The sequence below is a fragment of the Sorex fumeus genome, unplaced genomic scaffold (genome assembly GCF_029834395.1).
Source record: "Sorex fumeus unplaced genomic scaffold, SorFum_2.1 ptg000131l, whole genome shotgun sequence".
Classification (NCBI taxonomy): domain Eukaryota; kingdom Metazoa; phylum Chordata; class Mammalia; order Eulipotyphla; family Soricidae; genus Sorex; species Sorex fumeus.
The window spans coordinates 19612380-19683713 of record NW_026606188.1 but is presented as its reverse complement, the minus strand read 5'-3'; the positions used below and the strand labels follow the sequence as shown (position 1 = coordinate 19683713).

Genomic DNA, 71334 nt, shown 5'->3' with positions numbered 1-71334 from the left:
GCTATTTGTGATTGGATTTCAGTTGTACAGTATTCCAATACCCATCCCTCCATCAGTGTGCATTCCCCAGCACCAGTGTTCCCCGGTTCTCTCCCATCACCCCCCCCCCCCACTCCCCACCCAAGACACAGCTTCTGAAGCCTCCATTTGCAATCCTTCCCGTGGCTAGTTTGGAATGGACACAAACCCCGGGTTGCTCCTAATCTTTGTCTCTGTTTCCAGAAACAGTATCAGCTCACAGCTTTGGGGTGTTTGCTTTGGGCCAGGCGCTACGCTGAGCACCTACCAAGTAGTTGTATTTCATCCTCTCCTCCCAGGCAGGGAGGTATCACCACAGGCATCTTTTTCTTTTCCTGACTCTTAAGCCACTGAATGAAGATCACACAGTTTGTGAACAAATCTGGACCTTTTAAAATCTACCTTAATAATGGAGCCAGGAATGAGGCTCAAGTGATAGAGCACATGCCTGTGTGTGCAAGAACCTGGGTTTGACCCCCAGCCTTGAATGCTCCCCCACTCAGCAATGCTGGGTGCATCCTTGATGGCCCCCAAGCACTGAAGCCCAACATACAACCATCAAAACACATGTGTCTGATATGAGTACCACTGGGAGTGCTCTCCACTCCCCCACTTTTTAAAGATACTTAATAGGGGCCTGAGCCCAGACACTCTTGTGGCATTGCTTACCCAGCAGGTAAGGTGCTTGACTTGTACCCACCCAATGAAGGCTCAATTCCTGGCATCCCATATGGTCCTCTGAGCCCATCAGGAGTGATCATTGAGCACAGAGTAGGAGTAAACCCTGAGCACTGCTCAGTGTGGCCCAAAAAACAAAAAAAGAAAAAAAAGTTCTGAAGAGCATAGGCATATGTAAGATATAGATCTAGATCTAGACATATATCCTTTTGAATTAATGTTTCTGTGTTTGGAGCATAGATACCAAGAAGCTGTATCACTAGGTGTACAGAAGTTCTATTCCTATATTTTGGAGTACTCGCCATATTGCTTTCCATAGCACTTAGTACAATAGCCAAGAATTGTAACAACCTAAGTGTCCGACTAATGATGAATGGAACGAGAAGTTGTGATATCTGTATACAATGGGACACTAGGAAGCTCTAAGGAAGAAAAAAATCATGCCATTTGCCACAACATGGATGGAACTAGAGGGTATCATGCTGAGTGAAGTCAGTCAGAAGGAAAGGGATAGATACAGAATAATATCTCTCTTATGTGGGACTTAAAGTTACACACCAAGGTAACAACAAAGGTAACAAAATGGGAGAACTGACCCACATAACTGAGTTAGTGGGAAGGTGAGGGAGCTGAAAGGGAGGGGCACTGGGGTCCTTGATGGAAGAAAGTGGGCACACTGGTGATGGGTGTGGGTATTAGAGTTATGTGGAAGGGAAGCTATCATTAACACTATTGTAAATTACAGAGTCCCAATGAACTTTAAAATGAAAATTTAAAAAGACCCTGAAGTACCAGGAGCACAAATACAGGAGTTGGGAAGCTTGCCTTGCACACGACCCATCCAGTCCACTTCCTGGCACTGTATACGCTCACCCACCCCCACTAGGAGTGAACTCTGAGCACGGCCAGGCATGACTCCAGAACCAAAATTTTTTTAATAAAATTTTTAAAGACCCTGAAAGAATAGGAGACTTTCCCGAGGTCACTCAGCTAGGAAGTACGGTGCCCGTTGGGGCCTGAGACCATGCTTTTGCCACAGTGACCAATTGTGAAGTGTCCACTGTGTTCCAGGTGGCAGACTGGCTTCCTGCACTTACGTTTTCTCTAACCTTCACATATTCCAGGGACAGCATATTGTCTCCAATTTTACAATCAGGGAACCCAAATGTCAGAGCTGAAATAAACTTGTCCAAGATCTTGGTTCGCGAGTGGGTGTGAATGGCCAGGTCTCACAGACACAGACACAGTTCTGTCTGGTCTTAGGAGGTTCTTCACCTCTCCCTGCACATTCTCTGATAGAACCCCAGCAGGTTCTCACCGTCATCCCCTCCGCCTCTCTTTGAGATCAGTAGCTCAGGTCTGTATTCTGGGCAAAGATAGGAAACGGAGGAAGATAACAGAGGCTGTTGGCTGCCAGCTGCTGTGTCAAACAAAATATATCCACACGTACAAAGGCACCGAGGCTGGTTGCTTAGCAACAACTTTCTGTCTCCCTGCATCCACCCCATCCTTCCCCACCACACATGGCACACACCTCTGAGCTCGCGATTCCTTCTGCTATATCCCCTTCCAGGCTGCCTTTGTTCATGTTAACCTGATTTGCTGGGCAAATGCTTACAGCTTGGGACTTGCTGGGAGGCCAGGAAGTGTACAATTTGTGTCACAGATGGCCATAGGGCAGGTGAAACTGAGCTGTCCTTGCTGCGCCGGCTCTGCCTTGGCACTCACAGGGTATCTAATGCTGTGGGAAGGAGAAGGTCTCATTTCAGGCTCTTTGTCATATCCCTGGTGGTTTATAAAAAGCGTTTTGTGTTTCACATATGTCAGGTCCTTTAAATAGTTCTTTGAAATGGAAGTTTGATTTGGAATAGAACTAAAGTAGACTGACTAGACTTCTTTTTTATCTTATCTCCCATACTTGAAGTTAGAACCTCTTACATTTAAACTTATCTTAGGGGCTAGGGATGTGTAGAGAAAAGAAAAGAAACCTATCTTCAGTTCAACAAGCCCAGGAGTATTTGGGGCTATTTTTGTCCGAGGGTCTTAAAAGGAGATAGGGCAAGGGAGAATACACAGTCCTCTGAGCTCTTTCAGGCATAAATAGAAAGGATCAATAGAAGTACAGTAATGGAATCCTCACCTAATTCTAGGCCTTAGGAGATTTGTATCCATGTGCTCTTCTAAGGGTTGCATGATTTTAGTTCTAGCTATTAGTTCTATAATTCATTTTTGAGTTGCTTTTTGTATATGGTATGAGGAAGGATTCAACCCTATCCTTTTGCATGTGGATAGCCACTTGATTTAATAGAATTTCTTTAAAAGACTATTGTTTGTCCCATTGAATTGTTTTTGGTGTCCTTGATGAAAATAAACTGCACATAAATGTGAAGGCTTAGTTTCAGGTCATTCCATCCATTTGTACTTCTATTCATAAACCAGGACCACACTGCATTGATTTCAAGAACTCTTTGTAAGATTTGAAATGGAGAAGAGTGAGTTCTACAACTCTACTCTTTCTAAAGATCAGCCTAGCTATACTCTGTCTCTTATGCTACCTTTCTATTCACAGTCTTTTCAGATCCATATCTGCAAAAACTAAAACAAAATGAAAAAAAAAACAGAGGTGGTTGAGTGAAATTGTGCTGAATTGGTAGATCCGTGTTGGAATTACAGTCATCTTTAGAGGGGGTAGTGGTAAGGGTACTTCCAACTTTTCTCTGGGGACTCTCGGGGATTTCAGGTCACTCCTAGCCATGCTTGGGGAACCATATTTGTTAAACTTATTTTTAAGAATTTTTCTTTTATGTTTTGGAGCATTTCTTTTTCTTTTTCTTTTTTTTTTTAAATCAACTTCATTTCCATTTTGTGTTTCAGGTAGAATAGCTGAAGACCTCCACCACCACGAGCTCTCCGTGGCTGTTCATAACTACCTATTTAGTACCCAGAGCATTAGGAGCTGCAGAGCAGTCTTTCGTGGCCAGCTGAGTACTCCAGGCTTCAGGAGGAAATCAATGAATCAGCACAGAAGCACTTGCACCCTTCAGACAGCTCAACCACAGGCTGAGAAGCAATGAAATTAGGAATTGGGACGAAGCTTTCCCCTAAAATTTGCCTTTGATCATAACATTTTCAGTGGCAGTCTGATCTTCTTTTTCTCCTCAGGCTTTGTAGAGATGAAGTATGAACTGCCGTGGGTGTACATGGGGGGTTCAAGTGCAAAAGCCCCCAGGCCAACATCCCCCATGGAGGTGCTGAGTGAGCTCCCTGTAATTGTGAGGGGTGGCATGTCCACTGGGATAGGGAGGGGAGTCTGTGACACAGATCATGGGAAGCAAATCGATAGATGATGCCTCTGTGAGAGGGTGGAGGTCAGCCTTGGGATAGTAACCACCAGAAATCTTGGCTAGCAGAAAGCTTCTAGCTTATGACTAGTAGAGTGTCACGAGTGAAGCAGCTGGCAAGGGGAGTGGCTCTTGTTTAAGTTGATCTTTTCTAAGTCTAAAAGCAGAAAAGATAGGCTATTGATTTGTCATCTTTTTATAGGCTTCCCTCAAAATTTGTCTGCTCTTGTTTGTTTGTTTGTTTTTATTTTGGGGCCACACTTGGTGTTGCTTACTCAGGGCTTACTCCTGGTTCTGTGCTCAGGGATAACTCCTAGCAGGCTCAAGGGACCATATGAAATGTCAGGAATTGAGCCCAGGCTAATCATGTACAAAGCAATTCACTATCACTCTGGCCCATAAAGTTTCCCTCAAAATTTGGTGCTAGTTGCATCTGTAAATTTTAATTTTGTGGTTTTTTTTTAATTCCAAGTATTTTCTAAATTCCTCATGACTTCAAAACTCTGGTTATTTAGGAGTTTGTGTTTGCTTTTTATATATTTGTAAATTTCACAAGTTTGTGTTATTCGCTTACTGATTTGTTTCCATTGTGGTTGGAGAACATACATTGTCTAATTATGACTCTTTTTATTTTATTGTGACTTAGTTTATGACATAGTAGTATGTGATCTATCTGTGGGAAAGTTCCATGTACACTTGAGAAGCCTGTGCTTTGAGGATAGAATATTCTATGGAACTCTTCTAGATCTACTTGGCTTATAATATTATAAGGGGGGGATAATATTAAAGGGAGGATAAAAATATATCCAACCCTTTTTTAGCGAAGCAAAATAGATTTTTTTGAACAAAATTTACTTAGAAAGATGTGAGGGGAGAAAAAAATAGGAATAGGTGTTCAAGAGAGAATTTCGGGTTCACCAGAGTGGAAAAAACAGAGAAAAACATATGTTCAAGGGAGAGCACTGTTTGGAAAAGCAGGCCTGTTGCCTATTGATTTTCTATCCATTATTAAAAGAGGATTTGGGGGCCTTGGGACAATAAATAGCTCAATTGTAGAGTACCTTGCATGGATAACACCATAGGTTCAAGGTCCAGCATTCCTCCTACACACAAACACACATATGTGCACACACGCTCCTGCTCCTGGAGCACTGACATTTAATTGGTGTTTGTTTTCATATGTTTCATATATTGTTAGGTAAACACATCAATCTTATTGATTATATCTTCCTGATGCATGGCCCTTTTGTTTACTGTAAAGTATCCCTCTATCTCTAACTTATTTTTGGTTTTAGAATCTCTTGTATGATTTTGCTCTGATCTCTATATTAGTCTATTTTGTCCGTGTCAATAGATTATTTCAAATGGGCATATTAACAATATACATCTACTATTTAATAGTCGTTAATAGACGAAGAACCTCCGGCTCCGGGCACATCTCTTTGATTCCACTGTTCTTCCTGCATTAACATATGCCTCAGAGACCTGGGCCCTACGCAAACAAGATGAGAACGCTATTCAGGTCTCACAAAGAAGAATAGAAAGAGCTATGCTTGGAATATCACGTTTCACTCAAATGAGAGAACGAATCCGGAGTTCTGACATCCGTCGACGATCAAGGATCAGGGACGCTGTCTCATTTGCCAAGGTGTCGAAAATCAGATGGGATGGTCACGTAATGAGACTTAAAGCCGACCGCTGGACTAGAGCTGTTACTGACTGGATTCCACGGGATGTCAAAAGACTGTGTGGCCGCCCACCTTCCAGATGGTCAGACTTCTTCGTGAAGATCATGAACGATCGGTTTGAGGCCCTTCATGTTCCCGGAGCGAATAGATGCCATTGGACTACACTAGCACGCGACAGGGACAAATGGAGACGTTACTGGCGCCCGCTCGAGCAAATCGACGACTAACGGGAAGTTAAGTGATTAAGTGTGATTTAATAGTCATTGGGGTCAGAAGTTCTAAAGTCAAAGGAGATAACATATCTTTTGGAATTCCTTGAGACTCTAAGTATTTGGTAAGTAGCACAGCGGGTGGGGTAGGGCGTTTGCCTTACACACGCAGCCAACATGGCCGACCCGAGTTCGATTCCTCCGCCCCTCTCGGAGAGCCCGGCAAGCTACCGAGAGTATTCGATATGCCAGACACAGTAACAACAAAGTCTCCAATGGAGACGTTACTGGGCCCGCTCGAGCAAAATCGACGATCAACGGGAGGGCCTTTAATACTCAAGAACAAAAATATTTTCCCCACCCCATCTCCTTAGCTTATTATCATGTCTCTTTTTTTGTTGCTGATCCTATTGCAAAGACTTGTAGTTCAATTTGACCAATCTGGATAATCTCTTTCTCCTCTATGGACCCATACTTTCAGCATACCTGTAAATCAATTTTGTCATGTAAATTAAATTTCCACAGGTTCTAAAGATCAGTACTTAGGTATATTTGGGTAGGTGAGAGGGGAAGGGGGTCGTTATTCATCTCACTGTTCCACACCAGCTGTGTTGCTGCTGCTCTTCTCATGAATATTTTTTTTTATTTTGGTTTTGACCTTCAAACAGATTCACGTTATTTCTCTTTGTACTTCTTCCTATTTCAGTGAACACTAGACATTCTTTGAATGGCATCATTTTATTTTTTTTAATCATCCTGGTCTTTCTACTCTATATACCTTAAGTATATTGTCATAATAATCACTGTAGGGCCTGGAGACATATCCCAATGAAATGGAGCACGTGCTTTGCATGGAGAAGGCTGGGTCTGATCCCCGGCACCATATGGTTCGCCAAGCACCACCTGAATATTGCTGGGTGTGACCAAAAACACCAAAATAACTATCATCATCATTACTAGAAATCAGTAATGAATGCTTATTAACACTAAACTAACCTCTTATCATGAACTTTTTAATTAATCCTTAGGCTAGCAAGATTCTCCTAGTGAATAGGAAAGTCAAGATATAAACTCATCATTGAATGGAGGCATCGCCCTTCTCATAATAGCTTTAATATCAGATACTGGGGATATCACTTTGTGGCGTAGCACTTTCCTTAGATGTATGAGAGCCTGGGTTCCATCCCCAGGTTCATTGTTTTTACTATAACTGTTCTGATTGGTATAAGTGGAATTTATTATAATTTTGATTTGTATTTCTAGTGACTAATAAATGGTATTGAGCATTTTCTCTTGGATTTACTAGAAATGTGACAATCTTTTTAAAGCATATATTACATTATATTATTTTTACAATAAACTAGCTTTTTGTTTGTTTGTTTGTTTGTTTGAGATTTTGTTTTTTGGTGTTAGGCATAATCTATCAGATAACTGGCCAGCACAGACTATGAATTCACAGTACATGTGAATACCTATGACATATTATTATGCCTTCCTAAAACAGGAGAAATTTCTAACTAAATATTTTTAGTAGACACATTACATTGTAGGAATTATCACAGAAATTCAAAGAGGATATATGTATGTATCTTGCACCAAATTTGGTATGTGGACTTAAGATCTGCCACTTGAATCTATAGGCAAGAATTGCTTTATTCAGCTATAGGCTAAAGAAGTAATAGTAGATAAGAGTTACAAATTTCAAAAGCTGTTTCTAGCGATTTAAAAACTATTGCCAGTTGCTAGAGAGATGGCTCAATGGGCTGAGAACATGTTTTGTCTGAAGGCATGTGGGAAGGTAGGATTTGATCCCCAATACTGCATCATCCGCTGAGCAGCTCAAACACAGAACTGAATGCAGTCCTGAGCACAAGTGGGTATGGCCTAGTCCCCACTGCCCAATATTTTTTGATTAAAAAAATTTTAAGCATGGAGTGATAGTACAGCAGGTAGGGCATTTGCCTTGCACGCAGCAGACCCAGGTTCGATTCCCAGCATCCCATATGGTCCCCTGAACACCACCAGGAGTGATTCCTGAGAGCAGAGCCAGGAGGAACCCCTGAGCATTGCTGGTGTGACCCAAAAAGAAAGGGAAAATTTAAACATCCCCCAAATACATACATACATTAAAAATATTACCAGAGTTCTGAGTGTTGAAAGTAGGTAAAGGGTTATATATTATAACATTTCAGTATCTGTATTACAAACCATAATGCCCAAAAGGAGAGAGACAGACAGACAGACAGACAGAGACAGAGAGAGACAGACAGAGAGAGAGAGAGAGAGAGACAGAGACAGAGACAGAGAACTGCCTGCCATAGAGACAGCATAGGCTGGGAGTAGGAGGGAAACTGGGTGTGTTGGTCATTGGTTGGTGATGGGAAATGTACACTGGTAAAGGGATGGGTTTTGGAACATTATATTGCTGAAACCCAATCATGAACAACTTTATAACTGTGTATCACACTGTGATTCAATTTTTAAAAATATTACCAGAGTTACTTATAGTCCAGGATATGCACGGTGGTTTATTGTCTTCTCATACCAAGTATTTTCATTAGAGATTAATTTTTAATTTATTTTATTTTAATGCATTATTGTTACTATTGTTTTGTTTGTGGTTATTATTATTGTTGTTGTTGTTGTTGTTGTTGTTTTGGTTTGGGGCCACCCTGATGGTGCTCAGAATTAGTCCTGGCTCTTGGCAGTGCTTGGGGGACATATAGGATGCTAAGGACTGAACCTGAGTGGACCACATGCAAGGCAAGCACCTTCTCCACTGCACTACTTCTCTGGCTCCCATCAGAGGTTTCTAAAGTCTTGGAAAAACACCCTGGCCTTGATCTTCTTACCACTTACCACAGAACATCTACTCTGGGCGACTGATCTTGTGGATGGAGAAGAAAGTACCCTGGCTGAATGCAGGTGCCGGTGTGGGCACAGAGTAAAGCAGATTCTACACAGGAGGTGGAGCAGGACCCCAGAGCACCCAGAGAGAGTGTGATCAAATGCAACTATTAGAATTCCATTTTGCTTTGTTGCTGTTTGTTTGCCTTTTTTTTTTTTTTGGCAGGGGAAATGGAGGAGAGTTATGCATGGCAGTGCTCAAAATTATTCTCTTTTTTGTGGGGGAGGGGTCATACCCAGCAATGGGTAACTCCTGGCTCTACATTCAGGAATCACTCCTGGCAGTGCTCAGGGGACCATATGGGGTGCTGGGAATCGAACCCAGGTCGGCCACGTGCAAAGCAAATATCTTACACGCTGTGCTATTTTGCTCCAGCCCCTTGAAATTATTCTTTACTTTGCTCAAGGATCATTCTGGCAGAACTCAGGAGACCATATGCAGTGCTGAGGGTCCAACCAGGCTCAGCCTTAACCCCACTCCTATCCTGTCCTAAGGCAAGTGATTGACCCCTGCCCCATATCTCCTGCCCTTGTGGTTCTTTTTCCCTCTAGGCTAGAAATTCCATAGGGCATAGACCTGCTCAGATTTGCCTAGACTGGTGCCTTGTCCAGAGTGGACACTCTAAACATCTCTAAATTAGTAGAGTGAGTCCAGGGCTCTCAGAGATAGGGAAGCAGCTACTTCCTGTTCCCTCCTATGGCATATGGGTGTCAGCTGACCTTAGTGGTTGGAAGTGGAGTTATAGGATGGAATTTACTCCAGTCCTCTCACGGACAGAGCACTTGGAATGCGTTGCCAAATCTCTGGCAAAGAGAAGGATGAGCCTCCAGTGACCCTGACCTGACCTAACCCTTTAGTTCCAGTGAATCTACACATTCTTGAGCTTATCTTTTGGATAAGATGAATAATCTGAGCTACAGAGCCTTTGGCAATGATCTTGACCTAGTGAGTAATTCAGCAAGTCACATAGTTCTTGAAAGAACACTTAAGCCTAAAAGCACTATACGGAGCTGGAGAAGTTGGGGGCAGGGTGGGGGGAGTAGGGGAGGTGGGCAGCGTACAGAGGGATGCTGAGGAAGGACACACACAGTAACAGTCAGTTCTGTTTTCGCATCATTCCTTTCCCTAATCACCTTATTTTGGGAGGAGAAGAATGAAGACAGGATAGAAATAGTGATGGATTTCTGAGATTTTGGGAGGCTTTTTTGGTAATGGAAATTAGAATACCAAAACCACAACAGCAGGGGCTGTTAAAGTTAAAATTGCAACTCAGGAATCAATGGAAACACAGTTAAAGGCAATTAGTGTATGTTCTCTGGGTTAGCCAATTGACCTTTAAAATTAAAATTGTCCCTGATTTTTTTAAAATCTCCTTTTCTGTCTTCTAAATTGTTTCCACCTGTTATTTTTATACTTTAAAAATCTCCACTTATACTGTTATAAATAACAGCAAGCAAAATTTTTTGGATTCTAGCATTCTCTTGTGTTGTAAAAATGTTCATGTTATATGTCTCACCATGAATCATGGTTGCTATAAAATATTATATAGTTAAAAAAGGGAAAATATTATATAGTTGTTCAATACTAATTTTAAATTGTATTTTAAGATTTATGGAAAAGTTCATTATATACTCTCATAAAAATCAGGGCACAAACCAACATTTGGAGAATTTTACCTTTGTATTTTATTTTGCTTGAAACAATTATTGTAGGGCCAGAGTGATGGTACAGAGGTACAGGATACTTGCATTGCATGTGGCCTAACCAGATTCAATCCATGGTACCCTCTATGGTCCCCTGAGCCTGACAGGAGTTATCCTTAACACCGAGCCAAGAGGAAAACCTGAGCACCTCTGGTATAGCCTAAAAGCAAACAAACAAATTTATAGGAGAGTTTTTTCTTCCTTATATTATGCAACTACAAATTTTCTTTTTAAAATATCACTGTTTCTGTGTGTGTGTGAGTGTGTGTGTGTGTGTGTGTGTGTGTGTGTGTGTGTATTTAGTATCAGGAGCCACTCTAGAATATGACACATGCAAGACAGGTGCTCTATCATTGAGACACATCCCTGATCCCAATAAATGTTACTTATAATCAGAAAAAAATTACTTAGATATTAGATATCCTGGCTGTGAATATAGTTCAAAGCAGTTGAACCCCACAAGTGTCAGCCCTGGGTTTGGTCCCTGGTACTGCCTGACCACCAAGTAATGCTACAAAAAAAAATTAGCATATATTTTTAGGCTGTTTAATTTTTCTTGAAATTATCTTTTGAGATAGGTTAAAAAAATAGATCCCCTTTGGGGAGGTAGGGGGCAGGAATCAAATGTAAGCCCTGTGCACGTGCATATCCCTAGTCCATGCCTAAGTCACATTCCCCAGCCCATGTGTTTTTCTATTTTAATTTTTTGAAGCTCAATAGTTTTATTTATTTAAAAATGTATTTAAAGAAATGTGGGGAAGAAAAAGAAAGACCTATTTGTTCAAGAGAGAACGTGGATTTCTCCAGAGGGGAGAATGCCAAGAATACATATCTCAGGTTGAGATGCAGCCAATCTCCAGGAAGAACAAGCCTTTTTTTTTTTAATATTTTATTTCATTTCATTTGGTTTGCTGGTAGGGCGTTCGCCTTACAAGCGGCCAACATGGCCGACCCGAGTTCGATTCCTCCGCCCCTCTCGGAGAGCCCGGCAAGCTACCGAGAGTATTCGATATGCCAGACACAGTAACAACAAAGTCTCCAATGGAGACGTTACTGGGCCCGCTCGAGAAAATCGACGATCAACGGGAGGGCCTTTACCTTTACCTTTCATTTGGTTTGGGGATCACACTCAGCAGTTCTCAGGGCTTACACCTGGCTCTGCACTCTGCACTCAAGTCCTGACAGGGCTTGAAGTACCATTTAGGGTGCAAGGGACTGAATCTGGGTGGGCCACATTCAAGGCGTGCTTTCTACCTTCTATCAGATCTCTCCAGCCAGTGCTTTTCTATGTAAAATGAACATACTGAGGAATCATAGAATGCTCTGCCTCAGATCACTCGGTTCATGACGAGGAACTGAAATCCAAGGAGCCACAAACCTCCTGCTTGGCCCACTTCAGTCCCATACACGGGGGAAATGCACAAAAGGTGCCCTTCTCTGCACTGAGATGTTCATTCAGCCTCTCCCCACATGTCCAGGCTCTCAGCATCCAGCATGACACACATGCAAGGCTAGACTCAGTTTTTCTTACTTGGGTGAGCTCTCTCTGACCTGCCAAGGGAAGGTGACCATTCTAAAATGTCTCTGGATTCTCCCAATTTCCAAATAACTGGATTTATTTAGAAAGGTTGAGAACATTTGAGTAGTTTCCCTCCCCCCCACCCCCACCCACCCCCTGGTTTTTTCTTTTTTGTTGTTTCTGTTACACTTGATCTTAGCCAAAAGCGATAGCACAGCGGTAGGGCGTTCGCCTTACACGCGGCCAACATGGCCGACCCGAGTTCGATTCCTCCGCCCCTCTCGGAGAGCCCGGCAAGCTACCGAGAGTATTCGATATGCTAGACACAGTAACAACAAAGTCTCCAATGGAGACGTTACTGGGCCCGCTCAAGCAAATCAACGATCAACAGGAGGGCCTTTACCTTACCTTTTGTTTCTGTTGTTTTATCATTAGAAACCTGACTTTAGAATCATTATGCTCCAGGCTGGAGAGATAGCTCAGCGGGAAAGGCACTTGTCTTGCATGTGGCTGACCCAGCAACCCATGTTGTCTCCTGAGCACCAGGAATAACCCCTGAGCATCCCTGAGTGTGGCTGAAAAACCAAACAAGAAAATACAGAATCATTGCACTCTTTTCTCCTTCAATGCTTCTTAAGAAGAGGGACTATTTATTCTTTTCCAAAGATTCCTCAACCAGTTGCCAGTATAGAGATTTTTCACTTGTCCTGAAATCTTTCTAAATACTGATTAACTAATAAATCTCAGCCTTAGAACATTGTACCCTGAGGGCACTAGTTCAAATTCAGACCCAGTGTAAGCAAAGTATGCAAGAAGCAACATCTTATTTTCATGTGAAGTGACTTGTTTTCAAAATGGGCTCTCAAAGTTTCAATTTGGAGAAATAATATACCTTGTGCTTTGCTTTAAAGTTAAAAAAAAAAATTTAAATGTCAAATATAGCTGTTTTCTTCTTTTTTGTAATGGGTTTTAAATGAAGATGGAAGGAAGGAAGGAAGGAAGGAAGGAAGGAAGGAAGGAAGGAAGGAAGGAAGGAAGGAAGGAAGGAAGAGAGATATGTGCTCACCTAATCACCTATAAAGATCTGGATTCAACTTGTCCCCAATAAGGTCCAGACACTGATATTAAAAATAATAATAATGATCACTGTCACTGTCACTGTCCTCCTGTTGTTCCTCGATTTGCTCGAGCGGGCCCAGTAACGTCTCCATTATGACACTTGTTGCTGTGTTTGGCATATAGAATACGTCATGGGTAGCTTGCCAGGCTTTCCCATGAGGGCGAGATACTCTCGGTAGCTTGCTGGGCTGTCCGAGAGGAGCAGAGGAATCGAACCTGAGTTGGCCGGGTTGGCCGCGTGCAAGGCAAATGCCCTACCTGCTGTGCTATAACAAAAAACTTCCTTGGCAATTCTAACAGTCAAGGTTGAGAATTAATAATTTCAGCTGGAGCGATAGCACAGCGGGTAGGGCGTTCGCCTTACAAGCGGCCAACATGGCCGACCCAAGTTCGATTCCTCCGCCCCTCTAGGAGAGCCCGGCAAGCTACCGAGAGTATTCGATATGCCAAACACAGTAACAACAAAAGTCTCCAATGGAGACGTTACTGGGCCCGCTCGAGCAAATCAACGATCAACGGGAGGGGCTTTACCTATAATTTTTTTAACATCAAGTGTTTGGACAAGAATACAACATCCAATTATAATCCAGGTCCCACTGGGGTACTATCGGGTCTAGGGGCTTCCATGTGGTTTCCAGAAATGAGCAGAAGCAATGATGCAGTACTGTTGAATATTTTATACCTGATCAATAGGCCACTGCCCTCAAAAGAAACATTTAGGAGTACCTGCTTTTTCAATCTATAGCTTAAGTTAGGAAAAATGACTTCTTCGCAATATTGAGTCTTGTAGTCCTCAAACATAACGTATGATGCCTGCCTTTATTTAGGTCTTGTATTAGTCAGGTTTCAGTGAGAAGAACAGTAATTTGAACATAGAAAATTTAATATAGGGCCTGACAGACAGGACAGGCTCAGGCACTTGCATTGCATGCATCTGGCCCTGGATCCAAATTCCTGAAACCACATTCGAGCATCACCAAGGAACAGGTATAGAACAACCAGAACCACATACAGCCCCTGAGCACCACCACTGTAACACTGTAGCACTGTCCTCCTGTTGTTCATGATTTGCTCCAGGGGGCCCAGTAACATCTCCATTGTGAGACTTGTTGATACTGTGTTTGGCATATTGAATACATCACAGGTAGCTTGCCGGGCTCTCTGAGAGGGGTGGAGGAATCGAACCTGGTCAGCCGGGCCAGCCACATGCAAAACAAACGCCCTACCGCTGTGCTATATGGCCCAAATCCCCCTCACCAAAAAGTTAATATTAAAAAAAGTGCTAATTAGAACAGTAAAGAGGTGGATGGTGGATAATTAATTAAAGGGTAGAAGCCGCTCAACTTTAGGCTACGAGCTTGCTGGTGCACGGACAATGAGCAGGTAAGAATTCAGACCTTGAAGAACCTCTGGCCCCTCAGTCAAGCTGAATGTCAGACCTCTTTGGGGAAGGTGAGGTTGCCTAGAAACAAGAAGTCTGAAGTGCCCTTCTACTGATGGACATACAGGTGGATGGAGCACCCCTGTTGCCCAAGGACATGAGCTGAGTTGCTGAGCCAATTTGTCCCCTTTGTTCTGGTATGGAAGAGGTGATTATGGTTGTCACTGCCTTATTTCCACCTTCAGAGAAAAAAAATTTCACTATTCACCAGCCCAACGCCTGGAGTAGGAGGGTCAAACCCAGGTCTCCTGCACACAAGATATCACTTTATCACTGGCCACACCCCCAGACAGACTGTTTTCTTTTTTTTAGAAGTGGGGAGGTAATTGGACCATACCTGGAGGTACTAAGGTACAACTGAGTCCTGGTTCTGTGCAAAGGAGTTTCTCCCCATGGGGTAAGGGGCTCATATATAAAGCTGAGATCAAACTTAACTCAGCCACATGGAAAGACAAATGCCTGAACCCCTATACTAACTCTCCAGCTCCTTGACCTTATTTCTTGTTGTATTTTTTTTAAGAAACTGAGCATTATCAGAAGTTCTCCTCAGGATAATTCTACAAAAATCCAAGTTTTCATAAGTCAGAATGACTGGTGCTATTTATAAGAAAACAGCCTTAAAAAGGAAAATAATGACTTCTAAGAATCCATCAAAAAAGCAAGCTCAAAGAAACGGAGTACTTTACATGTGCAAAGCCCTGGATTCCGTCTTCAGTACCACACATCCGGCCACCATCCTAAGCAACACCTCATTGTCAAGGATCAAATCACCTGGCCAACCTGAGCACTGCTGGGGAGGATCTGATTGAAATGAAAGAGAAAGAGGAAAAGGTTACCAAAGAAATGCCTGAGACCTGTGTTGAGAGTGAAGAGTCTTGTCACTAAGTCAACACTTACCCTCTCCCTGAGGGCCCTGAGGCTCAGAGTTCCCCCAGCCCCACTTCAATAGTAGAGAATCAGCAGCAGCGGCACCTTCCTCCCCTTCCTCACCCACAGCACCACCGCCACCCTGCCGGTACACCCAGCTCTCCTGACATCTGATTTCAGCCCGTAGAGCAGGACTGCAGACGGTGGTGTCTCAGGAAGAGGATTTTCACAAGAGCCAGGTGGTGAAGCGGCTGTATGTGAGGACAGAGACTCAGCTGGAGGGGGGTGAGGGCAGCAGGAAGAACAGAACAGGGCAGGCAGGGCAGGTTTAAGAAGACACTGCTCAGCTGGCAAGAAAGGGGTGCAGAGACAAGAGTGCCGGACATGAGGCATTAGATTGAAGATCAGTTTGAAAAGAGCCCTTCAGAGAGAAATCAGGGTTGCTGTGTTGTGTTTTGTTTTGTTTTCAATTGAAGAACTGTGATTTACAGAGATTCATGAGTGAGTTTCAGGCATACAGTGCTCTAACACCCATCCCATCACTAGTGTCCACTTTTGTCCAACGACATCCCCAGTTACCCTCCTGTCCCCCAGCTTGCCTCTGCACAGGGCACCTTTTAAAATGTTCTTTTTTTCCTCTAGCCATGAGTTAGATGAGTTAGAGTAGTTACTTTACTGACAGTGTTTTATGCACAACACTCTGCCCCCTTCCCCCCTCCCCCCCTCCGTCCTCCCCCGACCCCCCTCCCCCACTGCTCGAGTGACCACATCCCCCACCATTGTCACAGTGCCCCCTCCCCAGCCTAAACCCCCCAACCCTCACTTGTCCCACCTACCAAGCCCCTCCCCCTGTGGCAAGCTTCCTGTTGAAGACTGAGTTCTCATGTTCTTTGTCAGATACTAGTTCTGCAGAGGAGCTGCCCGGAAACAGAGGGCTATGGATGGAATGGTCCTCACATGTAGGCACGTGCCACTCTATCAGATTAAGTCCAGGTCAGGGGCCCAGGAAATGGCTCAGATGCCCGGAGCTCATGCCGAGTGTGGGCGCCCTTGGATCTGTCCTTGCGACACCAGGTGGTCCTCAGGGAGCCCCACCCCCAGCCACCGGATGTGGCCCCAAACATGAAAACTAAAACACTAAATAAAAAACTAAAAGACAGCAGGGGCTGGAGCGATAGCACAGCGGGTAGGGCGTTTGCTTTGCACAGGGCCGACCTGGTTCGATTCCTAGCATCCCACATGATCCCCTGAGCACCGCCAGGAGTAATTCCTGAGTGAAGAGCCAGGAGTAGCCCCTGTGCATTGCCGGGTGTGTACTGTAAAAGACAGCAGAGGGCAAGGCAGCAGAGCAAGTCCGCTGGGGTTGGGAGAGGCTCTGGAGCTGTACTGGCTGCCTCCGAGCCCCTGTTTCACTCCTGGGATCTGCTCATCCTTCCCTACTCCACCCCAGGCCTGGCCCCATCTATTGGACCCTCCACGTTCTTTCAGAATCCCCCTTCCCTTCATCTGGCAGAGGAGCAGAAGATTCTGAGGAGGCTGGATGATCAGGAGTAGAACCATGCCACTCAGCAGCTTGTGGGGACCTCACACAGGCAGGATATTAAGGACCAGTGAAGGGGAGTGAGGGGGAAAGGGGTGATGGCTTCTAACCTAGCAAGAGACGTGATTTGAATTTTACTTTGACTCCATTTTGAAAAGAAGAAAGTGATGTTCTCTAATTCCTTCAAATTGGACAATAGTGTATGTGTGTGTGTGTGTGTGTGTGTGTGTGTGTGCCTGTGTCTGCACATGCACATGTATGCATGCATATTAAGAAACTCCTCTCTTGAGAAAAGAATGAAGTAGTTTTAAGATAAACCTATATGACTACCCAGGGCATCATGGGAAATTTTGATTTTCAATTCTGTTTGACTTTATTTTTGATTTGGGAGGTACACCCAGTCGTGCTCAGGGCTTGCTCCTGCCCCGTGCTCAGGCACCCCCTTCTGGTAGTGCTTGTGGTACCATATAGGGTGTGGAGGATAGAATTTGAGTTGGCCTCATACAAGGCAAATGCCTTATACATTGTGCCATGGATAGCCCTAAAATTTTAGTCATTTATTTGTGTGTGTGTGTGGGGGGGGGGGGTTGGGCCACACACAGCCTTGCTCAGGGCTGGTTCTGTGCTCATAATTACTTCTAGAGGGCTCAGGAGACCATATGTAGTGCTGGGGATCAAACACAGATCAGCAGCATGCAAGGCAAGTGTCCCTCTCACTTTAGTATCTCTCTGGCCCCTAAGATTCTATTTTAAAAGAGATAGTCCTTTAATTTACATGTCTTGGAAAACACTTTATGTTTGTTCATTTGGAAGCAAACAGATCCATTCTTAGAGTGATTCTTTCTGTTGTAACCCCAAGCTCTGGAGAGTAGCAGGGACACCAGAGGCTGGGACCTGATTCGTGCCCAGCAGGTGAGACATTCCCTTCCAGGAAGTGCACACATTTCATGCAGATTCAATTTCTAACTCTGTTTTCAGTGAGAGAGAAGAGGGTAGGTTTTTTCTGGTGCAGAATTCTCATTTCCTGAGCTTGGTGTCACTGGCACAATCCAAATCTCTGAGGAGTAAGGTGTCTACCCAGTGCACAGCCCCTTCTTTCCCCACCCCCACGCCCCACCCCCGCTCAGGAATCACAGTGCTGGTGCAGAACTCTTGGGTGTCCTACTGCAGACACCTCAGGCACATGGCAACAGATTCAGAGAGAAACACAAGGCCCCCAGCTCTAGACTCTCCAAGGTACGACACTTCTGTTTCTTCCCGCATCCTGCCCTTGCCAAGTCCCTGCTAGGTACCTGCTTTGTCTCAGCAATAACTGGAAGATACACTTGACCCAGGCAGCACTCCTGGAAACTGCAGGCAAGGCTCTGCTTCCTTCCCTTGCCTCTTGGTATGCAGGGCATCTGAGGTCAGGCCACAACAGAAATCTGGTTCAAGCTGCTTGATGGTACCTCCCTTTCGGGCAACAGGAGTGTCTGGCTCACCAGAGAGTTGCCAAGAAGGGTGTGGCCTCCAGGCCAGAGATAGACCCTCAACATTTCTGCCCGGCTGCACCCAGCTCCCCCGATTCTCTCAGGGGCTGGAAACACTCAGCGTCCAGAAGCCACAGGAGAGTGAGTGTCTAAGTCACACAGATGTCTGTGTTGTGAATCCACACAGGAAGCCAGAGGAGCTAGCTTTTCAGTCTTCCTTTATGAAGGTAGCCAGTGGATGGCAGCCCCAAGTATAGCAGTCTGGCCACCATTCAGAGTGCCTGCACAGGCCCTGACTCACACGCCCTGTGGAGAGAGAGGTCCCCACGCATGGCCTGGTGTGAGAGGGTTTGAGCCGATGCTACCCCAGCTGCAGGAGCCCCACCCACGTGGTAACTGGTTCTTCATTCTCAACTTGAACATCACGGTTTTTGTTCGTTTCCATTATGAAAAATGAAAGTTGGGAAGGAATACATTGATTCAATGGATGGGATTAAGAGGCAGGACAGGCAAGCGGTGTCTGGACTCTTCTGCAGCCTGACTCTTCCGGGAACAGGGCTGCTGGTGCTAAAAGGTGGCTCCCCTTGGTGTGCTGAGAAACTCAGCTCTCTCTCGTCAATTAACCGACACATTCACAGATGGCGCCTGTATTTTCCCTTTTAGTGAAAAGGAGAAGGAGGAAAAGCCGAGGTTCGGAATCGCACATGGAGACTGTTTCTCCCTGCCAGGGTGAGCGTGCTGCATCTCGGCTCTTAAAGCACAGGCCACGGTTCCTGTCTCTGCCGGTGAATGTCTGTGGGACTGGGCTGCTGCAGCGCTGTTGGCGTCCCTGGTCCTCAGCTGCGGTTTGGTGATATGATAATCAGACCAGTTTAGACCGGCGTGGACTGACCTTGCCTGCCCAGGCTCTGCACTTGCTATGCTCCCTGATAGCTGATCCCAAGACAGGCCCTTTGTTGAAGAAAGGAGGTTGGTGGGAGATGAGGAAAGTCAGATTCAAGAAGATTCTATGCTCATACCTTTCTCCTCTGACAACGCAGACCACATTTCTTCTAGGATTTGAAATCAAGATACGATCATTTCTTGTTAGGGGCAGGTATGAGATTTGGGGTCATACCTGGTGGTTCTCCTGGGAATTAGTCCTGGCTCTGTGCTCAGGAATCGCTCCTGGTGGCGGGGGTGGGACCTATGTGTTGACAAGGATTGAACTCCGGTAACTCTCTCTTTGAACCCACAGCAAAATCGTTTCTTATACTTTTAAATTTTTTACTTTATTTTTTAATTGAATCACAGTGAGATACAGAGTTACAAAGTCATTCATGGTTGGGTTTCAGTAATATAATGCTCCAACACCTGTCCCTTCAACAGTTTCCCACCACCAAGGTCCTAGTTTCCCTCTTGCCCACCCCCCACGGCAGGTACCTCTCTCTCTCTCTGTCTCTCTCTCTCTCTCTCTCTCTCTGTCTCTCTCCTCTCTCCCTCTCCTCTTTTGGGCATTATGGTTTGTAATACAGAAACTGAAAGATTATCATGTATATCCTTTTACGTACTTTCAGCACACTCAGTTCTTGTCCAGAGTGATCATCTCCAACTATCATTGCCATACTGGTCCCTTCTCTATCCTAACAGCCCTCTGCACAACTCCGCCCCCCAACTTGTGGCAGCCTTCTAACCATTTGCTAGCTCTCCTGGTCCCTGTTTTCTCTGGCCTTGGATATTAGTCTCATACTATATATAACTTTATATCCCACAAATGAATGTATCTTCTACTTTTTAAAACAATTATCATGCTGCAGGCAATGTTTTAGTTCTTCAAGTATCTCAAGTCAGTAGATCCTCAAAGCAACAGGATACTTAAGGTTCTGATCAAACACAATCAAAAGTTTCAGATGAGTGAAACACTGATTGAGTGAGTGTTTGGTTGGGACCCTAGTACTCGATTAACTCTCTGGTTTCACCATCTGTACCATTGCTCTGATCTCTTCCAACACTATCGCTTCTTGCCACTCTCATCACTCCCCACTCCTGCCTCCCTCACCACCATGTGCTCACACCCACCACCATTATCTCTGAGGAAAACTTCCACAAATACCACCTCCACCATTTGACAACCTGTCTACAACCAATTGAGAGAGGGTGGTCAACAAACATGAAGAATTGAGATTTGGTGACATGGAGATTGCTTTTACATGAATTATCTGAATAACTGAAACCATGTAAATCATGAATCTGAACTCTTATTGTCTTTATTCTCTGCAATGACAGTCTTTATAAGTGAGGTTGGGGGGCAGGTGGCTACATTACTCTTTAATCAGTGCAATTGCCTCAAGAAGTGGCCTCTACGAGAAGTTGAGACCAATAAAGTTCTTGGTCAATTTGAACTTCAGCTTAGTAACAAATATAAGAAAGAGTGGATACAAGGCCTGCAGCTTCTCTGCAAATTGAACCAACCTTCTTGGGTCAGAGACTTAGCTGTAGACTAACATGTAGTTAAAATTATGTTCAGAATCCAGTTTTTTTTTACCATATCCAGCCACCCGAAAGGCTGACCCTCTGACAGGCTAACTGTGTTTACATCCTGAAGATGTATCCAAGCTGCTTCTTTTGGCTGTGGACCCCACCCCACCCCACATGCACACACACGGTAATCCACTTAATGAGCTCCATCCACCACTCAGGATCCAGCCTCACCAGAGCAGAGCATGCTTCCTTCCCAGATATAGCACCTCTCATTGCATTACTAATATCTCTTCGCATGTCTTTCCTTTATACCAGATGGTGAGCTATTTGAGGGTATATCATGTGTTGTAGTCATCCTTTGATGCCAGCACCAAGCTCAGTGCTAGGCTCAGACAAGATGATTATTCTAGGAATTTTTTTCTTTTGGCATGTAGTGACTCTTGTTTTTGTTAAATAGTGTTAGAGTGCTAGAGGTAGGGGTTGGGTTGAAGAAAGCGCCATTGAAGAGAAGTAAAGAAACTACTTTTTCCCAGGGCTCATCTGTAATAGTGTACATGTGGAGATCATTCATCAACAAAATGGCACCCTCCAGAGCAACCCCCAAGCTGTTAGAAATGAAGCGAGTTGGTTACTATTTTTGTACCTGACCTGCTTTTGAGTTATTTTCTGCTGCTCTTATAAAAATGTCTTCCAGACATTCATAATGAACCAAATCATTTTTTAATGGTCTTTAGACTGTCTTCTTACGGTGACTTTCACCCTTATTGAAAGGATAATCAGCACATTACCTTCCCAGATACTTGGGTTTGGTGTGAAGGCATCCGTAAGAAAGCACCATTCTCTGGGGCAGGCTTGCACAACACATCCTCAGTTGTTTTTTCATGGACCACTCAAAGGCCAACCCCAGCAAATCTCTCTGGTTTCTGCCAGAGATTTTTACCCCAATGGCACAGCTTCTTTCCTTAGTGCTCCTGGCTGAAAACAAGAAGCGTCACCTCCTGCTGCCTCTTTTCTGCTTACAGCTTGCTCAGGCTGGGTTGTAAGCCAAACCTGCACCACTTTTATACTGGATGGCAGCCAATGGGACTCCAGAGAAGAATATTTTTCAGTCTGATCCCTTCTTCTCTGTCATCATTTGATTTTGTTTGCAGAGCTCTAGTGGTTGATGAGTTGTAAAGAAATAAATGGTGAATACCAGAATATGTAGCATTTAATAATACTTTGTGTTGGGATGAAGGGATAGAAGGATGTTGGTGGGGGGGGAGAATGCTAGAAATGAAGACTGAATCCTGGCTGTTCATTTGGTGGTCAGTTTGGAACACATGGGTAAAACTAAAAGTGTTCTCTCAGATTGTTCCATTTTAGAGATTGCTAGTTGTGTTCAAGGGATGCTGTGAACTTGACCCCGCATGTTCCCAGAACAGGCACCAAGTAAATGCTTACTTTTCTAAATTCCCAAAGGCAAAACTTGAGAACCTCACCAATCATTAACAGAAGAAGGTGTTGTTCAGAAGGGCATCCAAGAGCTTTAAAAGAGAATTAAGAGGGCTCAAACTGTAGGTCAGTGGTAGAGCACTAGCCTTGTGTGAGGACCCAGGTTTGATTTCTGGCACTGCAAACAAATAAATAAAAGATAATTTAAAAGGGGGTAGAAAATTGAGTTAACGGGTGTTTGATGATCAGTGCTGTGCTTCAAATTGTGCTTTTCAAGCAGGTGATGTTATGTTAGTAGAGGCGGAAACAGACTTGCCACGATGGGATCAACCTTGGCGAGGAAAACTTTGGGGGCAGTAAAAGAGTCTGTTCCATGCAGAAAAAAGAGGTAACTCTTGACAATCTGGGGTACCAAAGAAATTACACAAGAAAAAGACCCGTGTTTAAGATTGTTTCATGCTAGCTTAAGCACAAGCTGAGCCAAACGGTTTCTGTTCTTCTAGATCCCTAGCTCATTGATCTCCAAAAATGTTTTCTTCCTATGGAAAATGCTCACTTGCTGAAGGCTACAACTCATCTTCTTAATCCTTAATTGCACTGGCGTGTTTGTTAGATTCAGCAAGTACTTACTCAAAGTGCTAGCTAGCATTCTTGGCTCAAAACACTGACTTGCATCATATCTCTCATGCATTGCTGACTCTATGCGCAACGATCAGACCAGCTTTCCATCACTGGGTCCAAAACTCCTGGAAGCCACCCACACTTGAGTCTGTAAATGCTGATTTTCTGGCCACTTGGTTTCATTGTACCCCAAGGCCAGGAGGTTAAACAGACCTGATAGATTAAAACAAGACAGACTAGGGAGGCGGGTCTTGGCTGACCTTCTCTTTGGGGAATAATGATTATCCCTTGCACTATTATGAGAGTTAGAAAAAGTGCACCAGAATCTGCCCCTATCCTGGAACCCTCCAGGGTTGCTGATTCCCTGAGTTTTTGATTCGTCATTATAAAATGAGAGGATAGTTTTCTCTTTAGGCCTCCCTTCAGAAGCCTCTCCCGTGAAGAGGAAAGAAGACGTTCCTAAGAAAAGGACTTCCTCTTTGGCCACTTGTGTTCCAAGGTGGAACTCTACAGCAGCCAACACATCCACACCCCAGTTCTGACCATGCTGTTGTTTTGGTTCTTCTCTCCTTCCCTCCCCTCCCCTCTTCTTCCTTTCATTTCCTTTCCTTTTTGTCATTGTTTGGTTTTTGAGCCAGACCTGGTAATGATCAGTGGTTACTTCTGTCTCGGCATTCAGAAATTACTCCTGGCATGGCTCAGAGGACTTTCTGGGACGCTGAAGATCAAACCCTGGTTGACCATGTGCAAAAGCAAGCACCTTACCCACTATACTATCTCTCCAGAGCCAATTTCCTTGAATTGTTTGATTGTGGGCCACCCCCAGGAGTTCTCTGCAGTTAACTCCCAACACTGTATTCAGGGATCACTTCTGATAGGGCTCAGGGGACTGGGGATTAAACCCAGGTCTTATGCATACAAGGCAAATGCCCTACCCACTGTACTATCACTTCAGCCGCCCTTCTTTTCCTTAACACTATAAACCAGTCAAGACTTCTTTCCATCTCTCCCCACCTCTTTTTTTTGGTTTCTGGACCACATCCAGCTGTGCTCAGGCCTTACTACTGCTGGATTTGGGTGAAAAAAATGGGGTACCAAGGATTGAACCTGTGTAAGCCATATGAAAGGCAAGCTGTACTTTATCTCCAGCTCACTCATCTTTCATCAAAGTTTTACAGTTTCCACTTCTTTAAAATATCTTTAATCAACTCCTGGCACTAACCTTTAATTTTTTAATTGAATCACCATGAGATAGACCATCACAAAAAACTATTCACAATTGGATTTCAGTCATACAATGTTCCAACACCCATCCCTCCATCAGTGTGCCTTTTCCATCATCAGTGTCCCAGTTTCCCTCCCATCACCCCTACCACCCACCTCCGCTGCCCTGCCTCTATATGGAAGGCACCTTCTCTCTCTCTCCCTCTCTCTCTCTCTCTCTCTCTCTCTCTCTTCCCCCCCCCACCCTTGTGCATTATGGTTTGCAATAAAGGTACTAAGAGGTCATCATGTTTGTTCAAGGTGTTCAGTATTTTTTATTGGGAAGGCACAACTGGAGTAGCTATTTTTTTTTAAACTGGGTGGCGCCTTTGGGGTGTGGACATGACTGCTGGGGCTTCCAAGAGTACAGGGAGGTAGGGAGAGATAGCCCATCCTGACCCGGAGAAAACCTGGAGATTTCCATCACAAAACCCGCATACCTGAATTTTCAGCAGATTAACATTTCAGTGAAGTCCATCCAGAGATGGTGGAGTCCAGCTGGGGGCATGATGGAAATTTTGGATTGTGGGAGCAGGTGGTTGTCGGGAACTCTAGGTGAGCACTGAGCTAACCAGCACCCCTCCTCCCCTCTCCCCCCAACCTGGTCTGTTTAGCCTTGTGCAGGTCCAAGATTAACTACAGCTTTTGATCTCTTTCCAGATTCATTTATGGGTCTCTGGAGCAAGGACGATAAATGTGCCTGTAAGGCTGGTCCAGAGGTGGTTTGTGGGCATGGTTCCCACACACCTAACTTTTGGCCATTTAATTTCTTGGGAAACTTGATCCTGAGTTGTTGGGGTCTGGTCAGAGACACAGTGGCAGTTTTGGGGTATCAGGGAAGCCTGAAGGCACCATGAGGCTGCTGATGCACCCACCCCTCGGGTCCAGGTGACCTGCTGCTGGCACTGCAGCCCTGGGCCCTGGTGGTGACAGCAGCAGCAGCGGCCCCGGCAGGAACCAGAACCAGGGCTGCTACCATTCGTGGCCTGGGCACTCTGGGTGGGCTGCAGCCACCAGTCCAGCAGGACCTGACCAGGGGGCACTCGCCCCATCCTGGGTCTCCAGACAGTTGATGCTCAGGGAGATTCTCTTCCACTGTGAGCAGTGTGGGCTGTCCAGGGAAAAAAGGACATTAGGACCACCCCAGAAGTGGTGAATCGCCAGGGCCCCCTGGTGAGAACTCGGGGTGCCTCCTCAACGCTGGGGTCCACACTCCGAGGTGGTGCTGAGTTGGATCCAAAGAGCCCTAAAATAGGTATGTTAAAATTCTGTCACCGTCCATAGCACTGGAGCCATGGTACCTTGGCCCACTGGCAGCTTTGCACGACACCCTGTCCACAGCAGGAAACAGCAGGTTTTGTTTAATGGTGCTCTCCCTGAGACAGAATATCCAAGGGACACCCACACTCACTCACTCAGAAATTTTATGACCCCATCCGCTGTTGAAAGCACTGAGGGGCTGCCATCCCTTCACTAGCTCTGGCTCTTGCCACTGCACTATCACAACAACCTTCAACCCTAAGAATTACTCCTGAAAACTGGGCAATAAGACAATAGAGGAGGTAAGGTGCTTGCCTTTCATGTGGTCAACCTGATTTAATTCTTAGCAGCACATGTCGTTTCCTGAGCACCTCCAGGGGTCACACCTGAGCACAGAGTGAGGTGAGGAATAGCCCCAGATGTGAGCCATCCTCCTCTTTGAATAGAAAGAAAGAAAGAAAGAAAGAAAGAAAGAAAGAAGGAAGGAAGGAAGGAAGGAAGGAAGGAAGCACAAAACGAACACCCTCCCCGACCCCAAAACATTCCTGAACACCACCCAGAAATGCCTAGACCATAGCACTTGGGTTAGACTTTAGAGGAAGACCCAACCTGAGGAGAGTTCCTTTGTGATATTTCTGTTGCATGGTTTTTCTTTCAATAGACTGAAATACTACTGTTCAAGAAGGGAGACATCCATGACATTGGCAACTAACGCCCGATCTGCCTATTGTCTGTCATCTACAAGTTGTTCACTCGAGTCATCCTAAATAGGATTGGCAGAACACTAGATGAAGGACAACCATGCGAGCAAGCCAGGTTCCGCAAAGGATTCAGCACCATCGACCGTATCCACACAATAACCAAACTCATTGAGGTTTCTCGGGAGTTCAAGATGCCGCTCTGTTTAACGTTCATTGATTAAAGAAGGCCTTTGATTCTGTTGAGACGGAAGCGGTCATTGAAGCCCTAGCCAATCAGGGCATTCAAGCCCAATACATCAGGATCCTCCGTGAGCTGTATTGCGGATTCACTACCAGGATCTCAACATTCTACAAAGAAGTGATCGTTGATGTCAAGAGAGGGGTTCAGCAGGGTGATACCATTTCACCGAAACTCTTCAGTGCCACCCTCGAGAACATCATGCGACGACTAGAATGGGAAGGAATGGGAGTGAAGATAGATGGTCGGCAACTACACCACCTCTGCTTTGCTGATGACATTGTTTTAATAACACCAAACATCAGCCAAGCAGCACAAATGCTGGCCGACTTTGACTGTGAGTGTGGAAAGGTAGGACTACAGCTGAATCTTATGAAGACAATGTTTATGAGACACAGACTTGTTCCTGATGCCCCATTCGCTCTCAACGGAACGACCATCTCCGAATGCAACAGCTATGTGTACCTAGGTCGAGAAGTCAACATGACAAATGACCTGGCACCCGAGCTGCACAGGAGGAAGAGAGCAGCTTGGAACGCCTTCAAGAACGTCGAAGAAATAGCTAAGAGGACGAAGAACCTCCGGATCCGGGCACATCTCTTTGATTCCACTGTTCTTCCTGCATTAACATATGCCTCAGAGACCTGGGCCCTACGCAAACAGGATGAGAACGCTATTCAGGTCTCCCAAAGAAGAATTGAAAGAGCTGTGCTTGGAATATCACGTTTCACTCAAATGAGAGAAAGAATCCGGAGTTCCAACATCCGTCGACGATCAAGAATCAGGGATGCTGTCTCATTTGCCAAGGTGTCAAAAATCAGATGGGCTGGTCACGTAATGAGATTTAAAGACGACCGCTGGACTAGAGCTGTTACTGACTGGATTCCACGGGATGTCAAAAGACTGCGTGGCCGCCCACCTACCAGATGGTCAGACTTCTTCGTGAAGATCATGAACGATCGGTTTGAGGCTCTTCATGTTCCCAGAGCGAACAGATGCCATTGGGCTACACATGCATGCGACAGGGACAAATGGAGACGTTACTGGCGCCCACTCGAGCAAATCGACGACTAACGGGAAGTTAAGTGATTAAGTGATAAGGACTGAAAAGGAAAATAACATTATCAAATATCTTGAGAATGAAATGAAATTTGCCATCAGAGGTGGGAGCAGATAGGTCAGAATAAGGTAGTGGAGGGTTTCTTGATCAGTTAAAAATATTTCTAGAAATAAATGCTTGTTTGCATTACAATGAGACACACAGTAGACTGATCGGAAGTGGGAATAGGGAGAAGAAACCTTTTTTTGACTAGTTGGTGTTTTGGACAACACTTTGCTGTACTCTGTGGTTACTTCCCATCAAGTATCACTCCCCACTGTGCTCAGGAGACCATCTGGTGCTGGGGATCGAACATGGGTCTTCCTACTGCAGAACACATGTTCAGTACTCTGAGCTGTCTCTCTAGCCCAAGGGAGAGAGGCTTTAGTCCATGTTCTCAGATATTAAAGAGGATAGTAAGGGCTGGAGTGATAGTACAATGGATAAGGCGCTTGCCTTGCAAGCAGTTGACTTGAGTTCAATCCCTGGCATCCCATATGGTTCCCTGAGCATTGCCAGGAGTCGTTCCTGAATGCAGTTCCAGGAGTAAGCCCTGAGCAATGCTGGTTGTGACCCCAAAACAAACAAAAAATAATAAAGATGAGGTTATATGAAACCTGCTGCATTTGGGAGGATAGCAATGTTGAGTATAATTGCTATTCAACCTGAACTTCCTTGGTGTTATGCTCAGACCAAAATTGTCATCATTTTATTTTAGGGTCACTCCTGGCAATGCCCAGGGTATCAGACATTGGTACAGGGGCTAGATCCTGGGGCTTCAACATGCAAAACATACATTCCAGGACTAGAAGGATGACTCAACAGGCTGCGTGCATGCTTCAGGGTTTTATTGGGTGGGGACAGAGTGGGGGGTTAGATTGAGTGAAAATACAGCAGGTAGGGTGATTGCCTTGCACACAGTGGACTTGGGTTCAATCCCCAGCAATCCATATGATTCTCCAAGTCCTGCCCAGAGTGACCCCAGAGTGCAGAGCAGGAGTAAGCCTTTAGACCACTAGCTATCACCCCAACAAACAAACAAACAAACAAACAAAAATACCTTTTTTGGGAGGGCAGACCTGGCTATGCTCAGGCAGGAGTTATTCCTGGTTCTGTGTCTAGGGATCATTCCCAGCAGCACTCAGAGGACCATATGTAGTGTTGGGGATTGAGCCTGTATCAGCTGCATGCAAAGTAAGCATCCTACCCGCTATAATATCTCTCCAGTCCCGTGAGCATATGCTTTGTATGCTGGAGACTCAGATTTTATCCCTGATGTCACATGACCCCTGAGCATTTCCGGGAGTCATTCCTGAACACAGGGAGTCCTTCAGCACTACAGAGGGTTTTTTTTTTCCTTTTCTTTTTTGGCTCCCCCAAAGAACAAGAACATGCATTCTCTCCCTTTGAAGTATTTCCAGGCTCCTCCCAGACCAAACTTTAGATGAAGGAAGATGATTTCTTCATTTTTCATGGGGGTGGGAAGGTGCCACATCCAGCTGTGCTCAGAGCGTCCTCCTGGCTCTGTACTCAGGGACCACTCCAACCACATGTGGTATGAGGGATCAAACCCAGGTCGGCCATGTGCTTTGTTATCCTTCTGTTTTGGAAGATGGTTTCTGTTGTGCAATTTTGTGGTCAGGCTCCCTCAGTTACTAGTTGAGTTGAGTTGGGTGAAAGTTCCTAAGCTTTCAATATCCCACTCTGTAAAGTGCATTTCATGTCCTCCCTTTCAACCCATGAGACTCCAAGGGGATTTCACCTGCACAAATGTTCTGCTGGAGGAAAGGAAAAATACAGATTGTAGTTAACATTTCTTAAAATTGTTTGCTCCCCCACCCCACTCCACTCCCACTCTGGAAGGACGTTGAGCCATATTCAGCTGCTAAATCAACAGCTCTAGGAACAAAGGGAAATACCTGGATCTAGCAAGCTATATTGTTGAATGGGGAAATGATCATTCTATTCATGTGAAGATAAAGGAGTTCAGCTGGCAGGAGAGATCTATAGTACTCAGACTTCTGCTTTCTCCGTTTTGTTGTTGTAGTAGTACCTTTTCGTTTTAAACCTTGGGATTCAAGAGATAATTAAAGTAAACTTAGCTAACTTTAGGGAACCAGAACCTCCTCCAGGTTAGCGGTCAGGGATACTGATGAGCAGGGAAGTTTAACATTCTGGACCCTGGAGACAACCTTGAACATTCTCTGCAAAAGGCTTATGTGGAATTGTTTTAGTGTTAGGGGACTCCCTGTGCGGCAGTCATGAGTTTGAAATTAGTTTACTGTGTTTCAGTTTTCATGATCTGGAGATCACTGGTGAAGGTACTAGCCCTTAACAATGAGATTCTTGTAACAAAGTATCTCTTATGAAGGAATAAGAATTATCCCCATACTGTAACTGGTTGCGAGCTTCATCCCTTACTTCCTCTGTTCCCACCCTTCCTTCTCCTTTTCTGTAACTTTTTCTTTTATCTTTTTCGGTTTTGGTCATCGCTTGGCGATGCTCAGGGCTTTCTCGTGGCTCTGCGCTCAACAACCACTCCCTGTGGGAGTTCTGGGGTCCATACAAGGTGCCTGAGAACACACCTGGGTGGGCCGAATTTAAGGCAGCGTCCTCCCCACTGGTACTATCTCTGGACCCTTCCTTCTCCATTTCTTTCCAGATTCACATCTTTATTTATTGGTGTTAAATTAATACTCAAATTTGGTGGGGTTGGCTTAACTCACCGAGGACGTTAACATTTATTTGTTCCTTGTAAGAATTCCTGGGGACTTGGAATGACTTTCTCCTGTGAATCTCACATTTTCCCCAGGCTGGCCCTGACTTCCTGAAAGCATTGTTCAAGAGTCTGCTTTTCAAAGGTTGGAGACCTTCGTCACTGTGGAGCAGCGGCCGCTCTCCCCAGGGGGAAACCCGCCCAGCGCACTGCCCGAGGCCAACCCCACGGGGCCTCCGGGGGGCTGCGGGGGCGGCCTGCTCCAGGCTCAGGGTCTCCCGGTCGCTCCGGACTGCGGGGAGGAAGGGCCCTGGGGCGCCAGGTGGGAGGCGCGAGGGGCCCCACGGAGGCCCGCCCACCGCTCCCGCACCAGCCAGTCGCCGGCGCTCGCGACGGGCCTTCGGGCTGCAAAGGTCCCTCCCTAGGAAGTGGGCCCCGGGCTGCCCGAGCGGGCCTCTGCGCACGCAGGGTGGCCGGATTCATCAACTGCCCTTTGGATTGTCATTGGGGAGGGCGGGGCGGGTGACCGGGACCGGGGCAAGGTCAGCCCGGTCCCGTTCTTCCCCGGCGGGCAGGCGGCGTGGGCCAGGCCCTGCGCCCGTCCCCACGGGGTCCCCGACGCGCTCCTCCGCGGTCCTCGCGCCCACGCGGTCGGCGGCCTCCCCGGCCGTGGGCACGCGCCCCTGCGGGAGCGGGGCCGGCTGCGGCCGGCTGGGCCCGGCTGGGGGCGGGCCGGTCGCCGGGGTTGCCCGGGCGACGGTGACGTGGCGGGGCGGGCCGCGCGCAGGTTGCATATTTTAGGAAGCGAGGAGGCGGCGGGCGCGAGCTGCGGCGAGTCGGGCGCGAGCGGCGCGGGAGGAGGCGCACACGTGGCAGCAGCAGCGGCACCGGCCCGGCCGCCTCCGTCCTTCGGCCTCTCTGATCGCCGCGCGCCGGCCGCCGAGCACCGCCACCATGGGCAAGGGGGTGAGTCCGCGTGGGGGGCACGCGGGCCCCGGCCCGGGCCCGCCGCTTCCCGTCCCCGCCCGCCGTGCCCGGGCCGCGCTCCTCCCCTTCCCCGGCCCTGCCGCCCCGCCCGGCGCCCGGGCCCCGGGTGGCGCAGGGCCGAGCGGCGCCCGCGGGAGAAGCACCGGCGCGGGCGCGGGCAGGAAGGGCGTGTCCCGGGCCCCAAGATGGCCTGGAGGGGCGCCCTGGGGACCTCGGCGGGACCTTCGCCCACGGGGCTGGGTGTTCTTGGTCGCGGGGCGAGAGAGGCGCGGCGCTTCTCTTTCTGGGGAGATGCGCCTGGAAGCACCGCAGGCGCCTTCCCCGGGGCCGCCGAGTACAATAAGCCCCCAAAGGACTGGAGGCCGCGGTCAGTGCGAGGTGTCCACCGCGCGCGCAGAGCCGATCTCCAAGGAGCTGGGGTCTCCAGGGCAGAAGCGGGCTGTGTGCGGGACGGGGGTCTTTCTTGCCTGTTCTAAATCGCTGCAGAAGACCAGGTCCTGGACTCCAGTGAGGCGCAGGGCTAGTTGAGACCTACCCAGATCAATCCCCAAGAGATCTTGGGCAGCTTGTGCCGATGCTGGTCTACAGGTTTCCGCCAGCCGCCTGCTAGTGGGTCTCCGCGGGTCTTAGTGAGAGGCCCTTACCCAGGGATCCTGAGCGCTTGGCGAAGGAGGCCTGGGAGAGCTCTCCTCTGGAGGCAAGGGAATACACAACTTGTATCTTTTGAAAGCACAGAATGTGGAGGAGCTGCCTGGAGCACCCCACCGAGGAAACCGGGGCCCAGCTCGTTCCATACTGTTCTCTCCTCCCTGCTGATTCCTACAAATAAGTTCTTGGAAGTTCGTTTTCTCTCTCCCAACCCTCCCCCCCAACCCCTAAGAAAAGTTTTATTTTCTGAGTCAGATCTGAGGACGTGGGGTGGGGGGGTAGCGCAGATGTTGGTTACGGAGATCATAGATAGGAACCCTAGGCTGGAAAGGTGAAGTGACTTGTTCAAGGTCAAATACCTCGTTAGTGAAACTCCGGAATTCTGTGGGCCCCGCAGGGCCTGACTGTTCTAACAACAGGCAGTATGCACTCACAGGTTTCCCTGGTTGAGGCTAGTGTTGGAGAGAGGTGCCTGTGCGTTGGCTTCAGTTTGTCTCTGTGTGCCTTCGGTGTCTTCATAACCACACGCAGGCATGGTGGTGGGAAAGATAGCAGCACATCTGGGTAGTTAGTGGAGGTGCAACCCGAATGTCTTGTGGTGCCTCAGAAATATCTGGTGGCCCAGCAGACTCAACTGGCTGGTGAGCATGGCTGTGCTGCTTTCTGCCAAGGGATTGGTTGGTATTCTGGGTTCCCCAGCACACTGCATGGCAGGTGGGGGGGCGCGTGAGTGGGGTTCTCTCGCTGTGTTACCCCTTTTGCCTCCTGGGATTTACCGTGGTTGTTGTTCAGAACGGTATTTTACACTGACACTTTTCCATTGAAACGTTGGGATTTTTCCACATGGGGATTAAAATGTGGGTGGAGTGGTGACTACAAGCCTGCTGCTGATTGGCTCGCCCAGAGCCCGTGCTGGCAGCTCATTTCTAAGGTCACTGTTAATTTCTCCTCTGTTCACACTGCCTTTAGGGGTGGGGGTCAGGTGGAGGTGCTAATGTGGGTGATTTTGTGTCCTCTTCCAAATGAAGTTTCCCAGCATTTGGTCACCAAGGAAAGAACAGCTCCTGCTGAATCATTCCTGCTAAAATTGGGATTGTGTCCCTTTTTTTGCAAATGGTGTGTTTTTGCCAGGGGCTGGGCTCAGATCCTCTGCTCAGTCTCCCACCCACCATCCTGGAGAGGTCCAGGAGAAACTTTCTCTCCAGCTTACAAAAGAAGGAGGAGGGCGGTGGCGCCACCTGTGGTTTTCCATTGTTTGAATATTAACTTAGTTACCTAGAAAATAAAGCCTAGCTTCGGGGTAGTGGTTACCCGAGGCAGTGGTTACCCGAGGCGCAGGGAAAAGGGTTCAGGTGAAGGTTGCTCCGGGATCCACAGGTCAGCATAAATCCTGGGTGTACGGTCACATTATCAACTGCCCTTTTGGAGCGCAGCTTGAAAGCGTGACTAAGCCGCGGCTGGCTGCTATAAAGCTGGTACTTTAGACTAGAAGCCCTGGAGGGACAAGGTGCCCAGCCTGGCCCCTGGCCCCAGCAAGTGGAGGTTGCATCACACCCGCTCCTGCCTCCCGGGCTCCACTTCCTGTGCCCTCCGCTAGCTCAGGGTGTATCCACTCTTGCTAACTTGCTGTTTGTTCATCTGAATTGCTCTGTGCCAGCAAGTTTGTAACAGGGAGTGACTCACCTTGGGTGGGAGGGGAGGCGAGGGGGAGTTCTACATCATAAATCTGAACAGGTTGAGAATAGGCTAACCCTGACAGCCCAGGCGCCATTTTAGCCCAGTAAAATGTTTTAACTAGCTGAGGGCTAACACTTCAGACACACAGGCTTTGAGTGCTCCTGAACAGCATTGCAAAAAAAAAAAAAATTACAAAGCCCCAGGGACGGTGGTTCTCCATGTTCCTTTCTAGATTCCTTCCAGCCACTGTGCCCGCTTAGTTGAGCAACAAATTAACAGCTGTGGCGTTCTGTTCAGATCTGGCTGAGTTCTAAAGATAGCCAGAGAAAAGGGGGCTTTCACTTTGGAAGGATTTTGTATAGAAAAGTAAATTGAATTAATTTCTTCACTTAAAAAAAGAAGGTTGGACCTGTATGACCATGAGACCTGTGGCTAGGGCTCCTAGGTCCCGGTGACACCTGTGGGTGCCGTGAGGGCCCAGATGCTTGTTTAGCACATACGATGGGCAGCGGGAGCCGGGAAGTTTTTTTTTTTTTTATAAACTAGGTTTGCTGCTCATCAGTGGCACGTGCAGAACTGAAGTATGGATGGGAAATGATGGAAAGGCTGCTTGTCACTGTCAGAAGACTGAGGATGTGCCTTTGATTGGCATTGCTGCCAGTTTAATAAGCTTCTCAGAGCTCGCATACTTTCACTTTGCAAGTAGAGGACTTTACGTTTTCATAAGTCTTTGTCAACATCTTGCAAAAGAAAATGGCCTTTTGGCCCCTCTGGGGTAGATGGGTGCAGGGAGCCTCAGCTGCCTCCAGGCTGCTAGGGCCTCTGCCAGCCGCCAGGCCCTGAGCAGAAACCCGAGCATCCCATCAGATGTGCGCCCTGTAATCAGAGCAGCTGCGTTCACACAGCAAAACACTGGCCAGAATGTTTCCCCTGCCCCAGCCAGAGCTGTCCAGTTCTGGATCAGGCTGAAAACACATGCCTTGTAAGGGCTGATGGGACGCTTAAGAGGATTTTTAAACCCACGACTTTTCCCCCTCCTTTTTCTCTAGCTCTCCTTCATTTCTGTATTTTTGGAAATGGAGGCGTCACTGGGTCAGGTTTGAACTTTTCTCACGTCTCTGTGAATTGAGTATATGAGAGGAAGTGTGTTCTTTGGCTGGAGTCACAGGGAGACTGTTCTTTGCATATGACTCACCTCATTAGTTGTGCTGAAATCTGTGGTCAGGAATTCACAATAAGTGCTTCACATTCACTGACTGTTGGGGACAGCAGGTCTGCCCTAAACAAGCAGAACAACCTTCTCCCTCCCTACTCTGCTGTTTTTCTCTGGCCTTCCCTTTGAAGCCAAGGGAACAGTGGCCAATAGGCTTCATTCCTGAGCATCTTTCTGACTATCCAGCGAGTGATGATCTGAACCTGAATAATCTCTGGGTCTGGTTTTGACCAGAATCTCTGGGTACCAATGACATTTTTCCATTGGTGATTGGAAAAGTCGATTCATGCTGTTACTCTTGTTGTGGCCCTGGCATTGTAGTGGGCCTGGTGGTGGTGACTATAAGGTTTTATGCCTTGGTGGGGCTTGATGTTTTCTCTCCAGTCTGCAATCACAATGGGAGCCAGACCCTACACACACTTTGCACCTGTTTCCTCCTCTTTCTTCTCTCTCTTCCACATGGTGCGGCCCACACTTACCTTTAACACACAGGACACTTCTCCAGCCATGCTGCCTTTCTGCCTACAGCCATTTGATTCTGCATCGTCCCTCCCCTCTGGACTCTATATGAAGAGCCAATTGCAAATGCATTGTCTCACACACCAGCAGATCCTTTAGGCAGTGCTCACCAAAAAGGCCTGGCAAAGTAAAATGGAGCCAAGGGGCAGCAGAGAGAGGGAAGTGGCAGGAGGTTGAGCCCTTCACTCCCCAGGTGACTGATGTAGAGAGAGAGAGCACCTGTTGGAAACCTTGTGGGTAATGCTGAACCTCAGTCCCAGGGCCTCACACTTGCAAGACATGTGCCCTACCATCGCGCTACACCCCAGCCCTGGAGCGATGACTGTATAATTGGGAAAGCTTGTAAGAGAGAGTCATTCTAAAGTATATCAGTTCTTTAGACATTTTAGAGTTTTTACTTAAATAGGTCACATGTGTATTCTGTTGCAGAGAGGATAGACTGCTTGTAAGCTCATTCCAAATTTCCCTGCAGGATGGGGGGAGGGGTAGGTCAAAACCTGGTTCTTCTGGGGCTGAGGGAAGCTGCTGGTCAGAGCTGGGGCTGCTTTCCTTGCCCCTGCTGGCCAGGGGGCAGAGGCCAGCTTTGACTGTGCTGAGCTGGGCTCATCAAATGCATAGCTCTGGACTCTGTTCCTGGTCATTCTTTGTATTGCATGGGGAGGTGCGAGGAGGACTTCGAAGGCCAGTGGTCCCTCAGGGTCACCCTGCAGAGAAAAGCTGTTGCCCTGGGCCAGCAGCTTCAGCACTAGGGCAGTGTTTTTCCACCCTCAGATTCCTGGCTAGGAAATTCCTTATATTAGCGGAACTACTTAGTTGTTTGGGAACAACTGAAGATGTAGTGAACTGGGTGTGATTATTTCTCTAATGTGTGTGTGTGTCTGTGTGTCTGTGTGTGTCTGTGTGTAAAATGTTTTAATCCACAAGGTGAAATTTACAATACCCTAAATGAGTTTTTAAAAACAGTTTTCATTAGTAAGTGAGGGATGGCAGTCACTGATGTTAATCCACACGGGGTTTTATAGTCCTGCTCTGTAGAGGTCCCTTATGGACTTGGCAGTGCTGCTGTGATTGTGTATGAGCTCAGGGAGGCTGGTCGTGTCTCCCGGTAGCTGGCTCCTGTTCACCCCCCTAACCCCCCCACCCCCCCGCTGAGGTGGAGGAGTTGGGGTCTGGCTCTGGGTTGCCATTTCTCAGCAAGCTTGGACATGGACTGTTGTGGACACTGATGGCGCAGGCTTTCACCCGCCTGGACCCTGGCACTGGTGGGATTGAGAAACAGTGCGACTTTGGTTTTTCCATAGCTGATGGCAGCCCTTTCCTTGATTAATCTGATTATCAAAATGCCTTCCTAGAGTCTTTCAGAGTTAGACCAAGTATTGCTCCATTTCAGGAAACAGCCTGACAGTACAAGGCCCCGGGCTGGCGCTTGGCAGAGCAGAATGGGCTGAAACACTTTCAGCACTTCTAAGGGGGTGAACCCCTGACTTCCAGGTGGGCGCTGGCTGCCCCAAGGCTCTGGTGCCAGCTTTTCTAACTGGGACTTGCTGAACAGAGGAGAGAAAACTCCACCCCCGGAGAGGAGTGGGCACACCAGCCCTCTCCCCAGTGCCCTTTCCTCTGCTGGATCAGCAGGCACCGCGGTGGGAGTGGCTGTCCGGGGAAGGTGGCCCTGTTGGGCAGCCTCTGTCTGGCCGTGACCTTCGACTTCCTAAATTAGAGTGGAAAAAACCCAGAACTAAACTTTCTTGGTCGTCGAGGTGCCCTTCCCCAAACATGCTCTGACAAGTGTCTCTGTTGTGTCGGCGCACAGCAGGGGCCATGGGGAGGGCAGGGGGCGCTGTGGGCAGAGCAGTTTGGATGCCTGTACAGGGGTTCAGCCATGGCCCGTGGCATCCCAGCCTTCACCTTTGTTTGCAACCACGTGCCGCTCAACGCAATAATACAGCGTTGTGTTTCTGTTCTGGGGCTGCCCTCCTGATCCCTCCGTCTCGTCTCTTCTTCGAAACAGTCCTCAGTCGTCAGACTGAAGACCCTCATGAGGTCCCTCAGCAAGGGGTAGCGTGGGGCTCTCTCCTGGACGAGCCCTGCCTAGTGAGCAAAGGGGAGCTGCTGAGGTAGAGAGAAACTCCACAGCACCGCTTCCACGTTTCTTTCGCTTTAAAGAGACCACTTTTTAAAAGTAGCCTCTTTTTAAAAAAAGCAGGCTGCAGGGCCAGGGGCCATGTGGTGAGGTGGTGAAGTCGTGAGAGAACGGGACTCTTGGCTCACTTAGCCCGTGAGGACTGGGAGGCTCTGGGAAGGTTTCTTTCTCTACTTTGCAAGTAGGCATAAAACTTGGGAAAAGTCCAGGGCCAAACTGCGCCAATAATTCTCTCCTCCTTCCTTCAGAGAGGAAAATATTGAAAGTAAGAATAAAGCATGCAGATGGTAAAGCAGAGGGACTATAATTATGATTTTCATATATTTAAATACTGTTATAATGATACTCAACTTGCTTTATTTATTGGTGGAGGGGCTATGCTTGACCGTGCTTAGGGCTTATTTCTGACTCTGCTCGGAAGTCCATTTGGGTTGCTGGGGCTCTTACTCAGGTCAGCCAAATGCAAGGCAAGTGCCCTATTTCCTGTACTGTCACTCCTGACCCTCAACTTGCTTTAATGGGAATTTGTGAGCTTGATTTTTAAAAAATCCTCAGTCTTATAGAGGGCCCTCACCCATGATTTGAAGTGTCCTATTTCCCCTCTTGAGCAGAGTCCCTATCTTGTCTTGGTTTGCTTTCAGTATGTGATTATTTCCCATTTTAACTCTGGCACCATGGACTGTGCATATGCAAAGAGGCACTCCAAATGTCTCTGCACCAATGGAGAGAATGTCAAGAATGTCCGTATCTTAAGACCGGCTTGTTCCTAACAGATAAGATAGACACTAATAACTTCTCCCCATGGACTGAGGGGTGAAGTGATCAGTCAGGGGACACTGCGAACTTGAAGCAGCAGAAGCTGAACAGTGTGACCAGGATGGCTGTCAGCACCAACTAAGATGGAGCAGGATTTTTCTTTAGAATCTTTGGCTGTTTTTTCAAATTCAAACAATAATTTCCTTTAACTGGCTGTTACTGAAACACACCCAGATTTTAATTTACTATTTTATTCCCAGTGCATTGCACATTCCTAATTGCTTTAGTTGCTGAAAATTTACTAATGAAAGTTAGGAGTGAATAACAGAAATTCAAATAGGGCCAGAGAGAAAGTACAGGGTCTAAGATACTTTCTCTACATGTGGCTGGTCCAGATTTGACCCCAGTGCCCCATATGGTCCCCCAGGTCCCACCAGGAATGATCCCTGAGCAGAGTCCAGAGTGAATCCGAGCTTCAGTGTCCTGTGCCCCCCCACCCACACACACCTCCCTTTCTTGCTTTTTGCCTTTTTAGATTGTGCTTGTTGGGAAGTTTTGTGTTGGGGAATGGATAATCTAGAGTGAGGGGACCTGGTTTCTGTGGGCCGAACCTCAGAGCACTGCGTTTAGACTGTGTGTAGATAAACTTAAGCATCTTAAAGGTGGGGGGGAGGCACAACCTAAATTTAAACTATAGAATCAACGATTTCTCTCAGAATTGTTCCAGTTTTCAAGAGGCGTAGGTGGATCCTGTGAATCATGTGATAATCCACATGCTTTTCCTGCATCCTGCTTATGTCAAAACATTTCCAGTGACTTTCTTTTGGGGGGTTATTTTCAGGCTGCAGATTAGGGTGGGGAACTCCCTTTTTGTCTTCCATTTACAGAATTTTAGGGACTGTTGTTTTTTTTTTTTAAAGATGAAAAGGTCAGCGTTAATATGATAGCCCTAAGGTTAAAACTTTATACACAGTGTAACTTTTATATTCTTAGCTTCATAAACTTTTATATTCCCAGCTTCATAAAGCTCAGCATTTAAACATAGCAATAAAAAGGGAAGCTTTCGTTTTCCTCAAAAACTTGAATGAGGTGTGGCCACTGTTCATATCTCTGCTGTAGAGAAGAAAAGGGAAGCGAGGACTGAGTGGTTTGCTTGGGGATGCAGGTGGTCCAGAACCCCGATAATGCTGTCCTCCCCTCTAATCCTGGAAAGACTGGACATTTGGTGAGAAGATGAAGGCTGCGACAGTTGAAGCTATCTCCCATTCACAGCCAGTGGACGGGACGGGCTAGCGTGGAGTCGGCCAGACTTGCCCACAGGTCTTGGTGCCTCGGGTTTGGACAGTGTTTTGATCTATGATCATGGACCACTCAGTTTAGAGATGCTAACACCAATGCCTGCACCTATTTCTATAAATATTACCCCAATGACTTAAAATTTCTGTCTCCAAACCCACTCAAGTTGCAGACTCATTCATCATCCTCTCTTCCCTTTTTCCCTGTAGGTTGGACGTGATAAATATGAACCTGCTGCTGTGTCAGAGCAGGGCAACAAAAAGAAGCAGAAGAAGGAGAGGGATATGGATGAACTTAAGAAAGAAGTTTCTATGGTGAGTAGTTGGTACATTATTGCATTTTTGTTCTCAGAAAACTTAGTTATAAACAGTTTCAAAGAATCATACACCCTATAAGTTTGGGAGTATATAATCTTTCCTCCTGCTTTCCCCTTCCCATCCCTTTATTTGTGGAAATGTTCGTTATTGTAACTGTTAAGAGGAGTGGAAAAAGTAGCCAAAGCTTGGGCAGAACCAAAGGTCTATAGAAAGAGGAACATGTGGGCTGTGAGACCATTATCATTCCTGAGGCACGTTGGGAGACTCCACGCACATCACCTGCTGCCTGCCCACCCGGCCCCAGGTCTCGGCCTCTCTGACTGTGTCTGCATGGCAGGGGGAGCAGCAGCCGCCTCTCCCCGAAGGGCTCTGTTGATCGCTTGCTAACTGTGTGGTCCACCAAAGCACTAGCAACTTCTGTGGTGAAGGGGAGATGTTCTGTGACCCCTCTGCAACTTATGGGGCGTAGTTTGCTCCTGGTTGCGCCTGGAGCAGCCAGGCCAAGGGCCTGAAGGAACCCTCGACCGTTGCAAACTGAGCCTGTGCTCTAGCCTGGGAACCATCTCCCTCACCTGGTGGCATTTTGCTGCTGTTGTTGTTGTTGTTGTTGTTGTTAAGGTCTTTTTAAATGGTACAGTGTTGAATTCTTCTGCTTTGTTTCTATTTCTCTTTAGGATGACCATAAACTTAGCCTGGATGAGCTCCATCGGAAATACGGAACAGACTTGAACCGAGTACGTTGTCCTCATTTGTAATTTGCACAGCCTCCTAATTCTCCCCTTCACACTTAGCTGTGGCCCTGGGTCTCTGGAATTGTGACAGCCACCACCCCATACTTGCTCCATGGTGCTGCAGAGCTGATGCTTTCGTGCACTTTTAAATCAGTTTGTTTCCAGGGCCAGAGAGATAGTGTAGAGGGTAGGACGCTTGCCTTGCACGTGCTCAATCCAGGTTCAATTCCCAGCATTCCATATGGCCCCCCAAGCCTGCAGAGCTAGTAGTAACCCACCTCTGAGCATCACTGGGTGTAGCACCCCCCGCCCCCCAAAAAAAATTAATAAATGAAAGCGAAAGTCACTTTGCTTCCCCTGCAACTTAGTGGACTTCCTTGTGAAGAACACTCTTCCTTTTTGGAGCAGGCAGGAGAGCGCCAGCCGGGGGGGGGGGGGGGGGGGGGGGGCAGGGAGGTGAAGGTGGACAGCCCCATGGCCACGCCTGTTCTCTGTCCTTTGGTGACCAGCCTTCCCGTTACCTTTCCACGCTGCCTAGACTGAGCTTAGAATTCCAACTAGGTGAGGCCCCCTAAAATTTTGCAGTTTTATTAGCTTACTATGTCAGAAACGGTGGTGATCCTCTCATTTACTTGAAAAGAAATTTATACAGATAGCTCTCTCCATAAAGTATGTGCTATGTATCCTTGTTATCTGGGTAACTTTGATAACCAAGTTTGCCACTGACTATAAACAGTCTCTTGAGTTGGTTTGGTTATTTCTAGGCAACTGCTAAGGAGTCTGGGGCAGTAAATATGTGTCATTGTTTCACTAAGTTACCCAGAAACTCTAAGCAGGCTTCATAGCTGCATTTACCCCTGGTCTCACTTAAGTTTTCATCAGATTCCTCTGAGATGTACTTCTGTGAGCCTGTAGATCTTCATCCTGACTTGCAGACTGGGAGTGATGCCCTCTCTGCACTCCCCCCGCCCCCACTTCCCCCACCCCCACCCCCAGCGGTGTGGCTGTGAGGGTTAATATCATTCCGAGCGTCAGCTTCAGTGCTGAGCAGGTGGAGCCCACTCAGTTCTGGTGCTGATGGTAGTTTCTGCCTGGAAACTGACTGGATTTGCCAGAGTCCTTGCCTCCTTCCTGTTAACTCCAGTAGGACAGATAACATGAACCTGGGCAATTTAGACACTCAGGCCCACGTGCTTTGTTTATTTTCTCCCTCCCTGAGTTTGTGTGATGAGACTTGCTTTCCACTCTCAGTGAATTTCGGTTTCAAGGTCCCTTAAAAGAGCAAGGCCTTGACACAAGAATTTACTTGACTTTTCCAGTGAATTCTTTTTAACTAGCAGGCGCGCGCGCGCGCGCGCGCGCGCGCGTGTGTGTGTGTATGTGTGTGTGTGTGTGTGTGTGTTGGGATAGCTGAAATATGCAGATATGTGGAACCTTACCTATCAGACCGGTGTCTTTTTTTTTTTTTTGTGAAACACCATGAGGTACAGTTGAAGGCTTACAGACTTTCATGCTCAGATTTCAGTTATACAATGATTGAGTACCCATCCCTCCACCAGTGCCCATTCTCCACCACCAGTGATCCCAATAGCCCTCCCATCCCCCCACCCCCCCCCTCTGTGGCAGGGCATTCCCTTTTGCTCTCTCTTTCCTTTAGGGTGTTGTAGTTTGCAATAGAGGTATTGAGTAGCCATCGTGTTCAGTCTATAGTCTACTTTTAGCACGCATCTTGCATCCCAAGCAAATCTTCCAAACACCCTTTATTTGGTGTTCCCTTCTCTATCTGAGCTGCTTTTTCCCCCAGCATGTGCTGCCAACTTCCAAGCCATGGAGCAGACCTCCTGGTACTTATCTCAAATATTCTTGGGTGTTCGGCTCCCATTCTGTTACTTTATATTCCCCAGATGAGTGCAGTCTTTCTATGTCTGTCCCTCTCTTTCTGACTCATTTCACTTAGCATGATACTTTCCATGTAGAACCACTTGCATGTATATTTCATGACTTCATCTTTTCTAACAGCTGCATAGTATTCCATTGTGTAGATGTACCAAAGTTTCTTTAACTAGTCATCTGTTCAGACCAGTGTCTTGCCATCCAGCATTATTGTATACCTAAAACTTGGCTATTAGCCCAATAACAAGCTGAATTCCTACAGATTTTTTTCTGTCCTTTGATGTTTAGAGTTGGGACTTTCTCCCCACTTCCCTAGCAGGTTCAATATACAAAAATTAAAATGGGTATCTTTTAGGTAAAAATTCAATATGGCATGAAGTCCTTATCCAAAAGTTAGAAGAGGCGAAGCTGAATTCATATTTGCCATTGAATCAAGTTGAAAAGAGTTTCAGTCCTGGTGCTGTGGGTTCCGTGGCAAGCTGCAGGTTCACGTCTGCCTGAGCATCAATGGCTCATCATCTAAGCATGCGGATTCTACACTGGCTTGAGAATTTGTTTCCTTCCTTAGGCATTCTTAGGCAGCTTTCCTGCTGGCCTGCGCTTAAAGGGGAGAAATGACTGCAGGTTTTCTGTTCTGTCCTCTCTTCTCAGGGCTTAACCCCTGCTCGTGCTGCTGAGATCCTGGCCCGAGATGGACCCAATGCCCTCACCCCTCCTCCTACCACGCCTGAGTGGATCAAATTCTGCCGGCAGCTGTTCGGGGGGTTCTCAATGTTGTTGTGGATTGGTGCAATTCTTTGTTTCCTGGCTTACAGCATTCAGGCTGCCACAGAAGAAGAACCTCAGAATGATAATGTGAGTTCACGGGAGCCCGGCCCAGGGTCCTCAGCCAGCCCTCACTCCCCTCTGGGGGCTGTAAATAACGGGCAAAAGTGGGACCCTTCTGCCACCTCCAGTGCCCCTCCCTCCTCCCTCCTTGCTCCTGCTTCTCCCGTCCGTAGAGGCACTTCTGAGCTGTGCGTGGACAGCCGCTCTGTCCCACGGGACATGTCCAGAAACACCTGCAGTCACTCTGCAGCGGTCACCAGTTGCCTCAAACATAGCTTCGTTTTACTAAGTCAGGGAACATCTATCGAGAACTTTTCCAAATATCCAAGGGTACCCGTGGCCCCCACCCCTTCCACCTGTTCCTACTCTGTTGGTGTGGTCTGGGCACTCTGTTTCTGGAGGTTGGTCCGTGGTTGGAAACCCATCCTTCTCGGTTAGAAACTGACAGCACGTTTCCTGTGGTCCCAGAGCCTGTGGTCCTCACGGGTATATTTCCTTTCTTCCAGCTGTATCTTGGGGTAGTGCTTTCAGCTGTCGTCATCATCACTGGTTGTTTCTCATACTATCAAGAAGCTAAAAGCTCCAAGATCATGGAATCCTTCAAGAACATGGTTCCTCAGGTACCTGCAGATTTTGTCCATCCCCATGGGGTGGCTTGACCATCCCCGGAAGATGGTTTGTGTTATGTTGAGATCCCCAGTTTTCAGCAAGCACTTGGAAAGTCTGTCCACCAGGGAGCAAGAGATGCTTCCCCCATCCCCCAAATCTAGACCCATTTTCCCCATAATCCAGAAAGTGACAGCCTTGGGGCCCACCATGCACCCCGCAAATACGAGGCCAGCCCTTAGGGATTGCTGTGAGCAAGGTTTGTAATTCCCGTAAATGAAGAATTATTACCTGTTACTTATGCAGATCATTAGTCATGCATAGGTCCCTTGGCGATCAGATTACTGGTACTTTGGGGTATCTCTTTTTTGGAGAATGTAATGGTATGAATACTGTGTTCCCTCCCAAAGCAAGCGCTTGTCATTCGAAATGGCGAGAAGATGAGCATCAATGCCGAGGAAGTTGTGGTCGGGGATCTGGTGGAGGTGAAGGGCGGTGATCGGATCCCTGCCGACCTGAGGATCATATCTGCGAATGGCTGTAAGGTAAGCCTGGCTGGGCTGGGCCCTAAGGGCTGAACGTCTTAGTAGCCCTGACACGGTCATGCTCACGTGGCGCTTCTCGTGGACAGGTGGACAACTCTTCACTCACTGGTGAATCAGAGCCCCAAACCAGGTCTCCGGATTTCACCCACGAAAACCCCCTGGAGACAAGGAACATCGCCTTCTTCTCCACCAACTGTGTGGAAGGTACCTGGAGGCCCCAGGCACCACAGGTCATTCACCAGGGTGGACCATAGATGTGGGTCCTCAGACCTCCTTGGGTTGCTCATGGTCCCCGCAGCCCCATGAGTACAGAGTAGACAGGGAGACACTGGACATGTGCATGTTTCCCGGCTCTTTGTCCTCTTCCTTCCCCTTCCTGCAGCTGCTGCTTAGCTGCGCCAGCCAAAAGCATGGAGTTTGGAACCACCACCTTGCTGGTGGGTCAGAACCTTTGATTAGAGCTCTGTTCTAGAGCCCCTCTGCCCAGAGGTGCTGTCCCTTAGGCAGGTGTTTCTCTGCTGCTACCATACCTGACCCCTCTTTCAGGCACAGCCCGTGGCATCGTCGTGTACACTGGGGACCGCACCGTAATGGGAAGAATCGCCACCCTCGCCTCGGGCCTGGAGGGAGGTCAGACCCCAATTGCTGCAGAAATCGAGCACTTCATTCATCTCATCACGGGTGTGGCCGTGTTCCTGGGGGTGTCCTTCTTCATCTTGTCTCTGATCCTGGAGTACACCTGGCTGGAAGCTGTCATCTTCCTCATCGGTATCATCGTAGCCAATGTACCAGAAGGGCTGCTGGCCACGGTCACGGTGAGATGCTCCTGCTGTCTAGCTCTCCAAGTGTAGGGGTCCACTGTGGAGTCGGCTTCCCTCCTCATGGGCTTGGCGGTTTCCTGCCAAGCATTGTGGTAGCAGGGAAGGCCAGGCAGACTTACATGGCAGATGGGAACTTTCTGTTCTTTTTGGGGGTGGGGGGTCGCACCCGGCGATGCTCGGGGGTTACTCCTGGCTTTGCACTCAGCAATCACTCCTGGCAGTACTCGGGGGACCATATGGGATGCTGGGAATTGAACCCGGGTGGGCCGCGTGCAAGGCAAACGCCCTACCCGCTGTGTGGGCTCCAGCCCTGAACTTTTTGTTCTTAAGCTAGTTTCGTGATCCTACACAACAGTGGAGAAGGGATAACTGAGGTGCATGTGCATAGCGTGCAGGGCCTGGTACACCCATGTCATCTCCTCGAGCTTATGTGGCCCAGTTTACGGGCTCAGTTTCCCTCCTCCCTGGGATACAGTCAGAGCCCACGGAGTGTGAGTCCCAGCCAGGTCACGTGCTGGCTTCTTGGTCCTGGTGTCTAGGTGTGCCTGACTCTCACTGCCAAACGCATGGCGCGGAAGAACTGCCTAGTGAAGAACTTAGAGGCCGTGGAGACCCTTGGGTCCACATCCACCATCTGCTCAGATAAAACTGGAACTCTAACTCAGAACCGGATGACGGTGGCCCACATGTGGTTTGACAATCAGATCCATGAAGCTGACACAACGGAGAACCAGAGTGGTAAGGCCGGGCCCAGCCTCCTGACTCCCAGAGCAATTTCTTTGCAGGGGTGGGGAATAAAACACAGGGATTTTATTTTGGGTTGAGGAGTCAAAGGCCAGTGTCCCGCAAATGGGATGGCAGAAGACAGACAACTTGCGAGTTTCATTTATTAGGGAAATGAACAGCATGCCCCCTTGCATTTTATGGCTGTAATAGAAAGTTGGTGTGAGGCTGTTTTATTTTTTCTGGACCCTTCCAGGTGTCTCGTTCGACAAGACTTCAGCTACCTGGATTGCTCTGTCCAGGATTGCAGGCCTCTGTAATCGCGCTGTGTTCCAGGCGAACCAGGAGAACCTCCCTATCCTGAAGGTAAGCTGAGCTGCCACCCCGGGGCTGCAAAGATCACAGACGTCCTTTTCTCAGTGTGACCCTAGAGTCCTGGACAGTGATTGTTCCTTGTAGGTCCATAGAGGTTAGAAGAGGTGAGCAAACAGTAAAACCTGGATCTTCGGGGAAGTAGGAGACAATCTTAGCTAGAGGAAAGGCTGATTATCATTAATAAAATTAGTATAAATATAACTAAGTCATCATGACAACTGTTTTTCTCGGCTTTTACATCCCACCTAAGCCAGTGGGCAGTGAGGGCTGTTTCTGAGGTTCTATAATGGCATTTTCATACTAGGATACAGGAGATTCCAGCAAATCCCTTAAGCCGTATATGTTCTTAAAATAGCTCAGCCATTTGTCTTATCTTAATTGTTTTTAGCTTGCTTGCTGATGATATTAAAATAAGCGTAGCTTTATGGAATTCTCATGAAATTTGCCCAGGCAGAGATACAATCTTAGACAGGTCCAAAGTTGCACTTGGCCTCTTAGGACGAAAAACAGTCGTGTGAGCCCCCCTGGGTTTGCTTTTGATTTTTCCTTTTCTCTCTGACGATGTCTGCTTGTTCTGGGCAGGGCAGAGCTGCCACCAGCATGGCTTGCTGGGTGGGGACGACTCCCCTGTGAAGACAGGCTTCCGTTTTCTATCATGGAGGCTTTCTTGGTGCCAAAGTGATGTTGATTGGAGGAAGAGTTGTTTATCTTGGGATAAAACTCTAGATGCCGGTTTTGTGTTTTTCCTTCCCTCAAAGTGGAAGGAAACCATGGTCCAGCCTTTGAGCATTGGGGCTCACAGTATTAAATCTTTCTTGATTTGAGGGCCCAGAGGCTGAGTGCATGCTTTTATACTGGAGGCCCAGGTTTGATCTCCAGCATCACCCATACCCTTAGCACCAGGTGTGGCTCAGACCCCACCCCCAAACAAATGAGTGAAGAAAAGCCCCAGAAAGGGATAGCAGGAGTTTATTTAAGCATGTTGGATTGAGCCATGTCGATAGTATGATTCAGCTGCCCTCCTCAGCAGTCGGCGTTCATTAGAAATGCTCGCTTACATTTGTTTCTCAGGCAAGACTACCTTTGCCTTCTTAGCAAGCAGCTACTGCATTTGCACAAATTTGCACATGGACATGAGTCCCATCTGCATCTGTAGTCTTGAATACACAGGGCTGCCGTTCAGAGTGTCTGTCTGTGGTTAGACTGGGAGTGACACAGTGTTTCACATGGAACATGAAGACGTGTGTGGCATGACGTGTGCATGGATGCATGGGGTGTGCTCCTAGCTGATCATATCACTGCTAGAGCTAGGTATCCACTTGCATCTCTCAGACCCTAGGTAGTTTTGTGCAGTTGAATTATATAAAGTCTGGCTACTTTGTCCTTGACAGTTTACCCCAGTCCCAAAAACCTAAGGCATCTTTAAAACACTATTTGAGGATATGCTTTGAGATTTTTCAGCACTCCAGGAATAAAACTTAAATCATGCCGAAGTTGGCTGAAAGGGGCCTGGTGGGCTCCAATCCTCCCTGTCCCCTCCCCCCCCTCACACACACATATCCATTAGGGCGGAAGCTGACTTGGGGAGGGAGGGCTACGGGAGACCAGAGCTGGCCTCTGAGCTTGGGCCTGGCCGCAGCCTGGGCTGCAGGATATCCACCCCCCACCCCCACCCCACAGCCCGTCTCAGAGGGCCTGGCAGGTAACTCACCCTTGATGGCTCTCCACAGCGGGCTGTGGCGGGAGACGCCTCAGAGTCGGCGCTCCTGAAGTGCATCGAGGTGTGCTGCGGCTCCGTGAAGGAGATGCGGGAGCGCTACGCCAAGATTGTGGAGATCCCCTTCAACTCCACCAACAAGTACCAGGTCTGTGGGCCGGGGCGGGCGTGTGCTCTCAGATGGGAGGCCTGAGGTTTCTCCCGGAGAATTCCGAGAACCCCTTTGTATGTGCGTGGGAGTAGGGTGAGCAGTAGCCACTTCTGAAATGCACTTAGATCCCTTTGGGCAGGGCTTTGCCTCAGAGGCAAGAGGTCTCGGAAGGGAGACGGGGCTGTTCCGTCTATGAAGACGTGTCTGTGTGCGCCCAGCAATTCCTTCAGTTCCAAATTTCCTTACAGAAAATTTGTTTGATTTTGGGGTTGGTGAGTGCATTGTGGTGCTGGCATTTGCTGTCGCATTCAGTGTATGTTACTGGGTACGTGACATGTCAGGGGTTGTGCAGTACGAGACCGTGGTATTTCTCTTCTTCCGTAACAAATACTAACTGGAAAAGGGAGCTGTGCTCGCCTCCACACTGCCACGCTGGCCTCCAGGCTCACACCTGGACTCTCCCTTCCAGCTGTCCATCCATAAAAACCCCAACACGAACGAGCCCCGGCACCTGCTGGTGATGAAAGGCGCCCCCGAGAGGATCCTGGACCGCTGCAGCTCCATCCTCCTGCACGGCAAGGAGCAGCCCCTGGACGAGGAGCTCAAGGACGCCTTCCAGAATGCCTACCTGGAGCTGGGCGGCCTCGGGGAGCGCGTGCTGGGTAAGAGGCTGCCGTCAGGCGGAGACGTGCAGGCTGACCCAGATCTTCTCACCTCCTGCTCCTTTATTTGCTTCTCGTGGTTTTGAACACAGCAAGTGCTTGGGGGCAAGGCCACTGTGTTGGACCGACTCCTCACGGCCCCTGCTGGCTCGCATCTGGCTCAGCCTTAGACTTCTGCTCTCCTGCTGGTCACGTCTGTTTGCTCGGAGAAAATGGGGGCAGAAGAGACTTATGATGAATTTTTGTTGCTCCATCTATGAACTGTAAATTTAGTGAGATTAAAATTAGTTCCTAGAGCAGCTAGGACAGCCATTTCCTGACTGCCAGAGAGTGGTTGTGAATTTACTTGGGGACTGTATAGGATCAGCAGCGAAGGGGTGAAAGAAAACAGGAAATTTTGTGTCTCCATGCACCCTTTTCTCCTTGTCAGCCACTGGAGGATTAGAAGCACATTTTCACCCGTTGCATAATCGCAGGACACAACACTGATAGAATTGCAGAAATAATTCATTACTTATATTTTCCCTCTCATTCCCTTTAGCTTGGGAAACTGAGAACTAGATTCAGAATCCCTGATTCCTCATCTAACTTGAGGTGGCTTGTTTCAGTGTCTGTCCAATGAAGTATCCTTGTCCCTCTGCCAATCAGAGTAGCAGCCGTTTCTCTCCATTCAATTCAGTGTGATACTTTGTCTGTTGTATCCTTCATATAAGATTGAAAGGAACATCTTGGGCATCCTGGTGCTTGTGTTTACAACCCTACTAGATGGAAGTGTTGGGGAGGGTGGTCTGGCCTGACGCCAGTAAGGAGCTAGCAAACTGGCCTGCATCAGGACTCAGTTCCGTGAATGAGGACTAGAGGTGGGCTCCGACTCGCACGAAAGGGAGCTGAGGTGGATTCTGTGGTTTTCCATGGCACAGGTGGGCAGGCGTCACACCCCTGAAAGCTGCTCTGCAGCTTCCCAGGAAGCAGTTCCGCTCCTTAGGGACTTGGCGGCAGCTTCTCCCTTCGCCATTCATAATGGACGTCGTAAGGGGAAGGAAACCATATTCTTTGATCAAACTAGACTTCAGAGACTCTCCCAGCCTAGAAGGGCAGAAGAAGGGGCTGCTCTCCTCCCGGCCCCCTTGGCCCACCTTCAAGGACTCCCTCTCTCCCCTCAGGTTTCTGCCACCTCTTGCTGCCTGATGAGCAGTTTCCCGAAGGATTCCAGTTTGACACCGATGATGTGAACTTCCCCGTCGACAATCTCTGCTTTGTTGGACTCATCTCTATGATCGACCCTCCTCGGGCAGCTGTCCCCGATGCTGTGGGCAAGTGCCGAAGTGCTGGAATTAAGGTAGAGTCCACCTGCCTCCCCAGGGTGCTGTGGGGGCCCACCTGCATCTCTCCGAGGCCACATGCACTCCTTTTGGTATTACGTTGCCCTGTTCTCCCTGCAGGTCATCATGGTTACTGGAGACCATCCCATCACAGCCAAAGCCATTGCCAAGGGTGTGGGGATCATCTCGGAGGGCAACGAGACTGTGGAGGACATTGCTGCACGCCTCAACATCCCTGTGAGCCAGGTGAACCCCAGGTGAGTCAGGAGAAAGCTGTATCTGCCTGTGCTGTGCACCCAGCAGTCATGGTCTCTCGTTGTCACTGGTGTGGCAATCGGGTGCTTTCTGCTTGCATTTGGAGGCCGGAGAGAAGTGTCCTGAGGGCCGTCGGATTCCTGAGAGCGGGAATTCAGGCAGAGTAGGCAGGCCCCGCCTTCCTATATCAGAACTCAGAACAGTAAGCTTAACGAGAATAGGCATGGACGATCTCTTTGAGAGCTATGGCTTTGGGAGCTCTTGGGCTGTGCCCTCACCCTCTTTGGTCCGTGGAGGACCTTCTCTATATAGGAAGCCTACAAAGGACAGGGCTGCAGAAAACACAGCTGTGACTTGGGGGTGTTTTTGATTTTGCCTGGAACGGAGCACGGGCCCCACCCATGACAAGTCTGATGCTCCCGCCCCACTTGGCAGTTAATGGTTCTAACTACAGAGCCCTTGTCAAGGAGCTCGACTGGCAAGATCAGATGGGGAAACTCAGTTTCCTGGGTAGTTAAGGCAAAAAGGAGAATTCTGGCAAGAAAGTAAAACAGATTCAAGAGAGATTTGGTTTTGCTTTGTGTTTTGTTAGTGGAGAGTTTGAGCAACTTTGAAACTTCCTACAACTTGGTCCTCTGTCCATGTATTTTATAGCAAGATAGTAGCTCTGCCACGGGCTGTGCTTTTTGATTGAAAATATCTAGGGGAAAGTGCTCTTCTCCCTGTATGGACCAGACAGATCTTTATTCCTTGGGGCAAGTTTCCCTCTGGCATTTTTCTGCCTGTGCACGGTTTATCCCTCCACCAAGTGTAGGTGACCTTTTTCTTCTTTTTCCTTAATCCTAGAGATGCCAAGGCATGTGTGGTACATGGAAGTGATCTGAAGGACATGACCTCTGAGCAGCTGGATGACATTCTGAAGTACCACACAGAGATCGTGTTTGCCAGAACCTCTCCTCAGCAGAAGCTTATCATTGTGGAGGGTTGCCAGAGGCAGGTCAGTGGGCAGCCAGGCCAGCCCTCGTGGGCCTGCTCAGCCCTGAGGCTACCCTTATTTCTGCTTTGGAGATGGATCCTTAGAGTGTTCAGAGCATGGCTCACTGCCCTGACTCTGGGTTGCCCTGCCAACCCGGGGGTGCTGCGCTCTCTTGAGCGGCTGTTGTGGGCCCCCGTTGGCTTGTGTCTGAGACACACACATGCACAGAGACTGCCCTGAGATGAGCTTGTGCCTTTTCCGTCTCGCGAGACCCTCAGCTGCCGCTTCCCTTGTTCCAGGGAGCAATTGTGGCTGTGACTGGGGACGGTGTCAATGACTCCCCAGCTCTGAAGAAAGCAGACATTGGTGTCGCCATGGGGATCGCGGGCTCCGATGTGTCCAAGCAAGCTGCAGACATGATTCTCCTGGACGACAACTTCGCCTCCATTGTGACGGGGGTGGAGGAAGGTGAGCACTGTGGCTCCGTATCCGCCTTCTTGGGACCTGGAGCTATTCTGCCTCCTTAGAGACTAAAACACAGGGCCGGAGCGATAATACAGTGGGTAGGGCATTGGCCTTGCACACGGCTAACCTGGGTTCAATCTCCAGCATCCCGTATGGTCCCCCAAGCACTGCCAGGAGTAATCCCTGAGCATTACTGGGTATGACCCAAAAAGTCAAAAAAAAAAAAAACCCAAACTGAAACCTAAAAAACATTTGCTTTCCTAGGTCGCCTGATCTTTGATAACTTGAAGAAATCCATTGCCTACACCCTGACCAGTAACATTCCAGAGATCACCCCCTTCCTGATATTTATTATCGCCAACATTCCTCTCCCTCTGGGCACCGTCACCATCCTCTGCATCGATCTGGGCACAGACATGGTAAGGGAAGGTCACTGCTTCTGTGTGCCTGTGGATATCACTGGGCCAGGTGCTCAACGGCCACCGGGTAGGGCTCGCCAGGGGTAGCTGGTCTTGCTCTTGGTCTTGGCATAAAAGGGATAGAATCTCTTTAGGGGAAGCTAGCAACCCCTGTCAGATAAGAATATTCCCTTTTCAAATGACTTTCTTCATGGAACCTTCAATATCTTTTGAACCAATGGTCTTAAGTCATAGCATCCATGCTTGGGCTACTCTGGGCTCTGCCTGGGCTGCTCTATGCCGAGATCAAACCCTGGCTCCCACACAGAGCCAGCGAAGCTGACTCTGGCCCACAATTATATTTTTCTTACGACAGAAAAGGATGCTGCAATGATATCAACCAGTAGGTGTTTGCAGACCTAAACCCCTTCTTGCTCCTTCTCAGGTTCCTGCCATCTCCCTGGCTTATGAGCAAGCTGAAAGTGACATCATGAAGAGACAGCCCAGGAACCCCAAAACAGATAAGCTTGTGAACGAGCGTCTGATCAGTATGGCCTATGGGCAGATCGGTGAGTGGAATGGAGGCACATCCAGGGCCGTGTGCAGACTCCATGGCAGCCCCCCACTCAGGGCAGCTCTGAGGCCCACACAGCCCAGCAGGGAGTCTGGGGATCCCTAAGCCTTGTGCGACGCGGTGGCACCTCTAGGGCCATGTGTGGTGCACAGGCAGCTTTCCTAACTGAAATCAGTTGTTTGGGGGCAGAGTTTGGCTTTGAAGAAATTGCAGGGTCTTGAAGATTTGACTAGGAGGTCCAGAGGATGGGTCTCCGGCAGTGGTTTGGCCATCCCATACCTGCTGACCAGTCCTGGTGCAGGCCGCTGATAGTCTGGACAAAGATAGGCTTTGTTCCTGCAGCTTCCCCTGGGGCCCTTCAGAACAGCCTGGGGGAGCCATCAGCCATGTGGCCTTTCAGATCACAGGGTTAGGACATTTGGGCAAAATGATCTTACCCCAGGTTTTAACCAAGATTCTGATGGTTAATGGCAACTGAGTCAGCTTCTGGCTTAGTGAGCAGTCTAATCCAGAGAGGGGAAGGCAGGGTCGGGAAAGCAGGCAGGAGTCCCACCTGAGGGGTTGAGGGCAGTGTGCTGGTGATAGGGAGGGCTCAGCCAGAAAGTGCCTAATGCACCATGTCCACAGATACCAGCAGAAAGACACAGTGGAAGGAATTGAGATTTCCTCCCCCTGCCCGCTCCCCCGGGGCTGACCAGTAATAGCAGGGGCTTGAGAGAGGCTGTGGGCATCTTGGGCACCTCCAAACCTGCAGGGGTCCTGAGGTTCCCTCCCCCACCTCGCAGGCATGATCCAGGCCCTGGGGGGCTTCTTCACATACTTCGTGATTCTGGCGGAGAATGGCTTCCTCCCCATCCACCTGCTGGGTATCCGCGTGGACTGGGATGACCGTTGGATCAATGACGTGGAGGACAGCTATGGACAGCAGTGGGTGAGTGGGGCCTGGCCTGGCCGCACGCCTCCAGCCCGGTGCTCACAGCAGCACCAGCCCAAGCCAGGCTCACGGTCTCCCTGCTGCCTTCCAGACTTACGAGCAGAGGAAGATTGTGGAGTTCACCTGCCACACCGCCTTCTTTGTCAGCATCGTGGTGGTGCAGTGGGCCGACTTGGTCATCTGTAAGACCAGGAGGAATTCCGTGTTCCAGCAGGGCATGAAGTGAGTCCTGGGGTAGCTCTGCCCAGGGTATCCGCTCTGGGATTTGTAAACCTTCTGCATAAAACTTGTTTCCAGCATAGGGCAGTTTCTGGAATCTCAGGTTAGAGGAACAAACTTGGGAACTTTGGAAGCAAGATTTAATTCTTTGATTATCTTCCTCTGGGCGTCTGTATAGTTGATGCCTGAGGAAGGGCCTTGCTGTGCCCTTTAACTGTAGCTTTAAAACTGTCACCTGGGGCTGGAATGATAGTAGTGAGTAGGGCACTTGCCTTCCATGCAGCTGACCTGGGTTCAGTCCCTGGCACCTTGTATGGCCCCTGGGCCTGCCAAGTGTGATTCCTGAGTACTGCCAGGTGAGGGTCCCCACCCTAGGCCCCAAACCCCCCTCTTTCCCCTCCCCGCAAAAAAATGTCAGTGTCAATTTGCATGTTTTAAACTTCCTCCCTCCCTCATTTCAGGAACAAGATCCTGATCTTCGGCCTCTTTGAAGAGACAGCCCTGGCTGCCTTCCTTTCCTACTGCCCCGGAATGGGAGTGGCCCTGAGGATGTATCCCCTCAAGTAAGTCACCCCAGCCCTAGCTTCCCACGGAGTAGGGGGACGGCAAGGTCCCTTTTCCCATGCCTGCCCTGTCTCACTGCACACACCTGCTCCTCTGGGTTAGGGGGCTGCAGAAGGGGCTCCCCGGGCTTGCAGTGACCACACCAGTGCTGTATACTGGTCCCAAAAAGGACCACAGGGGCCTTGGTGATGTACCGCAACTTAGTTCCTCAGTCTCCTCAACCACCTTCAGGGTATGCCGAGATGTGGCGTCCCAAGTTCAATTTTGATGTATTTCTCTCTGCACCTTGTCCCATCACAATTCCCCACCTTTCTGAGCCTGTGAATTGTCTGCCATCAAAAGAAGGCTGGAAAGGCAGAGCGGGGAAGCACTCGCCTCATCCCTGAAGCCATCAGACCCCTCTTGGTGGCCTTGGGGGGTTGTGCCTGGCCCCCGCCAGCCTACAGTGTGGCCGTCAGGGCTGTGTGCCCAGGGCAGAGTCAGGCTGGCATCTGCTTGGTTACAGGAGAAGCCTCATCTGTCTGTCGGCGTGGGCCATGGTTTCTCCAAGAAGGCTAGGAGAAGCCAGGGAGCACCAGGGTGGAAGTGGGGATGCCACCACTGGCACCTCAGGATAGATGCTGTGACCAGAGGGCTTGCCCAACAGGCTCTGCTCTGTCTGGAGGTTGCCAGGTCATGCAGGGTCCTCTGGGAGGTGGCTTAGTCTCTTTGGTGGCCAGGTTATGCGGGGTCCTCTGGGAGTTGGTTTAGTCCCTGTGGTGGCCAGGTCATGCAGGGTCCTCTGGAGCACCTGCAGGAGACACAGGACAGGAGGTGCAGAAGGGGATTCTGCCATGCGTGGCCTCTGCTCATGTCTTTTTCCAAGGGAAGCTGGTTGTCAGGAAGGCCCTGCCCCAGTCCCAGCCAGCCTCGGGCACTGTCACCAGCCTGGAGTGTGCAAACAGATCAGCCACCTTTGTTCTCCGGGTGTGGGGCTCAGAGAACTGCTGTATACACCTGCAAGTCTCCCTGCTAGTGCTGGGGAGGAGCTGCTGGTGGGGGTCAGAACCAAGAATCTTCAGAACATTAGGATGGGGCTAGAGAGACAGGTGTGACCCAGAAGCCAGAATAGGACATGAAAAAGTCCTGAGTTTCTCAATTTAGAAGCACGTACGGCAGCTCTGAGGTAGCCAGTAGGCAGTGCGCCAGGCCTGCCTGTCTCAGTGAGACTTAAGAAAGCTGCACTGGTCACAGTAGCCAGAGCCTGGAACCAGCCCGAGTGCCCAGAACATATGACGGGTTACAAAGAAACTGTGGTACATCTACACAATGGAACCCTGTGAAGCTGTTAGGAGAGATGAAATTATGAAATTTACTTATAAGTGGATGGACATGGAGAGTATCATGCTAAGTGAAAATGAGTCAGAGAGGAACAGACATAGAAGAACTGCACTCATTTGTGGAATATAAGATAATATAATATGAGACTGACACCCAAGGGCAGTAGTCACAGGCCAGGAATATTGCCCCGTAGTTGGAAACCTGTCTCATGAGCTGGGGGAGAAGGCAGCTGGGATAGAGAAGGGATCACTGAGTCAGTGATGATTGGAGGGATCATTTGGGATGGAAGATGTGTGCTAAAGGTAGATAAAGGACAAAACGTGATAACCTCTCAGTATCTGTATTGCAAACCATAATGCCCAAAAGTAGAGAGAGAGTATGAGGGAAATGTCTGCCATGGAGGAAGGGGGGGGGGGTGGTTACTGGGGACATTGTGGTGGAGAATGTGCACTGGTGTTTGGGAGTTCCATCATTGTATGACTGAAACTCAAACATGAAAGCTTTGTAGCTGTGTCTCATGGTGATTCCATTTTAAAAAGAAAGCAGGCTACAGCCCGGCAGGGCTCTTGGTCCCCAGAGCCCTTCCATGAGTGTTCCCTGAGTGCAGAGCCAGTCGTAAGTCCTGCATGTTGCCGGGTGTGTCCTCAAAAAGATATAAAATGGCCATTAGACTGGGCCAGACAGCTAGTCTAGAGGGTAATATTCTGTACTTGGATGCAGCCAGCCCCTCTTCAACTCCTTTGACTCGTACGCCACATAGACATAGGGGCTCCTGTCCCCAAGTACTGCCAGGAGTGATACCTGAGCTTATTGGGAGTGGCCCAAATTAAAAAAAAAAAAAAGAATAAAACTGAAGCCTGGGGTCTGGTTTCTTTGTCAAGTCTGGACTCTGCACTCTCCCCACTGCCTCCCTAGCTGGTGCCCATCACTATGGCACTCAGCAGGGACCGTCCTTGCCAGAGTCAGGCATGTGTTGACATTGGTACCCGCTTTCCTTTCCAGACCTACCTGGTGGTTCTGTGCCTTCCCCTACTCCCTTCTCATCTTCGTGTACGACGAAGTCAGAAAGCTCATCATCCGGAGACGCCCTGGAGGTAGTTATGGGGCACAGCTCTGGGAGGTGTGGGGGTGGGGGGTGGGCGAGTGGGGGCCAGGGGCATTGCTGCCTCTCTGTCTCGGGTAGCCATGTGCCATTGAGTTCTGAGCTTCCCTGGACCATTTATCTGATTGGTAAAGGCCAGTGGACCAGGCACCCACCCGCCCACTGTGTCCAGTGTCACCTCCATGGGTGTCGCAAAGCCTTGAACCAATCCTGTCTGGGGCTGGAGCGGTAGCACAATGGGTACCTGCATCACCCATGCATGGTAGCCCCCGCCGCCTATCTAGGCATTGGTATTCCTAAGTCCCTTGGGGAGGTGGGGCCTAAAGTTCCCAGCCCCCCACTGCCTGTGTCACCCTCACAGTAGTTGAGACACTCTCTGTCTTGTTTGTGCCTGCAGGCTGGGTAGAGAAGGAGACCTACTACTAGCCCCCCCCTGCACGCCGTGGAGTCCCGTGCCACTCTGCCCTCGCCCACGCCCTCTTTGTCTACTTCAGTCTCGGAGTTAAGAACTCTACCCTGGTAGGAAAGCACCGAAGCATGTGGGGAGCGAGACGTCCAGGAATGAAGCATGTCACTATATGGGGGGAGGGGGGGGGGGCTGCCTGAGAACATCGTTTGGGATGACAGCGGGGAAGGATTTATGTGCCTTTTTGTTTTTGTAAAAAGGATAACCTGGAAAGCCTGAAAGAATACATTTTATATCTGGATTTTTACAAATAAAGGTGGCTATTATAATGGACTCTCAGCCTGTGTTGGTCATTACCTCCACCGGGAGTCCGGTCTGACCCGTGTCCTGCAGTTCTGCAGGCCACCCCCCACTGCTCGACCTTCCTTCCATGCAGGGCGAGAGGAAGAATCATGGAGTCGCTGGGCCTCACCTCCAGCTCCTCCAGCTGCGCGGGGCCCCTGGCGGTTCTTGGCCACTTCTGGTGTCAGCTCCGCCAAAGCCCCCCGTCCTCTGTCTCCCCCGCCGTACTGAGCAGTGCCCCACCACACACTTGTTGCTTATTTAGCATTTCAAAATGCAGCAGGAACCAGAAGACATTTAAGGAGGGAAGGTGGAAAAGATCCGTTTACCTCAGAGTCAAGTCTGAGGACTCCTGCTCTCAGAGCTAGTGAGACACTTAGCAGCTGTCCCCCTGAGTGCCACTAATTACCCAGACCCCAGCCCCACCCTCCTTGGGTTAAGTGGACACAGCAGTCCTTACTCCGGTACCCACAGCCACCCGTCTCCAGCCGGGACCGTAGATCAGACCTGCGGTAGGCCTGTGGAAAGTTGAGTTTGTGGCATTTGCAGAGGCGGGAGCAGGAAGAGAAGTGTCCTGGCCAGTCCTTGTCCCCCAGCCCCTCAGCTGATGAGCTTGGGAGGGCGAGGTGCTTCCTCCTTTCTTGGGTGCATGCCCCTGGAATGATCTCCACACATCTTAGCAAATCATCCTTCATGTGCTGTTTGTTCAGTCCTGTACAAGGATTCTGTGTTGAAGTTGCTGAAGGATTAAAGGGCTGAGATCAGCAGCATCATTTGGTCCTCCCTGGGGATGCCTTACATTGATGGTTTCCATGGTGACCGGACTGAGGCGGCTGCACAGACATTTGAAGCAGCTTGTGGCCCTAAGCGGGGGGGGGGGGGGGGGGGGGGGGGGGGGGGGGGGTGGGGGCGGGGTGTGCTTTTGTAGACAGCCTCCACACCTGGGCACTCACTGCTCCGGCTCCACAAGGACAGGTGCAGTAGCTGCTGAACCCTGCCCCTTCTCTCCAGGAGATTTCACCTTTGAGCAGTCCTTTGAAAGGCTGAGCCTAGAGTAAGAGGTAGGTAAAACTTGTTCCAAAGACGGGCCTCCTGACATGCTGAGTCATCCGGAGTTTAGTTTTCTTTTCAGAAAATGTGAGGGATGGGGGGAAGGCCGTGGGGCACCCCTGGCTCTTTGCTCAGGAATCACTTCTGATGGTGCTTGGGGTAGGAGACACTGGGGATTGATCTGGAGTCCTCCACATGCAAGCAAGTGACCCCATACTGACCCCGTACTGTCTCTGGCCCATCCCAGGCTTTCTAAAGGCAGCCAGAGCAACTGTCTGCTCCCTCGTTTGCCTTGTCACACAGATTCAGTCTCTACTGAAGATTGCTCCAGGGCAACTCTTCTCCCTTGAAAATCTCCTCTGCCTCCTCAATGCACTCCTTTTGTTTGGTTTTTTGGACCACACCCAGTTGTGCTCAAGGCCTCACTTCTGGTTTTGTCCTCAGGGATCATGCTGGCAGGGCTCAGGGGATCCTATGTAGTGCCTGGCAGGAACTGAACTTGGGACTTGTGTCAGCCAGGTGCAAGGCAAGCACCCTTCCCGCTGCATTGTGATACTTGGCAAAATCTGAGAACTGGCACCACTATCTTCCAACCAAATGGCACTAAGTACCAATAATTAACATTAAATTTAAGTGGCCTACATTCTCAAGGCAGAGTGATTGAATGGATTAAACTAGTTATGTGTTGCTTATAAGAGATGTATTATCTATAAAGGATTACAGATTACAGACACACAGATTGAGAGTGGAGGGATAAAAGAGAGATTCCAGGCCAATGGAAACCAATAGAAAACTGGGATGGGGCAGGAGTGATAGTACAGAGGGCAGGGCATTTTCCTGGCAAGCAGCCAACCTGAATTCCCCTTTGCCACCCCCCACCGCCTCATCCATTCCGAGCCCTCCGGGAATGTGATCCTTGAGCACAGAGCTAGGAGTAAGCCCTGAACACTGAGTAGCACCGTAGCCCTGTCCTCCCATTGTTCATTGGGCACCAGTATCTCTCTATTGTGAGACTTGTTACTGTGTTTGGCATATCGAATATGTCACGGGTAGCTTGCCAGGCTCTGCTGTGCAGGTGGGATACTCGGTAGCTTGCCCGGCTCTCCGAGAGGGACGGAGGAATTGAACCCGTGTTGGCTGCGTGCAGCACGCTACCTGCTGTGCTATCACTCCTGCCCAAAATACTGAGTACCACCAAAAAAAAAAAAAAAAGAAAATTGTATTAGGGCCCAGAAATAGAGTTCAGTGAAGAAGGTGCTTGCCTCGAATGTAGCCAAACCCAGATTCAATCTCCAGCATCCCGTATGGTCCCTGAGTACCACCAGTAACTACTGAGCACAGAGCCAGGAGTAACCACCCCTAAGCATTAATGGGTATTGCCCCAAAACAAAACAGAAGGAAGAAAGCAAGGGGAAGGAAGGAGGGAGGGAAGGAAGGAAGGAAGGAAGGAAGGAAGGAAGGAAGGAAGGAAGGAAGGAAGGAAGGAAGGAGAAAGAAAAATCTAGCTGGAATAGCTATGCTGATATCAGGCAATATTTTATTTTAGTTTAATTTTTAGATTTTAGTTTGTTTTTGGTTTGAGTTTGTTTTTTTCTCAGTGCCAGAATCAAATCCAGGACCTCACACATGCAAGCCAAGAACTGTACCGCTGAATTATATCTGTGGCCTCCAAAGACTAATAATGGCAATTAGATGACTCAAACAAGAAGTTATAACATCTGTAAATATTTACATACCACATGTAGGAATACTTGAATATATAAAGCAGCTATTGATATATCTTAAGGGAGAAATGGATAGCAGCATAATAATAAAGAACTTTAATACCCTTCTTTCATCACTGAATATATCCAGACAAAAAAATAAATATCGGTCTTGAGGACTGGAGCAGTTGTGCAGCTGGCAGTGTGTTTATCTTGAAAGCAGCCAACCCAGATTTGACCTTCAGCACTGCATATGAGCAAATGAGCACTGCATATGAGCCTTACCAGGAATGATCCCTGAGTGCAGAGCCAAGAGAAAGGTGTAACTCAAAAGAAAAATAGAAAAGGAAAAAAAGATTAGCCTTAAACTACTCGTTAGACCATGTAGACTTAAAATACAGGATAATCCAAAAGCAAGAGAATATATGTTTTTGTCAAATGCACATGAAATACTCTCCAAGTTGGGTCATATTTTAGGCCACAAATCTTGAATGAATTTAAGAATAATGAAATCATAGCACGCATCTTTATTGATTGCAATGGTTTGAAACTACAAATAACTTACAGTAAGGAATTAGAAAATTCACAAAAAATTACTATTCAAGTCATGTAACTATAACACTACTTTTAAATGCTTTAGGTTAAACAAAAGTCTTGATTCTTGATTCAAAAATCATGATCAGTAAACAGGATTCTGATAAAATGATCTTAATTGAACTGCCAAAAAAGGTCTACACTAGACTTGTAGGAATGGTAACATGGTCTAGAAAAGACAAGTCCAGATGAACAATTGTCTCAGTGTTTTTGTTTTCTAGGAAAGCAAGGAAACATACTACAAGGTGATATATTTCAGTTATAGAATTCATTATGACTGGAAACAACCCTAGACAATATTCCACTGCCATCTCTACTTCCAAATCATATTGCCCCTGTTCATAAAGGGACCTCTTTCAGAACCTGTGATTTATGATTTGTGTGGCCCTTATTTAGTCGGTTAATTTATGGAGGGGCTCCTGAGTTATATGCAGATTTCCTGAGGCCAAGCAATAGTGCCGTGAGTAGGGTGTTTGCCTTCCATGTGCCCACCTGGGTTTGATCCTTGGCATCCCATATGGTCCCCTAAGAACTGCCAGGAGTAATTCCTGAGTGCAAAGCCAGGAGTAGCCCCTGAGAATTGTGAGGTGTGACCCAAAAAGCGACCTCCCAAAAAAAGTTATTTGCAGATTTTCATCTACTTGAGGCAAGGAGGTCACTGTACATACTGCCATATTGTTTAAGGGTCAACTGTAAGGTTATGTGTTGTTAAATGTTAGAAAATATACTTTCACAAACAAATGGTATCACCACTATACACCTATTACTTCACACACATGTTTGTAGTCTGTTGGTTGTTGTATGTAGTCTGTTGTTGACCAAATTGTCACAATGCAGTATATTACAAAGTTAGAGTAATCAAGACAGATTGGCACAAAACCAGACACATAGGTAAACAGTACACAATAAAGAATCCATAAATAAATCCATGCACATATGTTAATTTAGCACAAATGAGTCAAAACTATATAATGGGGTAAGGACAGTCTTTTCAATAAATGGCACTGGGAAAAATGTACCTCAATACCCAAAAGAATAAAACTGGGTCTCTATTTACTCCTTACACAAAAACTCAAAACAGTAAAGATATGAACAAGCCACCTAGAACCACAAAACTGGAAGAAAACAAAGATAAAAAACTCCTTGTCTTGGTGAATAGGGTTTTGGACTTCACACCAAAATCTAAGACAACAAATCAATCTATCAATCACTGTCCTCCCATCGTTCATCGATTTTGCTCGAGCGGGCCCAGTAACGTCTCCATTGGAGACTTTGTTGTTACTGTGTTTGACATATCGAATACATCATGGGTAGCTTGCCAGGCTCTGCCGTGCGGGCGAGATACTCTCGGTAGCTTGCCGGGCTCTCCGAGAGGGGCGGAGGAATTGAACTCCAGTCGGCCATGTTGGCTGCATGCAAGGCAAACGCCCTACCGCTGTGCTATCACTCCAGCCCCAAGACAACAAAAGCAAAAATAAATCAAAAAATTTCTAGACAGCAAGGGAAACCAATAAAATGAAAGGGCAACATACTAAATGAGGGGAAATATTGGCAAATTTGGGCCAGAGAAATAGCTTGATGGGTTAAATGCTTGTTCTGTATCTGGGAAGCTTGGGTTCATCTTCTACAAATACCTCTGGGAATAATCCCAGAGCACAGCCACAAATAGCACCTACCATAAGTGTGCTCCCCTCAAAAGAAAAATTTTGCTAATAATAAACTGATAAGGGATTAATATCCAAATTACATATTTAAAAACTCATACAATTTAATATAAAAACAAACTTAATTTTGTTTTAGTTTTAGGGCCACACCAGCAGTGCTCAGAGCTTATTTGTGGCTCTGTGCTCAGGGATTTGGGACTCCTGTTGGGGCTTGGGACTATATGGGATGCTGAGGATCAAATCCGGGTCAGCCACATGTGAGGCAATGACTGTATTATCTCTTTGGCTCCTAGTCAGAAGATCAAAATCAACGTTTCCTCAAAGCAGTGGCCAACCAGTAAAATATAGCATGTTCAACATCACGTGGGAAATAGATACAAAAATCATACGATATCATCTCACACCTATAAAAACAGGGATTATCTAAAACAGGGCTCTAAAAGAGAGGGCTGGAGAGATAATACAGTGGGCAAGGCACTTGCCTTCCATGTAGCTGACCTGGGTTTGGTCCGTAGCATCACATATGGTCCTCTGAGCACCACCAGGAGTAATTCCCTAGTGCAGAGCCAGGAGTTACCTCTGAACATAGCCCGGGTATGGCCCCAAAAGAACAAACAAACAAACCAAAAAAAAAAAAAAGAAAAGAAGTAATAAATGACAAGGAAGTAGAGGAAAGGGACTGCATGTATGCTATTGGTATGAACGTAAATTGATGTAGGCGCCACAGGAAGCAGTATAGTTTTCTTACAAAAATTAAAAATAGAAATAGGAATAGTGTACAATACAGCTTCTGTATTTATCTAAAGAAAATGCAGAGTAACGCAAGAAGCATATTTACACTATGTTCACTGAAACATCCTTTACAGTAATGATAATATGAAATCAAGGAGATAAAGGACCTGCAAATAACCTGCAGAAAAGAAGACCATGGCTGGAGGGACAGCAGTGCAGCAGATCACTTGCCTTGCATGTGTCAAGCCCTGGAATTGGCTCTGACATCACCTGAAGAATAAGGGGCGGGGGGAGGGAGAGAAAGAGGGAGAGGACAGAGAGAGAGAGAGAGAGAGAGAGAGAGAGAGAGAGAGCCCAGGACGTGCTCCAGTGGTAGAGATGGCTTTATATGTAGGTTTGGTTGCAGGAATGTGAGAGTGTCCCAGGAGCCAAGTGTGTCTGCCCAAAAGATAAAGAACAAAGAACAAGAGAGGCAGAGAGGGAGGTCAGGTTTTAGTGTGTGAGTCTCCGGCTCTAACCACCCCATCCCATACGTCAGTCTAGCTATGCACAGCCCTTTGGAGGCACAGCTAATTTGCTCTCCGGAAAATTTCCTGGTTAGGTTGAGACTGGGCTGTGGGGTCACAGGGCATTTGGGTCCTAAGAGTTTCAAACGCTGAGCATCTTTTCCATGTCTCATCCTCCCCTCCCCTACCCTGCCCCCTGTGACTGCTGGGGCCAGAGCTCAGATGTGACAGGAGAAACATTTCTTTTATTTCATTTTTTTAATTGAATCATCATGAGATACACTTACAAAACTTTCATGTTCGAGATTCAGCCGCACAATAATTGAACACCCAGTACACACTTTCCACCATCAATGTCTCCAGTATCCTCCTTTCCCCCATCCCAGTCTTCACCCTGCCTCCATGTCAGGCAATTTCTCCAGTACCCTCTCTCTCTCTCTCCTTTTAGGCACTATGTTTTGCTTGAATTTTCCCACCACCATTCAAGCCTGCCTGCCAGGCAGATGCTAGATCATTTATTGTCCATTGCACGTTTTGAATATCTTGCATACTGCAGCTGCACGCTTCTGTAATCCTAGATTGTAAATGATTGGGTTCCAGAAACATTTCTGTAGGTACTTTGGGATTTGGGGATTCAATTGGACATCTCTGGGCCAGGGCTGTTAGTGCACTAAAGTGGCAGCTGGAGGCATATTGTGGATGTGACAGCCAGGCCAGCAAGCCAGCAGGGAGCTAGGGAGGGACAGCCCAGCGCCTCTGCCACCATGTGGCCTGGAGATTTAGTCCTGGAACCTGCATACCTGGGCCTTGCTTGTGAAAGCTCTTGGCCACTGGGATTCAATCTGAATTAGTTGGGGAGACAGCACTTGCTCCATCTGGGGTACGCCGGTGAAATTGGTTCAGTATGGGGCCTGGAGAGATCTCCGGTTCTGTGGTGTCTTCCAGGACTTGCTGCTGTGTCTCTGGCTTTTGATCTCTTTCGAGTTTTATTTATGGGTCTCTGAAGCAAGGCCAGTAATAGAGTTTTCAAGGTGGAGCTGGAATTGGTTTGCGGGAGTGACTGCCAGTGCTTCCATGTGTATTGGGAAGTGGGGAGAGGTAGCCCAACCCATCTCCATGAAAGCCTGGAGATTTCAGTCACAAAACCCACATACCAGAATTTTCAGCAGATTATATCTTGGTGAGGTCCATCCTGAGATGGTGGAGTCAGGCTGGGATTATGGTAGCGATTTTGGATTGTGGAAGCAAATGGCTGCTGGGGCAGGCACAGGCCAACCTGCCCCCTTTCGATTTACATGTCTGTTCAACCATGCATGGGTCCGAGATTAACTGTGGCTTTTGATCTCTTTTGAGATTTATCTGTGAGTCTCTGAAATAAGGCGAATAAATGAGCTTGTAGAGCTGAGTCAGAGGTAGTTTGTGGGCATGGCTCCCACATACCTAACTTTTGACCGTTTAATTTCTTGGTAAACTTGGTCCCAAGTTGTTGGGGTCCAGCCAAAGACACAGTGACAATTTTTGGATATCAGGAAGTCTGAAGGCACAATCAGGCTGCTGATGCACTTGTCCCACAGGTACAGGTTGACCTGCTGGTGGCACCATACTGCCCCCACCCACAGAATGTGTTCCTTTTATAGCCCAAGAGGTGAGAAATCTGGCAGAGAGCTCTCTCCACGTCCCTCTTTCTACAACAAGAAGGCCATTGTTGGGGACCAAAAACATAGTACAGTAGGTGAGACTCTTGCTTTGCGGATGCTCAACTCAGGTTCAATCCCCGCACCACATATGGTCCCTGACCTCCAGGAGTGATTCTTGAGCAGGACCAGGAGTAACCCCTGAGTATCAGCAGATGTGGCCCAAACACAAAACAAACAAACAAAACACAAAGAAAGGCCATTGTCACACTGGTCTGATGAAGATTAAATGATGCAAAATGTAGACCAGGCTTGGTGCCACGAACTGTGCTTGATATGTACCAATTAAGAGGCAATTTACCTGGCCTAAAGTCACTAATGGCTGCAGTGGGCTAATTGGCCTAGAACCCTGGCAGCTGTATTCAAAGTCCAGTCTCCTAAAATGTTCTACCAGGGGCCTTTTAGGCAAATGCTTAAGAAGTACTGGGTAGAAATGAGGTACAAGGGCCAGGAAGAAGGCAGTGTTTTTTGGTTTTTTTTGGGGGGGGGGTTGTTTTTGTTTGTTTGTTTGGGTTTTTTTTTTTTTTGAAACACAAAGCCCAGGGAAGGTTAGAGTTGGTGTTAAAACCAGAGATCATGGAAAGAGTCTTGGAAATTAGGCGCATGCTGATGAACAGTTACTCAGATGAATTTACCCCCAGGAGCTGCTGGGTGACCAAACTAACTTGCGTAACCGCAAAGGTCGGAGCCAGGCGCTAATCCCACGCCACTCTGCACAGCTTAGCAGTTTCTCTAGTGGTGGACGGCCTCCCAGATCGCGCAGGGCTATGACCTGGGGGCTGGCAGCAGGGAAGTCTCTGGGCTCTCTGACTTGTCCTCCCAGCCGTGCTTTTCCTAGAAAGACAGATCTTCTCCCTGTCAGTGTTCAGGATTACCTTGGATCATGCAGATATAAGGAAATAGGACTGTGGAAAAAGTTTCTTGGATAATGTGAAGCATCTTTTTGCGGTGGAAATAGTTTTTCCATTTATGCAAGGCTTTAAGTGTTTCTTAAAATAATGAACAAAAAATAGCTAAAATGACAGACAAAGATATTATTGCTCACTATGGGCCTAGAACTATTGATCCCTTCTTTACAACAATAAGAACGGGAAGGTGCGGTGGGGAGCCACACCCAGCTGTGGTCAAGGCTTGCTTCTGGCTCTGTGCTCAGAATCACTCCTAGTGGAGCTCAAGGGACCAGATGTGGTGCCGGGAATCAAACCCTGCTCATCCATGCACAAGCCTTGCCCACTGTACTATCACTCCACCTTGGCGTCAATACAAATCTCTGGTGGTTCTCTCCCAAAGAACAGACAGCAAAGCACTCAGTGTCGGCTCTTCATCCCATTTACATGAGCCAACAGAAGCTCAGAATTCCACCAACCCCCTTGCCTTATCTCTGGTATCAGTAGTTTTTCTCATTAAACTTGTACTGTGTGCGTACCTGCTGCACTAGCATTGGTCAGGGCTTTAGACTCATTCTCTTCATCCTGTTAAGTAGATAGTTTTCTCTCTTGCCAGAGAAGGGAGTCGGCATAAGTCTGAGAGGCATGGCTCCTTCCACCACACAGCTTCTGTGCTCTCAGGATGGCCATACTTCTCTGCTGCCAACACAGTTTTCAGCTCAACATAGCTAAAGTCAGGAAACCCATACACTTACATAGGTTCCAGATGCTTGTGGGCCCACAGATGTGAGTACCATCACACAAATGTGCTCAGAAGCTTAGGTTTCAGGCCAAAGCGATAGTACAGGGAGTAGGGCATTTGCTTGCATGCAGCCAACCCAGGTTCATTCCTCAGCATCCCTTATGGTTCCCCAGCACTGTAAGGAGTAACCTCTGAGTATCACTGGTGTGGTCCCAAAACCAAAATAAAAAGTGATAGTTTTGTAGGTTTAGCACACTGAGCTCTTTTTTTCTCTTAGGTAGCCAGTGAGAGCACATTTCCCAGTCTCCTTTGCAAGTAGGCTGAAGAAGGTGAGCAAATCCCTTATATACAGATCCCCACCAGACCTGACCCACTAACATTGCATAGTAAGTTCTTGTTCTCTTGCGTCCATGCTGAATGGAGGGAAAGAGAGCAAGGGCCTAGAGCAAGGACTCCTTGCTTGCCTTAACTATCTCTATGCCGAGGCTGCCTCCTCGGCCAATTTCAACAGACACTCTGGAAGTGGAATCCGAGCACCTGATATAAAGCTTTCAGGTGATTCCAATGTATCTCCAAGGTTAAAAACCACTGCAGGGGGGCTAGAGCGATAACATAGCAGGTAGAGCATTTGCCTTGCATGCGGCCAACCCAAGTTTGATCCCCAGCATCACATATGGTCCCCCAAGCACCACCAGGAGTCATTTCTGAATGCAGAGCCAGGAGAACCCCCTGAGCATCGCTGGATGTGACCCAAAAAGCAAAAGAAAAAAAGGGGGGACACAGAGGTAATTCATGCAGTAGAGCATATACTTTGGATTTGTGAGGTCCTGAATTCAATCCCAGGCACCATGAGTCTCCCCCACCCCATGCACTTCCTGGAGGCCCCAAGTACCCTGGAGCCCCTCCAAGAGTGGTCCTAGTTTAGAAGAAAATGAGAATCCATTGCCCTAGAGCTGTGGTTCTCACCTGGGCCCCTGTCCAACAGCAGCCGTATATCCTAGACCACATATCCTAGAAATGGTATGAAAAGGAACACTTCCACCCCCTTATGTAGGCTTGCTAAACCCAAATTCTGAAGAATCATCTTTTTAGCCTCCAGCTGATTCTTAAATGCTTCTTTCCCCTTTTTACCTTGGGGCAGCTGGGCAACACTTGGTGGTGTCCAGGGTCTGTGCTCAAGGATCACTCCTACAACACTCAGGGAAGTGACGCAGTGCTGGGACTGAGCCAGTCAGCCCATGCAAAGCAGGCCCTGACAACTTACCATTTCTCACATAGCACAGCGGGTAGGGCGTCTGCCTTGCACGCAGCCAACATGGCCGACCCGAGTTCGATTCCTCTGCCCCTCTCGGAGAGCCCGGCAAGCTACCAAGAGTATTCGATATGCCAGACACAGTAACAACAAAGTCTCCAATGGAGACGTTACTGGGCCCACTCGAGCAAATCGATGATCAACGGGAGGGCCTTTACTTTATTTAAACACATTGATTTATAAAGTTGTCCATAATAAGTTGTTTCAAGCATTCAATGTTCCAACACCAATCCAGTGTGCCCTTCCTTTCTCCACTGTCCCATTTCCCACCCACCACAACAGTCTTCCCCCTCAATAGGCACAAAATCATTTATTTTTTTTACTGCTTGTAAGAACAAAATGGCTAATGTGATTCTCAAAAACTATTTCCGTAAAAGAAAATTTGTGAAAATTGTTGTATCTCACCGCAGGGTCATTAAAGTCATTGAGGGTTTACTGAACTGTTTGTTGCTAGTTGTGCCTTCTATGTTATTGGTTTTGTTTATTGAGTTTGGTGTGACCCCTGGCGCCGTGTAATCCCATCAACGGCCAAGACTCAGAGACTATAAAACCCAGCTCCCGGAAGAGAATAGCGCAGAGTCTCCTGCACCTGCACCTCGCTGTCCTCGCCTGGGCCCTTGGAGGGGAGCGGGTTGAGTTTTCCTCCCTGCCCTGACCAGGGTTCCGGCAGCCGAAGACCTCCAGAACCAACCACCACCATGCTGAGACTACTCTCTGCACACATGAAGGTACTGGCAGAGGAACAAAGGCACGTGGATCCCGGGGCTGAGATCTCCAAGCCTATTTGGATCGGGACCGAGCATCCTCCACCCAGATCCTCCAAATTCCAGTAGGCAGGGGTCACACCCACCAACTGGCCCCCTGGTGCCGTGTAATTCCATCAACGGCCAAGACTCAGAGACTATAAAACCCAGCTCCTGGAAGTGCGCGGCCGCAAATCATCTTATGCCTACTTTAGACAAACTGGCAGGCTACCGAATGTAACCTGCCCACACGGCAGAGTCTGGCAAACTCCCCGTGGCATACCCAATATGCCAAATACCAGTAACAATGAAGGGTCTCATTCTCCTAACTCTGAAAGAGCCTTGAATATGGCACTTTTTAAAAAAAATCTCAGGGCTAGGACGAAGGAGATGTTATTGGGGCCTGCTCAAGGCAATCGACGAATAACAGGATGGTTGTGATTGATTGTGATTATTGAGTTTAGTTGACTTCTATGCTACTTTGGTGTGCTCCTATTGTCAGTATTATGGACTTTCACCCTTCAACTGACTCTGATGCCCTGAAGTGGAAGGAAAGTGGACTAGGGTGGAGAAATGTGGGACAAGCTGCTCCCAAGAAGAGTTGCTGGACCTGGACCGTGTGTGCAATAAAGCTTATTTTATGACAGTCAGGCAATTTTTTGTCTGGTCTTCTTAGGTCTATTTGTGACATGCATATGCAATGTGACTAACCATTCCATTCCCACAAGGAAAGTGTGGGAGAAAGATCCTTACCACGTTTGTGGTGGAAGAGAAGAGCTGGCAAGTGAGAGAGCAGAGGTGGGCTGACCACACAACCTCGCACCTGTGACAGTGAGATGGATGCCAAAGCAAAACAGCTTAATGTCAAAAATTCTACTCAGTGGTTATGAGCTTGTTTTCTCGGGGCTGAGTTTATCTGGACTTGGGGACCAAATGGGAAGTCCCAATGTCTACCCTGGCCCTATGCCTGTAGATGATCCCTAGTGTGCTCAGGAAGCCATACGCAGTGTCAAGGCTGGACCCGGGGCTGTCCCTTTGCCCTAGGCTGTCTCTTATAGCCCCTGGAGCCTGTAATCCACCGCCCCATTCCCCCCGCCCCCTGCCCTGGGGTCTACTCACCTCTGAAGCTTCTGTTTTGTTTTTGTTCTTTTGGGCTACTCCCAGAGGTGCTCAGGGCTTACTCCAGTATCTGTGCTCACAGAGCACTCCTGAGGGGCTCAGAGGATCATATTCAGTGCTCAGGTTGAACCTGGGTCGGACACCTACAAGGAAGTGCCCTACCCATCCTACCATCCACCTCCCCCCACCCCACTGAACTTTCTTTTATGTGAAATAATAAATGTCCTTCATGTCTAAACCAAATTTAATCATGTTTTCTCATCAGTGTTGTAGGGAGGATATGGATAAGCCTCTAATCTTTCAATTAATTAACTTTTAATTAAAATCATCAGTAAAGAGCTTCAGAGATAGCACAGGAGTTAGGGCACATGTCTTGCATGCAGCTGATCCTGTTTTGATCCCCAGCACTGCATGTGGTTCCCTGAATCCCATCAAGAGTGATGCCTGAGCACAGAGTCAGGAGATAGCCCTGAGCACCATCGTGAGTGCACCCCCCCCCAAGGAAATAATCAGTGAGAATTTCAGATACATAACTGAAACTGTATGTGACTTTATTGTAGCTTATGTGGTCAGATGGCTCTAGTCTTTCTAGTCTTTCCCAAAGTGGGGTACATCTCCCCAGGGGGGACAGGCTGGCCTTCAGTGTAAACTGTGTACAGGGCACTTTCTATTTGCTCATTAAAAAGAGAGATTCCCTGGCGGGGGGGGGGGGGGGGGGGGGGGGAGGGGGAGGGAGCGGGGGCGGGGTTGGAGGTGGTGAGGCATTGAACAAGTTTGGCAAAATCTGGATTCTGTTTCCTTTTTATTTTTTGAA

The 71334-nt window shown here is 48.1% G+C and overlaps 1 protein-coding gene across 1 annotated transcript; it reads left to right on the top strand.

The window, feature by feature from the left end:
- Positions 1–31110: 31110 nt before the first annotated feature.
- Positions 31111–57765, top strand: ATP1A1 (ATPase Na+/K+ transporting subunit alpha 1). Its single transcript, XM_056139055.1, has 23 exons — positions 31111–31258; positions 39738–39842; positions 40520–40579; positions 43121–43324; positions 43804–43917; positions 44314–44448; positions 44535–44652; positions 44995–45263; positions 45809–46007; positions 46249–46358; positions 48098–48232; positions 48705–48897; positions 50061–50236; positions 50340–50476; positions 51321–51471; positions 51750–51918; positions 52180–52334; positions 52759–52882; positions 53673–53818; positions 53913–54043; positions 54502–54603; positions 56927–57018; positions 57424–57765. Exons 1-23 carry the CDS (start codon positions 31247–31249, stop codon positions 57450–57452), a joined length of 3066 nt encoding a protein of 1021 aa, XP_055995030.1. The 5' UTR covers positions 31111–31246; the 3' UTR covers positions 57453–57765.
- The last annotated feature ends 13569 nt before the right edge of the window (positions 57766–71334 follow it).

What these genes read in the sequence shown, in the direction of transcription:
- ATP1A1 (XM_056139055.1), top strand. An exon ending in ACTCCACCAACAAGTACCAG is followed by an intron (nt 48,233 to 48,704) that starts GTCTGTGGGCCG and finishes TCTCCCTTCCAG; the next exon opens with CTGTCCATCCATAAAAACCC. An exon ending in TGTGACGGGGGTGGAGGAAG is followed by an intron (nt 51,919 to 52,179) that starts GTGAGCACTGTG and finishes TTGCTTTCCTAG; the next exon opens with GTCGCCTGATCTTTGATAAC.